Source organism: Heterodontus francisci, unplaced genomic scaffold (assembly GCF_036365525.1).
Source record: "Heterodontus francisci isolate sHetFra1 unplaced genomic scaffold, sHetFra1.hap1 HAP1_SCAFFOLD_51_1, whole genome shotgun sequence".
NCBI lineage: Eukaryota > Metazoa > Chordata > Chondrichthyes > Heterodontiformes > Heterodontidae > Heterodontus > Heterodontus francisci.
The window spans coordinates 1,766,602-1,838,690 of NW_027141937.1; the positions used below are offsets into that span (position 1 = coordinate 1,766,602).

Consider the following 72,089-nt stretch of genomic DNA (forward strand, 5'->3'; position numbering starts at 1 on the left):
CCAGCAAGTGGAGAGTTTTCCCCCTGATTCCCATTGACTTCAATTTTGCGAGGGATCCTTGATGCCACACTCACTCAAGGGCAATCACTCTCACCTCTCCTCTGGAATTCCACTCTTTCTTCTCTGTTTGGACCAAGCTGCAATGAGGTCATAAGAACAGAAGATCAGAAGAACTAGTAGCAGGAGTAGGCCATTTGGCCCCTCGAGCCTGCTCCGCCATTCAATAGGATCATGGCAGACCTGATCATGACCTCAACCCCACTTTCTTGCCTGCCCACATAACCCTTGGCTCTCTTGTAGATTAAAATCTTGAAGACATTCAATGACCCAGCCTCCACTGCTCTCTGCCGTAGAGAATTCCAAAGATTAATGACCCTCTGAGAGAAGAAATTCCTTCTGAAATGAAAAACCCCTCAATCTGAAACTGTGTCCCCTAGTTCTAGATTCCACCACGAGTGGAAAGATCCTCTCAGCATCTACCCTGTCAAATCCCCTCAGAATCTTATATGTCTCAATACGTTCTCCTTTCATTTTTCTCAGCTCCAATGAGTATCGATCCAACCTGCTCAACTTTCCTCATACGACAACACCTTCATCACTGGAATAAATCTAGTGAACCTTCTCTGAACTGCCTCCAATGCAAGTATATCCCTCCTTAAATAAGGAGACCAAAACTGTACACAGTACTCCAGGTGTGGTTTCACCAACACCCTGTACATTTGTAGCAACACTTCTCTACTTTTATACTCCATCCCCCTTGCAATAAAGGGTAACATTCCATTTGCCTTCCTAATTATTTGCTGTACCTGCATGGTAACTTTTTGTGATTCATGTACGAGGACACCCAGATCCTTCTACACCGCAGCATTCTGTAATCTCTCACAATTTAAATAATATTTTCCTGTTCTATTCTTCCTACCAAAGTGGATAACCTCACATTTTCCCACATTATACTCTATCTGCCAAATTATTTCCTGGAGCTGAGAGACCCTGGCAGAACCTAAACTGAGCATCGATGAGCAGATTATTGTTAAGTGTGTGGTGCTTGATAGCACTGTTGGTGACATCTTCCATCACCTTGCTGATGATTAATAGTAAACTGATGGGGCGGCAATTGGTCAGATTGCATTTGTCCTGCATTTTTACGGACAGGGCACACCTGGGCAATTTTCCACATTGTCAAGTAGATGCCTGTGTTGTAGCTCGACTGGAACAGCTTGGCTGAGAGCGCAGCTAGTTCTGGAGCACAAGTCTTCAGTACGAGAGCCGGGATGTTGTTCGGGCCCATAGTCTTTGCTGTATCGAGTGACTTCAGCTGTTACTTGCTATCATGTGGAGTGAAGCGAATTGGCTGAAAACTGGAAGCTGTGATGCTGGGGACCTCAAGAGGCCGAGATGAATCATCTACTGAGCAATTTCTGAATGAAGATGGTTTCAAATGCTTCAGCTTCATCTTTTGCACTGACGTGCTCGGCTCCACTAACATTGAGGATAGGGATGTTTTTGGAGCCTCCTCATCTGGTTCGTTATTTAATTGTCCACCACCATTCTAGACTGGATTCTTAGTTTCTCAGGGCAGTGTCCGAGGCCCAACCATCCTCAGCTGTTTCATTGATGGCTTTCTCTTCAACATAAGTGAGAAGTGGGAATGTTCGTTGATGATTCACAACTCCTCAGATACTGAAGCAGTCTGTGCCTGCAAGCAGCAAGACCTGAACAACATTCAGGCTTGAGCTGATAAGTGACAAGCAACATTCTTTGATCGGATCCTGAGGGAGATATCCGTGAGTGGAGCGGCGGGATGTATGGAGAGTGATCCTGAAGTGGGTGCCCGAACCTGGAATGGCGGGATCTGTGGAGAGTGATCCTGAAGTGGGTGTCCGAGCCTGGAGTGGCAGGATCTGTGGAGAGTGATCATGATGAGTGTGTGTAAACCTGGAATGGAAGCTTTCTGTGGAGGTACAGGAAGAGGCCATTCATTCCCAGCATTTTATAAAGGTTTAGCATAACTTATATGTTTTTACTCTATGCCTATATTAATACATCCAAGTGTCCTGTTTGCTCTTAGTTACCTTTTCAATCCTTCTAACATTGGTGTACATTGTCTCTCTGCTCCTGCACCCACTTTAGAATTGTCATGTTTCATTTATATGGCCTCTCCTCATTCTTCCTTCCAAATTGTATCACTTCACACTTCTCTGTGTAAAATTTCATCTGTTATGTGAAAGCCCATTTTACCAGTTTTTTTTAAGTTCCCCTGAAGTGTGTTACTATCACTGGCATAGGACAAAATTCCTGAGCATTCTTTGATGCTATCTGCATAGACAGAGCAATCTTATACGCGAGCTCAATTGTTGGATTCTGTGTGTTTAGTATCTTATTTCACCCACCAATATAAGCACAAATATGTCACGTAAATCTTGTTCACTGCAGTCCCTGCTGCTGTTTGCTGCCTATATTTACAGACTATTATCTCAACCTCGTCACCATGTTCTCTAATATATTCAAGGGGCATCAGCAGAGAAAATGTTCACCAAGCGTGGCAAGTGCAAGGAAGTGTTTATTTACGCCATTATGTCATGAATATAATATACAAATACATTACATGTGTGAATCATCAAGATGTGTCTGAATAAATGGAATCCCGTTACAATAAACACTGTCACCTTTCAATGTTTAGCGGACAGGTTTGACGGCTTGATGTGTGTGATTCCCTCATTAATGTGTTTGCACAAAGTTCGGGGAAAGACGGAGATATGAATAAGTTATAGGGAAATTTTTTAAGCATACCTCCACATCTCTCATTCACAAAGATCTGCAAACACATGGATTCAGAAAGAACCTGAGTACAAAATCACCTAAAATAAACACAGCCAGAGAGACTTGCAATAACCTGTAGCTCAGGGAAAGTACATGATGTTTTGGAAGGGATTCTGTTTCTTTGGTTAAAATATTTGTGAAGAAGTGATAATCAAACTGAATAAATGTAGGACCAGTTCTTTTTCAAGAGGGCACCAAAAGAACCAATTTGGCAACTATGTTTACTGGTTGTCACATGATTCAAGTTAAATATAGAACAGAAACCCTGGTAACAGGGAGATGTGGTTAGTGAAGTCATTCGCGCCCCTTGATTGGACAAGCTCGGCAGCAGCAGCGCACACCGAAGACAGCAGAAAACTCACAAGCTTTTGGTTGTAGAGTCAGTGTGTTTTACCTGCTGGAGTGAGCAGCTGATAAAGTTAGCCTGAAGAAGTGTCAAGGAAGGAGAGAAGACCACAACCCAGCTTGTTTTCCAGAAAATCTTTAAAAGATCCTGCGAAGTCCAGTGTGTTAATTAATCTTGTTACATGTCTTTGAAGAAGGCCTGCTAAAATTAATTCTCAATGCCTTCTGAAAAGAACTGTTCTAAAATACCATAGTGACCAGTCTACGTATACTCAGAAGTTAGACTGCATTCCAATTTTGGAGCAACATATCTCATCTGATGTTTTCTTCAAAAATGAGCAAGTAAACAGCCCAAGAGTTTTTTTTTTGTGTTTGTAACAAAATTTAAAAAAAATAAAAAAAAATAATCCCTTTTATCTTTTCTGTTAACAGGTGTATGTGTGTGTGCGCATGTGGCTCGAAGATTTTTAAAATAGACTTTAAAAGTAAAGGTGAAAAGGGAACTTTTAAAATTTCCACCTGTGTGTTTATGCTTTATTTCATGACTAGTTAAAACTTGTTCTACAATAAATGGATAATTTTGTTCTTCATTAAAGAAACCTGGTCAGTGTCTTCTATTCTGGGAAAAATAGAGTATATGACTGACTGTTTCAGTAAGTGGGAAAAGTTAAAATAGATGTTGTGACCTGTGGAGAAGTGGGATGAGAATAAAGAGAGCCCTCCTCTGCCCTTAGTTGTCACAGCATTTGTGATCTGGCTCTGTAGCTTCGTTGGCTCGAGTGTTTGTCTAATAATCAGAAAATCTTGGATTCATATCCTTGCTTCAAAAGTTTAGCTGTCAATCGTTTACTTATGTTTTCTTGTGAACTTTAACTTTTCTTATGAATTTTATTCACACAAGAAAACAGCTCAGTGGTTGCCTTTGTGAAGGATGTGAGTTTGAAATGGCTGTTCCTGCTCGTACAGACGTCCAGTGCTAATATTTCAATGGCAACTCAATCCCCTACAATTTATTTGAGAGCAATGTGTTTGCAGTTGCATTTAACCTGGAAAACATCTCAACATTAATCTCACTGAAGGAAAGTGTGACCGTGATGTATGTTTCAGAGTGTTTGTGCCGTTTTGTGTCTTTTTTAACCAAGACTGTAACACGACGCAAAGGGGAGGGTTGATCCGAGGTTTAGAACATATTTGTCAGTCAGGAGCAAGAAAAATCAAAAGGAACAAAATAAGAAAACCCAGTCCCCAGATTTGAGAATCTGGAGATCCGCTTTGGGAAAGTGAATCAGAGCAGAATGAAGGTGAACTGTCCGACTGCCCAGAAAAGATGAAGACACAGCTCAGTCAGCATGTCCCCCTGGTTTATGATGCTGGAACATTCCTCACACAGAAATTATTCAATCAATACTCATCTGCCAAGTCGGTCTGAGGCTGTGCCTCTCTGATCATGTGGAATTAAAGCAAATCTTCCAGTCAGTTCGTTCAGTTGTCATTTCATGAGAAATTCGTCATCATGACTTCGTCAGTGACCTCATGGTTCAGGTGTCTGAGTGATGTTAATCATGATGTGATGAAATGATTGTTTGTTCCAGTCTTTCCGTGGTGGGTTTTCACACTGATTAGAAACGTGTTGGACATGGTCTGGAAATGTTTCACACCGCTCCATCCCCAACAGGCCATGACCTGACGTGATGGAAATTTCATTTACTGACAGAAGCTGCATTTCCATCATTGCACATCTGGCTAAACAGCCAGGATCTGTACTGTTCAAACAGCTGACAAGGTGGTCGAGAGATTAAGACGGGGGCGTGCTAATGCATTTTGCTTTGCATGTGTGGGTTCGGATCCCAATTTTGTCGTTAGTTTATGAAGTGTCCAGTCCATTGTTGTGGGGGAGCTTTTGTGGAAAGTTGGCCTGGAAACATGATCTTGTCAATATCTCGCTGGTGATTCCAGAATTGTTTATCCTTTATTAAAATTGAGACAGACAATCGGAATTCTTCACCCAAATTGGACTGGAATGAAGATCAAATAGGGATCACGAAAAGGAGCAAGATTTTTCCCTCCCTCCTGCCTTCCATCTTTACTTTCTCTGGATTTACACCAAATGAAAGACGAACAGGAAAAGCAAACGGCGAGGGAGCAGAAGCAGAACATTATCCTTTGGCAAGAAATTTATTTTCAAATCTTCTTGATAGATTAAGTGAGTGAGCAATGCTTTGGCAGATGGAGTTTAAAATGTGCAGTCATCTAGGACCTACGAAAGATAGATCAGAGTGTTTTTTATAAGTGGTGAGATGTTAGAAACTGGAGAAGCAGAGACCCGAGTGCTGAATCACTAAAAGCTAGTGGACTGGTAGAAAATAATGTGAAAGGCTAATGGAATCTGAAGATTGGAACTCATGTTGTAGTTACATAAAGCTCTGTGCTCCTGAAGTAAATGTCCAAGCCTGAATTGTGGGGAATCTGTGGAGAATGATTTGTTTTTTATTCATTCTTGGGTGTGAGTATCGCTGGCAAGGCTGGCATTTATTGCCCATCCCTAATTGCCTTTGAGAATGTGGTGGGGAGCTGCCTTCTTGAACTGCTGCAGTCAATGTGGTGTAGGAACACCCACAGTGCTATTGCGGAGGGAGTTCCAGGATTTTGACCCAGCAACAGTGAAGAAATGGTGATATAGTTCCAAGTCATGATGGTGAGTGACTTGGAGGTGAACCTGCAGGTGGTGGTGTTCCCATGCATCTGCTGCCCTTGTCCTTCGAGGTGGTAGTGATCACGGGTTTGGATGGTGCTGTCGAACGTTACTTAGCGAGTTACTGCAGTGCATCTTGTAGGTGGTACACACTGCTGCCACTGTGCTCTGGTGGTGGAGGGAGTGAATGTTTAAAGTGGTGGGTGAGGTGTCGATGAAGAGGACTGCTTTGTCCTGGGTGGTATTGAGCTCTTTATGTGTTGTTGGAGCTGCAGCTATCCAGAAAAGTGGAGAGTATTCCATCACACTCCTGACTTGTGCTTTGTAGATAATGGACAGGCTTTGGCATGTCAGGAGGTGAGATACTTGCTGCAGAATTCCCAATTTCTGACCTACGCTAAAAACCGCAGCATAGATGTGACTGGTCCAGTTTAGTTTCTGGTCAATGGTAACCCCCAAGATGTTGATGGTGAGAGATTCAGTGATGATAATGCTGCAGAGTATTAAAAGGTAGATGGTTTGATTCTCTCTCATTGGAGATGTTCACTGCGTGGCACTTTTGTGGCAATCAAGTCGCTTGTCACTTATCAGCTCAAGCCTGAATGTTGTTCAGGTCTCGCGGCTTGCGGACAAGGACTGCTTCAGTATCTGAGGAGTTGTGAATCATCACCTAACATTCCCACTTCTGACTTAAGTTGAGGCGAATCTCATTAATAAAACAGCTGAGGATGGTTGAGCCTCGGACACTACCCTGAGAAACTCCTGAGGCAATGTCCTGGATTGAGATGATCGGCCTCCACCAACCATAATCATCTTGCTTTGTGCTAGGTATGACTCCAACAAGTGGACAATTTTCCCCTGATTCCCATTGATTTCAATTGTGCTCGGGATCCTTGATGCCACTCTCACTCAAGGGTAATTCCTCTTACCTCTCCTCTGGAATTCCACTCTTTTGTCTCTATTTGGAACAAGCTGCAATGAGATCATAAGAACAGAAATAGTAGCAGGAGGAGGCCATTTGGCCCCTCGAGCCTTCTCCGCCATTCAATAGGATCATGGCTGATCTGATCATGACATCAACCCCACTTTCTTGCCTGCCCCCCATAACCCTTGACTTCCTTGTAGATAAAACTCCAAAGATGAACAACTGTCTGAGAGAAGAAATTCCTCCTCATTTCCTTCTTAAATTGAAAATCCCTAATTTTGAAACTCTGTCCTCGAGTTCCAGATTCCACCACGAGGGGAAACATCCTGTCAAGACCCTTCCGAATCTTATCTGTCTCAATACGATCACCTCTCATGTTTCTAAACTCCAATCAGTATAGGTCCAACCTGCTCAATCCTCCTCACAAGACAACCCCTTCATTTCAGGAATACATCTAGTGAACCTTCTCTGAACTTTTTTTTAATTTCCAACATATACTTTGTTTGTTAAAAAAACAATAAAAAGATACATTACAAAACAGTTCAAAAACAAGCACCAAGTCAACAATACAAAGATTGCAAAGGAGATCAGTTTCCTTCAGTGCAGGAATGAATTGCCTCACAACCCTTCCATTTCATTTTACCTGCCATGTACTTTTTGCAGCAACCAAATATTTTCTGGAATAAAAACAAGAAATACTGGAACCACTCAGCAGGTCTGGCAGCATCTGTGGAAAGAGAAGCAGAGTTAACGTTTCGGGTCACTGACCCTTCTTCGGAACTGACAAATATTAAAAATGTCAGGTTATAAGCAAGTGAGGTGGGGGTGGGGCAAGAGATAACAAAGGAGAAGGTGCAGGTTGGACAAGGCCACATAGCTGACCAAAAGGTCATGGAGCAAAGGCAAACAATATGTTAATGGTGTGTTGAAAGACAAAGCATTAGTACAGAATAGGTGTTAACGGACTGAATATTGAACAGCAGCAAGTGCAAACCTGAAAAAAATTTTGGGTAAGCAAACTGAATAAACCAAGATGAAATGAAATAAATGCAATATAAAAGGTTGTAAAAAATGTAAAAAAGAAAAAAAGAAGAAAAAAGAAAAAACAACTATAAATGTAAATAAATGGGGGGCTGTCATGCTCTGAAATTATTGAACTCAATGTTCAGTGCGGCAGGCTGTAGTGTGCCTAATTGGTAGATGAGATGCTGTTCCTCGAGCTTGCGTTGATGTTCACTGGAACACTGCAGCAATCCCAGGACAGAGATGTGAGCATGAGAGCAGGGGGGAGTGTTGAAATGGCAAGAAACCGGAAGCTCAGGGTTCTGCTTGCGGACCGTGCGGAGGTGTTCCGCAAAGCGGTCACCCAGTCTGCGCTTGGTCTCCCCAATATAGAGGAGACCACATTGTGAGCAGCGAATACAGTATACTACATTGAAAGAAGTACAAGTAAATCGCTGCTTCACCTGAAAGGAGTATTTGGGACCTGGGATAGTGAGGAGAGAGGAGGTAAATGGGCAGGTATTACACCTCCTGCGATTGCAGGGGAAGGTGCCATGGGATGGGGACGAGATGGTGGGGGTAATGGAGGAGTGGACCAGGGTGTCGCGGAGGGAACGATCACTTCGGAATGCTGACAGGGGAAGGGAGGGGAAGTAGCGTTTGGTAGTGGCATCATGCTGGAGGTGGCGGAAATGGCAGAGGATGATCCTTTGGATATGGAGGCTGATGGGGTGGAAAGTGAGGACAAGGGGAACCCTGTCACGGTTCTGGGAGGGAGGGGAAGGGTTGAGGGCAGAGGTACGGGAAATGGGTCGGACACGGTTGAGGGCCCTGTCAACAACAGTGGGGGGGGATTCCTCGGTTGAGGAAAAAGGTCATACCAGAAGCACCGTCATGGAAGGTAGCATCATCAGAGCAGATGCATCGAAGATGGAGAAACTGGGAGAATGGAATGGAATCCTTACAGGAGGTAGTGTGTGAAGAAGTGTAGTCGAGGTAGCTGTGGGAGTCGGTGGGCTTATAATGGATATTAGTAGACAACCTATCCCCAGAGATGGAGACAGAGAAGTCGAGGAAGGGAAGGGCAGTGTCAGAGATGGACCATGTAAGGGTGAGAGAAGAGTGGAAATTGGAAGCAAAGTTGATAAAGTTTTCCAGTTCGGGGCGGGAGCAGGAAACGGCACCGATACAGTCATCAATGTACCGGAAAAAGAGTTGGGGAAGGGGGCCTGAGTATGACTGGAACAAAGAATGCACGACATATCCCACAAAAAGACAGGCATAACTTGGACCCATGCGGGTACCCATAGCGACACCTTTTACTTGAAGGAAGTGCGTGGAGTTGAAGGAGAAGTTGTTCAATGTGAGAACAAGATCAGCCAGGCGGAGGAGGGTGGTGGTGGATGGGGACTGGTTGGGCCTCTGTTCCAGGAAGAAGCGGAGAGCCCTCAAACCATCCTGGTGGGGGATGGAGGTGCAGAGCGATTGGACGTCCATAGTAAAGAGGAGGAGGTTGGGACCAGGAAACTGGAAATTGTCAAAATGACGTAAGGCGTCAGAAGAGTCACGGATGTAGGTGGGAAGAGACTGGACCAGCGGAGAAAAGATAGAGTCAAGATAGGAAGAAATAAGTTCAGTGGGGCAGGAGCAGGCTGACACAATGGGTCTGCCGGGACATTCCCGTTTGTGGATTTTAGGAAGGAGGTAGAAGCGGGCTGTCCGGGGTTGCAGGACTATGAGGTTGGAAGCTGTGGAGGGAAGATCTCCGGGGGAGATGAGGTCAGTGACAGTCCTTTGGATGGTGGCTTGATTTTCGGCGATGGGGCCATGGTCCAGAGGGAGGTAGGAAGAAGTGTCTGTGAGTTGGCGCTGAGCCTCTGCAAGGTAGAGGTCAGTACGCCATACAACAACAGCACCACCCTTGTCTGCAGGTTTGATGACCATGTCGGGTTTAGACCTGAGAGAACGGAGTGCCTCAAGTTCAGAGGGGGACAGGTTAGAGTGAGTGAGGGGGGCAGAGAAATTGAGATGACAAAGGCCTCGCCGACAGTTTTCAATGAAGAGATCAAGAGTGGGTAAGTGGCCAGGGGGAGGGGTCCAGGTAGAGGGAGAATGCTGGAGGTGGGTGAATGGGTCTGCTGGTCGGGAGGAGGACTCCTGGTCAAAGAAGTGAGCCTGGAGGCGGAGAAATATTTTCTGGATACAGCCCGAGGGGATTTCCATGGATCCAGTCCCTCACTTCACCTTGGTGGGGGTGCCTTACACAGTGGTCTTCCCGAGTGAGCCTTTGCAGCGGCTGCCCCAAGCTGTAGTGCGTCCGTCAGCACGTAGTCTTGGACCTTGGAATGTGCCAGTCTGCAACATTAGGTCGTGGACAACTCTTTGCGCTGGAAGACCAGCAAATTTCGGGCAGACCAAAGGGCGTCTTTCACCCAATTGATAGTCCTCCAGCAGCAGTTGATGTTTATCTCGGTGTGCATCCCTGAGAGCAGCCTGTGGAGCACAGACTCCTGTGTTACACAGCTGCTTGGGATGAACCGCGATAAAAACCACTGCATCTTTTTCTACACCTGCTTTGCAAAGACAGACAGGGCAGTCCTCTCTCCTCTGTCTTGTTTGTTTGCTGTATTGAACCCTTTGCTGAGTCGATTAGGAAGGATGCAAGCATAAGGGGGGGGGTTACAATCCGAGGCAGTGGAGTCACTCAGGTTAAAACTTCCCTGTACCTGGATGACGTCGCCGTCTTTTGCTCGGATCCGCTGTCCGTTCGCAGACTGATCAGCATCTGCGACCAGTTCGAACTCACTTCAGGAGCCAAAGTTAACCACGGCAAGTGCGAGTCCATGTTCTTTGGGAACTGGGCTGACCGATCCTTTGTCCCCTTCACCGTCAGGTCAGATTACCTGAAGGTGCTGGGGATATGGTTCCGAAGGGCCGGGGCATGCACCAAAACCTGGAAGTAGCGAGTAGCCAGGATACACCAGAAGCTGAGCATGTGGGAGCAGCGATCTCTCTCCATTGTGGGTAAGAACCTGGTCATCAGGTGCGAGGCACTCACGTTGCTGCACGTGGTGCAGGTCTGGCCCATACGCCACTCCTGCGCTGTGGCGATCACCCGAGCCATTTTCCGCTTCATATGGGGTTCCAAAATGGACCAGGTCTGGAGGGACACGATGTTCAAACCCCTGGATAAGGGCGGGAAAAATGTACCCAACGTCGCCCTCATCCTGATGACTACCTTCGTGTGCGGCTGCATCAAGCTGTGCGCAGATCCCCAGTACACAATCTCCAAGTGTCACTACGTGCTGAGGTTCTATCTGTCCCCAGCGTTGTGAAGGATGGGCCTGGTCACATTGCCGTGGAATGCTCCATCCAGTTGGACCGTGCCGTACCACCTATCCTTCGTGGGAAAGTTTCTGTGGAAAAACATCTTTGACCACCAATCCTTCAGGTAGTGGTCTGCATGGAATGTCCTCAAGGCCCTACAGGAAAAGGAGATGGTGGATCCAGTCGGATGGTTCCCCAAGCAAACTGCCAAAGTCATTTTGCGGAATGCCTCATCACCAGAACTTTCACACAAGCACCAAGATGAAACTTGGCTGGTGGTGAGAAGAACCCTCCCCATCAGATCCTTCCTGCAAGCCCGAAGTCTCACCCCCTCCGCACAATGCCCTCGAGGTGGCTGTGGTGGGGAAGAGACTGTTGCCCACCTCTTTCTCTGAATTGCCTCCAGTGCAAGTAGATTCCTCCTTGAATAAGGAGACCAAAACTGGACACAGTACTCCAGGTGTGGTTTCACCAACACCCTGTACATTTGTAGCAAGACTTCTCTCCTTTTATACTCCATTCCCCTTGTAATAAAGGGTAACATTCCATTTGCCTTCCTAATTATTTGCTCTACCTGCATGCTAACTTTTTGTGATTCATGTACGAAGACACCCAGATCCTTCTATACCGCAGCATTCTGTAGTCTCTCGCAATTTAAATAATATTTAATTTGTCTGTTCTTACTACCAAAGTGAATAACCTCACATTTTCCCACTTTATACTCCAGCTTCCAAATGTTTGCCTGGATCCGAGAGGCCCTGGCGGAATCGAAACTGAGCATCGATGAGCAGATTATTGCAAAATGCGTGGTGATTGATATCACTGCTGATGACATCTTCCATCACTTTGCTGATGATTGATAGTGGACTGATGGGGCGGTAATTGGTCAGATTGGATTTGTCCTGCTTTTTTTTTATGGACAGGGCACACCTGGGCAATTTTCCACATTGTCGAGTAGCTGTTTGTGTTGTAGCTCAAAAAAAAATTATCTTAATAAATTATCGGCTGTAAGCACGTTTGTCATCGGGTTGAATAATTTCTGTGTGAGGAATGTTCCAGCATCATAAACCAGGGGAACGTGCTGACTGAGCTGTGTCTTCATCTCTTCTGGGCAGTCGGACAGTTCACCCTTCATTCTGCTCTGATTCACTTTCCCAAAGCGGATCTACAGATTCTCACATCTGGAGACTGGGTTTTCTTGTTCGGTTCCTTTTGATTTTTCTTGCTCCTGAATGATAATATATGCCAACCTTGGATCAACCTTGCGTTGTGTCCCAGTCTTGGTTAAGAGCGACACATAACGGCACCAACACTCTGAAACAAACAACACAGTCACACTTTCCTTCAGTGAGATTAATGTTGAGGCGGTTTCCATGTCGAATGCAATTGTGAACAAATTTCTCACAAAGAAATTGTGGGTGATTTGAGTATTTGCACTGAATTTCTGTGCAAGGAGGGACAGTTTCAAACAGCCGTTCTGAAATCACTTCCTTCACAAAGACAAAGACTGTGCTGTCTTAACGTGTCACTCAACTTCACAAACAAATTTGAACTCGAAATTCAGGAGAAGACAGAGTGGTGAATGATTGATAGTGTAATCTTTGGATGAGAAAAGATACTTAACATACAAAATCCAACATTTGAGCTGGCGTGTAAGATTGTTCTTTCCATGGAGATGTTCACTGGAACACTGGAACAGGCCCAAGACAGAAATGTTGACATGAGAGCAGGGGGGAGTGTTGAAACAGCAAGGAAACAAAAGCTCGGGGTCATGCTTTCGGACTGAGCAGAGGTGTTCGACATAATCTGCGTTTGGTCTCCCCAATTTGGAGGAGACTGCAATGTGAGCAGCGAATACAGTACACTAAATTGAAAGAAGTACAAGTAAATCGCTGCTTCACCTGAAAGGAGTGTTTGGGCTTTAAATAATGAGCAGAGAGGAGGGAAAAGGGCAGGTATTATATCTCCTGCGATTGCATGAGAAGGTGCCTTGGGAAGGGGACGAGGTGTCAGGGATAATGGAGGAGTGAACCAAGGTGTCGTGGAGGGAACGATCCCTTCGGAATGCTGACAGGGGAGGGGAAGATGAGGTAGGTGGTGGCATCATGCTGGAGGTGGTGGAAATGGTGGAAGATGATCCTTTGGATGTGGAGGCAGGTGGGGTGGAAAGTGAGGACAAGGGGAACCCTGTCGCAGTTCTGGGAGGGAGGGGAAGGGGGAAGGCAGAGGTTGATGTTCCTGTCAACTACACTGGGATGGGGGCATGGTGGGGGGGGGGGGGTTGAAATCTGGTGATGTTGTTGAATTTAATTTCAAACACTCCTTGAACTCTCTGCCAATGAAGACTGTAAAAGGGAAGAACAACCACACAACAAGGGTCTCAAATCCAAGACCCTGAGATTAAATGTCTCATGCTCTACCAACTGAGCTAACAAGGCCTGATACAGTACTTCTACTCTGATACAGTAAATCCACTTACAGAAGCCCCAAAGTGTGAGAAATTCCTCTCACTCATCAATAATAAAACTGAAATCTTTTTACCGTCCAAATGCTGCCATCTGTTTTGTCAGTATTTATTTCTCTCTCCTTTATATTTAGTTCATGCATTTCTTCAGAATTTTTTTTTCAATTATATCTGAGGGAAGAAATGAACAGATCTGGCAGCTCAAAACTGGGCATCCATGAGGCACTGTGGGTCATCAGCAGCAGCAGAATTGTATTTAAACACAATATGTTACCTCATAGCCTGACATATCCCTCACTCTACCATTACCATCAAGCCAAGGGAGCAATAGTGGTTCAATGAAGTGTGCAGGAGGGCATGTCAGGAGCAGCACCAAGCAGACCTAAAAATGAGGTGTCAACCTGGTGAAGCTACAACACAGGATTACTTGCATGTCATATAGCGGAAGCAGCATGCAACAGACAGAGCTAAGCAATCTCACAATCAACAGATCAGATCAAAGCTCTGCAGTCCTGCCACATCCAGTCCTGAATGGTGGTGGATAATTAAAGAATTAACAGGAGTCACAGAGAGTCATCGAGTCGCACAGCATAGAACCAGGCCCTTCGGCCCACCGCGTCCATGCCGACTATAATGCCTATCTATACTAATCCGACCTGCCTGCATTAATTCCATATCCCTCCATGCTTTGCTCATTCAAGTACCTGTCCAGATGCCTCTTAAATGTGACTACTGTTCCTGCCTCCACCAGGCAGCTCATTCCAGATACCCACTATTCTTTCTGTGAAAAATTTACCCCTTTGACCCCCTTTAAACCTCCTCCCTCTTAGCTTAAATCTATGCCCTCTCGTTTTAGTCACCCCGACCATGGGAAACAGATTCTGGCTATCTACACTATCTATGCCTCTCATAAAGTGTGACGTAGGAGTGAAGAACGAGTGGCCAAGAGGAGGGAAGTGGCACGGCCTAGAGCTAATGGCTGGAGTGGGGGTTGGGGGGCTGGGAGCGAGTGGCAGGAGAGCTGGGTGACGCGAGCGGGGAACAATCATCCAGGGGAGCAGCGAGGTGGAGAGCGAGCAGTTGAGGAGAAGAAGCGTCAAGGCCGAGGGGGGAGAGCTCCAACCTCAAAGTCTCCCATTCAGCCGTTTCTTCAGCTGAGTGAGAGGCTGGATACCCGATGACGCTGTAGCGTGAATGTGCGAAGATGGACCATGGGCGGATATGCGATGATGTTGGTGCTGAGCCATGACATCATCCTGTGCATGTGCCACTTAACCCTGGCAAGATGTAGCTGTGCCTATGTGCAGCTTGGCGCTCTCCGATGATGTCAGCGGGCCGCTCCGTTGACAGGAATCACATTGTGTCAGCAGTGCCCACATCCCAGGAAAGAATAAAAAAGAGATTCACCACAATGGTAGCAGGGTGAGGGATTTCAGTTATGTGGAGAGATTGGAGAAGCTGGGGTTGTTCTCCTTGCAGCAGAGAAAATTCAGAAAAGATTTGACACATTTGTTCAAAATCATGGAGGTTTTCAATAGTTTAAATAAGGAGAAACTGTTTCCAGTGGTGAAAGGGTCAGTAAGCAGAGGACACAGATATCAGGTGATTGGCAAAAGAACCAGAGGTGATATGAAGAACCATTTTTTACACAGTAATGTGTTGTGATAAAGAAAGAAAAGACTTGCATTTATATAGCACCTTTCCTGACCACTGGACATATCAAAGCACTTTGGAGACAATGATATACTTTTCAAGTGTCATCACTGTTGTAATGTCAGAAATGCAGCAGCTAATACCCACAAACAGCAATGTGATAATGACCAACTGATCTGATTGAGGGGCAAATATTGATCACAAAACCAGGGAGAATTGCTCTTCACATGTTTGAAATTGCAGCATGGGATCTTTTACATTCACCCAAACATGCAGAAAAGGTCTTGGTTTAACATCACACCTGAAAGGCAGCACCTTCAACACACTCAGTGCTGTACTGGAGTGTCAGCTGTGAAATCTGAACCCAGAAGCTTGTGATTTCGAGGTGAGTGTGACCAACTGAGCCACAGCTTTTACCTGAGTCTCAATCCTTAGACCAACAGTTTCTCTCTATCGGGTCTGTCACGACCCCTCATGATTGTGAACACCTCTATCAAATCTCCTCTCGAAGGAGAACAACCCCAGCTTCTCCAATCTATCCACATAACTGAAATGCTAACCACACGTTGCAGAAAGGAATTTTTCCTCATATTCCTTCTGGTTTTGTGAGTCACTTTAAATCTGTAACCTTCGGTTATTGACCGTTCAGCAGTTAGAAACAGTTCCTCAGTATTTACTCCACCTCAAACCTTCAAGGAAACTCTGTAAAGTAACTGAAAATCAAGTTGTCAGAAGTGGGATTTAAACACATGCCTCCAGTGAAAGCTGCAACCTGAACAGAGAAGCTGAAACCGCTCAGTCACCTCAACTGTTCAGACCTTTTTGACCTCGTCATCACTTCTGTACTTTGAAAGGTTCACTCAGTTCAGGAACTTGTTCAATGTTACTGGAATGCTCAGTGATTGGGATATTAACTCCCCCTGGTTTTCCTGAGCTTGTTCTCGGTGTATGGGGATGTTTGTCCTGGGCCGTGGAATCTTGCATCCCTGTAATGGACATTAACCCACTGATTGAATCTGTATTCACTGCTTTCCGCTGGTGCTGGGTAATTGCAGAGTGTGGGGCTGGAATGTTGCTGCTTGTCCCGGCCTCACTCACTCTGGGAAAGAGTGAATAATTGATGCATCTGTTTCTGTATCTGAAATGTGACTTCGATCTGCTGTTATTAACCGAGGCAACACTGCAGAAGGGTACGTTAATAATCTCTCACTAATCAACTGCAAACAGTCAGAATGTGTAACTTTGAGCAGCGCTTTCTGCATCGTCAGGGCTGGAAAGTTGAGGCAGGGAGAGACACTGTCAGTATCTGAGTGTATACAGCACTGTGCAGAGAAAGAGCCAATATACCGGGGCTGAGACACAGTGCATCTTTTCACATTTAATCACAATAATATCCACAGTCAGGAGCTGAAAATGATGAAAAACCGAATAGCAAGAGCAAAAATAAGAAAACTAAGTAATTCTAGATTAGCTGATGAGCTTTTCTCTGTGTTACCTGGTAGTCTACTGTTTTATATTCAATGCTCTCTCCACTGTGGCCAGGGAATGATTTCTTCTCAAGGGCTGAATATTAACAAAACTTCTTGGAATTTAAAATCTTTCAAAATTAATTCCATGGAGCTAATGGGGAAAAGTCAAATAACTGCATCAATTAATGAAGGGCTGGTTGGTGATGACGTGGATGTGTCTGCAGTGTGCAGGACCAGACTGTTTCTATAGATTCACAATGAATGTTCCACCCTTTATTTATAACAGTAAAATTGATCGTGGACAATGGCTATTCTGGTTGCAGCAACCTGAAGATTTAACTCATTGACACCCTGCTTTAGGGGAATCGAGAAAGCACAACATGCAGCTCTGTCAGTTAGTGTGCTTGTTTGTTAACCCACAATTTGTTGGTTCAAGCACTTAAAAGGATGAGGCTTTATTAACTTAAACTCTTCTACATCTGCTATATTACTCTTGCTGTTGATTCGTCAAAGATAAGGTTAATCAAGACTTTCTTTGTGAAATCCATGCTGACTGTGCTTTATTATATTTTCATTTTCATATGTATTTTCTACTTTTGGGGATTATTGTCTTCTTTATTGATTTTATTTTTATTTATTGCATTTATTGCCCATCCCTAATTCCCTCGAGAAGGTAGTGGTGAGCTGCCTTCTTGAACCACTGCAGTCGATGTGGTGCTGTTAGGAAGGGAGTTCCAGGATTTTGACCCAGCCACAGTGAAGGAACGGTGAAATAGTTCCAATTCCAGGATGGTGTGTGGCTCAGAGGGGAAATTGCAGGTGGTGGTGTTCCCATGCATCTGCTGCCCTTGTCCTTCTAGGTGATAGAAGTCACGGGTTTGGAAGGTGCTGTCTAAGGAGGCTTGCTGCGTTGCTGCAGTGCATCTTGTGGATGGTGCACGCTGTGTGTTGGTGATAGAGAGAGTGAATATAGTGAATGAGGCGCCAATCAAGTGGGCTGCTTTGTCCTCGATGACGTTGAGCTTCTTAAGTGTTGTTGGAGCTGCACCTATCCAGGCAATGGAGAGTATTGCATCACACTCCTGACTTGTGCCTTGTAGATAGGGGACAGGCTTTGGGGAGTCAGGAGGTGAGTTACTTGCCGCAGGATTCCTACTGTCTGACCTGCTCTTGTAGCCATGATATTTATATGGCTACTGCAATTCAGTTTCTGGTCAATGGTAACCCCCAGGATGTTGATCGTGGGGGATTCAGCAATCGTAATGCTGTTGAATGTCAAGGGGAGAGGGTTAGATTCTCTCTTGTTTCAGAAGGTCATTGCCTGGGGCTTGCGTGACTCGAATGTGAAATATCCTTCTTGTCGGGTATTGTATTGTACTGCACAGTGACGACACTTGGAAAGTACTTCATTGGCTGTAAAAGACTTTACAAAGTCCTGTGGTCGTGAAATGCATGTGTTGCTTTTTCCATTGTTATCAATGTCATTTTGATCAAAAGATAGGTTTCGTGAGCACAAAGTTTAAATCAATGTTGATTCAAATAATGTAAAAGCATCTATATTCTTGCACGATACTTAATAATCACCATCTTCCTTTCCTTACAGAGTACAATGTTTTTGACCCTGAAATTGATTCCACAATCTCAGTCCCTCTGACAATTTCAGCCCAGTTCTGATGAAAGATCACAGATCTGAAACGTTAACTCTGTTTCTCTCTCCACAGATGCTGTCAGACCTGCTGAGTATTTCCAGCATTTTCAAGAGTCTCGATTTAATGAATAGGAAACTTGTTTCAGATCAGATTGGGAGACAGTGTGAAACCACTCCATCGTACTCATGTCTGCGATTCTGAGGACAGTTGGCTGTTAGTGGAAGACATCATTAATTAAATGTACCTAGCAACAGCTCAGACCAATTATTATTTTACAAGGTGGTGTGATGGCCATCCAGGGGTTAAAAGTAGGGATTTTGTAAGGTTTCAGATTGCAGGAACACGAGAAGACCTCAGGGGTAAAGGCTCAGATCATCGACCAAGTTCTCCACCTGATGAGGGATCTAGACTGGACAAAGAGGACCGTGGCACTCTGAGACCAAGCTCGACCAGTCCACACACCTACTAGAGCTGTAAAGCTATATTCCCCAAGATTGTTCAAGATAATTTTACTTCCAATTATTAAGTACTATTTTACTCTCAATAAAAGTTCTGGACTTATTAATCAACTATCCTGTTGCTTTAATTGGTTAAAGTCATGCCCAAAGAGATTGTCCACAATAGACTTTCCAGAACTGAAAGAAAAGCCTGCAAGGATTGCTAATTTTACAGCCCTGTTTAAAAAGAGAGATAAACCCAGGAACTACAGACCAGATCGTCTGATGTCAGTGGTGGGGAAACTTTTAGAGACAATTATCCAGGAGAAAATTAACTGGCACTTGATCGAACATGGGCTAATAAATGACAGCCAGTGCAGATTGGTTAACAGAAGATTGTGTATGAATTAATTAATGATTTAATTTCTTTGATGAAGTTTCACAGAGAGTTGACCAGGGTGGTGAGGTTGATGGTGTGTGTCTGCACTTCAAAATTGTGTTTGAAAAAGTACCATAAAATAGACTTGTTAACAAAATTGGAGCAGATGGGATTAAAGAGGCAGTGGCAGCGGGGATACAATATTGGCTGAGAGACGGAAAGCATTAAGTAGGGTGAATGCTTGTTTTTCAGAATGGAGGGACTAATACAGTAATGTCACTGTTGTTGCAGTGTGTGCAGTGTCTGACCCTGAGCTGTCCAAGGGAGGGGGCTGTTTGTGATTTTCCTGTGGGGTGTATTATCATCAGGGTATCTCTCTGAGATGTCCCAGGGATGGGGCAGTGTGTGATATCCTTGTGCATGTCATGCAGGCCCACTGGCGTGTGGTTCCATCCTGATGCCAAAGAACAGAGCCCCATCTATGGGCAAAAAGTCTCACTTCCCTGTGGGTGTCTTGAGAGAGAAGAAGGCTTCGGGAGTAAACCTGGACAGTAAATCCAGAGTGGTGTCCCGTAGGCGGTTACCTGTTACTTATCAGGTAGTTTTCCAGCAACTCCTACAGCAGAGCTGGTACCAAACAGTACTGTTTTTTTTCCTTTCCTTTGGACAATACTAGCAATGCTGAGAGGGGGTCCTGATGCTCAGTGTCTCCATACTATTTGCCCAGGCCTGTGCCCTGGAGAGGACACTCCAGCTTCGTGGTTAAACATTAGCAAAACATGGGAAGAAACAGTTACCGATTATAAGCTCTCACTCAATTGGTGTAGAGTATGAGCACCAGGGGTTACTTTTGACAGTGGGAGAGATCATCGCGTCTCATTGGAGAACTACCACCTCCTCCAAGCTGTGCAGCCCCCAGTCAGTTAGGTGCTGTCCTGCCACGACCTACTTGCTTCAATGGGTGCTTGCAGCTTGGAGAGATATCTCTCAACTGGCGGATTGATAATCTATGCACCAGGCAAGACAAACTCAACAAAGAAGACACCAGTGCTTCGCATCACAAGCTGGAATATAAGGACCTTGTGTCCTGGCCTGAATGACAACCTTCTGCAGGTTGATGACACACACAAGACAGCTGTGATTGACAAGGAACTCACAAGGCTCAATGTGGACATTGCTGTGCTGCAAGAAACATGACTCATTCAAAGTGGAACCCTCAAAGAGAAACACTACACCTTCTTCAGGCAGGGGAAAGCCCAAGAGGCAACTCGTGAGCATGGAGTGGGTTTCACAGTTAAAAACACTCTGCTTGCAATGAGTGAACCACCCACAGTGGGCTCAGAGAGACTTCTTACCCTTCACTTGTCAACAAGCGCGGGCCCAGTTAATCTCAAGTGCATCGATGTCCCGACACTCACCTCCACCCCAGATGTCAAGGATCAATTCTGTGAGACACTTGACGCTGCCATCAGTAGAATTCCCAGCACCGAGGGACTGTATCTTCTCGGGGATTTCAACGCAAGCTTGGGTACTGACTACAGCTTGGCCAATGAGCATAGGGCACCAGGGGATTAGCAAGATGAACAAAAATGGACAGAGGTTTCTGGAGCTATGCTGTCACCATGGACTCTGTGTGACGAACAGCTACTTCCAGGTCAAGCTGTGCCACAAGGTGTCCTGGAGACGTCCGAGATCACGCCACTGGCACCAGCTAGACCTTATCATCACCAGACGTACCACCCTCAGCAGTATCCTCATCACACGCAGCTATCACAGCGCTGACTGTGACACTGACTACTCCCTGGTGTGTAACAAGGTCAGGCTTCAGCCAAGGAAGCTTCATCCATCCAAGAAGAAAGGTCGTTCTCGGATCAACACTAGCCGAACCACTGACCCAGAAAGGACCCAGGAGTTCCTCAACATCCTCGATCAGGCACTTTCAGTCAACACTCAAGGCCTCAGTGCAGTGTCAAAGTGCAATCATCTGCACGCCACCATCTATAACTCTGCACTCACTGTGTATGCGAAAAGAGATGGGAGGAATGCTGACTGGTTTGAGGCTTATTGGACTGAAATGGAGTCAGTTACTGCAACTAAGAAGAGAGCCCTCATGAACTACAAACAAGTCCCCAGCAAACAAACTCTAGATGCTCTCAGAGCTGCCAGAAACAAGTCTCTGCAGACTGCTCGGCACTGCACCAATCAATACTGGTTAAAACTCTGCAACAGCAAACAATCTGCCGCTGAATCTGGGGGATGCTAGAGGGACATATGAAGGAATTCAACACACCAAGGTTCCTTAGACAGCACCTTCCATACCCGCAACCTCTACCAACTATAAGGACAAGGCAGAAAATTCATGGGAACACCACCACCTGCAAGTTCCCCTGCAAGCCACACACTATCGTGACTTGGAACTATATCGCCTTTCCTTCACTGTTGCTGGGTCAAAATCCTGGAACTCCGTTCCTAACAGCACTGTGGGTGTACCTACCTCACACAGACTGCAGCGGTTCAAGAAGGCAGCTCACCATCACATTCTCAAGGGAAATGAGGGATGGGCAATAAATGCTGGCTTAGCCAGTGATGACCACATCACATGAATGAATAAAAAAAAAATTATGAAAGCAACGGGCCCAGCAGTAACTAAATCAGCACCTTTGAAGTCAAAGACAGGGACGATCATCACTGAACCTAACAAGCAGATGGAAAGGTGAGTGGAGCATTACCTTGAACTCTACATAACGGAGAACATTGTCATTGAAGTAGCTCTCAGCACCATTCCAGACTTCCCTGTCATGGAGGAGTTGGACAGTGACCCCACCATAGTAGAGCTCAACAAGGCCATTGACCGTCTTGCCAGTGGTAAAGCCCTGGGAAATGATGGTACTCCACCTGGAATCATCAAAAGTGGAAAAGCAGCTCTGCTGCAGCATCTCCATGAACTTCTGTGTCTCTGTTGGAAGGGGAGATCTGCGCCTCTAAACATGCGTGATGCAAAAATTGTCACCTTGTACAACAATAAGGGGGAATCGCAGTGACTGCAGCAATTACCGAGGCATCTGCTTGCTAAGTATTGTGGGGAAGGTCTTTGCTCGCATTGCTCTGACCAGATTGCAGACCCTGACATCACACATCTATCCTGAGTCTCAGTGCAGCTTCAGAGCTGGTAGATCGACAGTCGACATGATTTTCTCACTTCGGCAGTTACAGGAGAAGTACTGTGAACAGTACAGACCACTCTACATTGTCTTTATAGACATCACCAAGGCCTTCGATCTTGTTAGCAGAGACAGACTCTTCAAACTGCTGTGGAATCTAGGCTGCCCTCCTGAACTCTTGGGCGTCATCTCTTCTTTCCACGAGAACATGCACAGTTCCGTCAGTTACAATGGAGCAACATCAGACACTTTCACGATCAGCAGTGGGGTAAAACAGGGCTGTGTCTTGGTGTAAACTCTCTTCAGAACGTAGGAGGAGGCAGTTTCACCTGTTGAGCCTGATCTGTCATTCAATTTCATCCTTGCTGATCATCTACCTCAACACCACTTTCCCGCGCTCTCCCCATATCCCTTGATGTCATGAGTATCAAGATTTCTATCAATTTCTGTCCTGAACATGCTCAATGATTGAACTTTCACAAACCCCTGAGGTAGAGAATTCCAAAGATTCACCACCCTCTGAGTGAAGAAATTCCACCCTATCTCAGTTTTAAATGGCCTTTTAAATGAAACTTTAAGGAATACAAGCCCAGTTTCCTCATAAGACAATCCCACCATCCCAGGGATTAGTCTGGTGACCCTCCGTTGCACTCCCTCTGTGGCAAGTCTATCCTTCCTTAGATAAGGAAACCAAAACTGTGCACAATACTCCAGCACAATCTCACCAAGGCTCTATACAATTGCAGCAAGACATCTTTATTCCTGTACTCATGACCCCTCGTGTTAAGGCCAACATACCATTTGCCTTCCTAATTGATTGCTGCACCTGCACAAGAGCTTTTAGTGTCTCATGAACAAGGACACCCAGGTCCCTTTGGACATCAACACTTCCCAACCTCTCACCATTTAAGAAATATTCTGTCTTTCTGTTTATTCTACCAAAGTGGATAACTTCACACTTCTTCATATTATATTCCATCTGTCATTTCATTCACTTATCCTGTCCAAGTCCCCTGGAAGCCTCCTTGTAACCTCCTCACAGCTCACATCCTTTACAATTGGCATATTCTTCTCCATGCTGCTATTTTAAACTTTCAGTGACTCAGATGGGGGTGTCCACCTGCATACCAGAGCTGATGACAAGCTGTTCATCTTGGCAAGACTGCGCACCAAGACCAAAATGAGTCAGTTCTTGGTCTGTGAGTTGCTCTTTGCTGATGACGCTGTGCTGACATCCCATAATGAAGTTCATTAACAGCAGCTTGTATATCGGTTCTCCCTGGCCTGCAAGGAGTTTGGACTGACGATCAGCAGCAGGAAGATCAAAGTTATGGGCCAGGACTGGAGACTCCACCTTCCATCAACATCGACAGGCTCACTTTGGAGGTTGTCAACAGCTTCACATACCTTGGATCAACAATCACCAGCAATCTGTCCCTTGATACTGAAATCAGCACCAGGATTGTCAATGCTGCAGCTGTCATGTCAAAGTTGAGAAGACGAGTGTGAACCGACAGCAAACTGATCGAAAATACAAAACTCCGCGTGTAACAGGCTTGTGTTCTCAGCACCCTCCTTTATAGTAGAGAAGCATCAACAACTTATGCAAGCCAAGAAAAGCAGCTGAACAGCTTCCACCTCCACTGTCTCAGATGGATATTGGGCATCTCCTGGCAGGACAGAGTGCCGAATGCAGAAGTACACCAGCGTGCAGGGACCCGCAGCATGTTTGCCCTCTTGAGTCAGCGGTGACTCTGTTGACTGAGTCATGTGTGCTGAATGGATGACGGTCGCTTTGCCAAAGACACGCTCTATGGTGAGCTTGCTATCAGCACGAGACCAACAGGTCACCCACATCTGTGAGACAAGGACATCTGCAAAGCGAGATCTCAAGCTGACTGGGATTGGAGTCAATGCATGGGAAGTCCTTCCTGCTGACTGGAATTCCTGGAGAAAGGCATTCAGGAAGACCATGGGAAAAGCAGAGGACAAAAGAAATGACCAGATGGTGGGAAAGAGAGCTCAGAGGAAGGAAAAATTATCAGTCGACCTCGGGCCAATGATATTCATCTTTACCAGCTGCGGAAGGGATCGTCACTCACGAGTCATCCTCTACAGCCACAACAAACGATGTTTCACACAGAAGTGACGTACACCCCGGGTGTAGCCCATCGTCTTCCGAGACAGACGGTTGCCTATTACAATTACAACTACAGCAACAACTACAAGAGCGAGTCAGAGGCTGGGAACACTGCCGTGACGAACTCAGCTCTTGACTCGCCAAAGCCTGCCCACTATCTACAAGGCCTTCCTCTGATTTCAATTGCACGCACATTCGTGATCTGGCTCTGCAGCTTAGTTGGTTAAAGCACCTGTCTAGTAAACAGGAGATCCTGAGTTCAACTCCCAGCAGAGCCTTATTTCACATTTGCAACATGCTTGAAAAGTTTCATTATCAACACTGACATCTGTGTGTTGTGAACTTTAATTCAAAATACTTGATGAATTTCAATCACATAAAAAAACAGCCTTTGTGAAGGATATGAGTTTGGAATGGCTGTTTCTCCTTGCACAGAATTTCAGTGCTAATACATCAAAGGTAACTTCTTTGACAGAAATTTGTTCACAGTTCAATTCAACCTGGAAAACAGCTTGATATTAATCTCACTGAAGGAGAGTGTTTGTGTCATTATGTGTTGCTTTTTACCGAGACTGGGACATGAGGCAAGTGGGAGGGTTTATCTGAGGTTTGGAATATTTGTCAGTCAGGAACAAGAAAAATCAAAGGAACCAAATAAGAAAACCTAAGTCTCATGTGGTTACCGAGAAACGGTGAGAAAATATTAAACTTTGTTGTATTTAATACAACTGTGTGAACTTTGATCTTTGCGGCCTTTTATAAACAGTATTTGAAGGGTCTCAGTAAAAATGTTCAGTGTTGATGAGAGTGGGGTCTGGGTGAGCAGCTGCTTCATGTGACAGGGTCAGGACTGGATGCAGGAAGTTCTCTGACAGTCTCTCTCTGATGGGTTGAGTTGATTTTCAACTGGCAGCTGTTGCTGTTTTGATAATTCAAGTTCCCTCCACCGATTTTTTTGGACAGACAGTGCAGTATGAGGATGTTAAGGGTTAATGCTGAAAACAGTGGGATTAACCCCTCCCACAATTAGAGTGATGATGTAACAGTCACATGAGATGAGGTTTGGGAGGAGAGAGCAGCACCAAGGATGCTAGTTTCGGAGGCTTGATGAGTGTGTATATAGTATTGTGTAAATTAGAAAAGAGCTCTTAGTTCTTTCAGCAGGAAATGTGTCCAGAAAATATCACGAAACTCACAATTTCATTATTCAGGAGTTGGAACACAGGGATATTAACTCCAAGTGACAGTAGTGGTTTCATTTAACAAAAGAAAAGGAGAGAATAATATTGCTCATTGATTGAAATCCCCCAGTGAGGAGACAGTTAAGCAGGTGATCTGTTGGGGCATCCTTCGATCCAAGGTTTCGGCAGCATTTAATCTCCCTTTTTGGTGAAATTCTCTGTTTTTTGCATCTTTTTTAATCCAGCTTTTATGGACCAGTGAAAAAACTGAAAAAAGTGAACAGATCCATCCTTTCTTTTCTTCCTTCTTCCCATCAGTTTCTCTTTTCTGTCCCAATTTAATCTGCTGTTTTATCCATTCCAATCACAATTCAACATTCCAATCTAATCTATTTGTTATTCCACAGTGTCTCTCCATGTGTTTTATTCTGTTGTATTCTCTCACAGTCTGTTTGATGATCAATTTTACATCTCACTCTCTGTTCTGGTGAAGATCAGAAGCAGTGTTATCTGTTTGCAACACCCGACAAGTCGGCCTGAGGCTGTGTCTCATCGATAATGTGGAGTTAGGAACATAGGAATATAGGAGCAGGAGTCGGCCATTCAGCACATCGAGCCTGCCCCTCCATTCAATATGATCATGGCTGATCATCCACTTCAATGCCCTTTGCCCCACACTTTCCTCATATTCCCTTATGTCACTTGTATTTAGAAATCTGTCAATCTCTGCTTTAAACATACTCAATGACTGAGCTTCCACAGCCCTCTGGGGTACAGAATTCCAAAGATTCACAACCCTCTGAGTAACAACATTTCTCCTCAAAACTGTCCGAAATGGCATGCCACTTATTTTGAAATTGCGTCCCCTGGTTCTCGACTCCCCAACCAGGGGAAACATCTTAGCTGCATCTCCCCTGACTGTCCTTTAAATATTTTGTAGGTTTCAATGAGATCACCTCTCATTCTTCAAAACTCCAGAGAATACAGCCCCAGTTTCCCCAATCACTCTTCATAGGACAGTCCCACCATCCCAGGAACAAGTCTGATGAACCTTCTTTGCACTCTATCTATGGCAATAATATCCTTCCGAAGGCAAAGGGAACCAAAACTGCACACAGTACTCCAAGTGCAGTCTCACCAAGGTTCTATGCAATTGAAGCAAGAATTCACTACTCCTGTACTCAAATCCTCTTGTGATAAAGGCTAACATACTATTAGCCTTCCTAATTGCTTGCTGCACCTGAATGTTAGCTGTCAGTGACTTATTGCCATGGATACCAGGTCACCCTAATACTCTGTACCTCAGTTAATAAAGGAAATGATTCCATTTACCTGCTGAACCAGCTTATTGACCTGCACTGCTACTTCAGGGATCTGTGGACATTCACTCCAACGTCCCTCACTTCCTCTACACCGTTCAGTGTTCTCCCATTAATTGTGTATTCCTTTGCCTTTTTTGACGCCTGCTCTCGCTGTTCCCTGCTCTCCGAGTGAACTCTTGCTCCCTCTCTCTCCTGGGCTCTTTATGCTCCACTCTGCTCTCACTGTTTCCCGCTCTCTTAATGTATCAATATTTGTTTGTCTTGTGTTTAATTTAAAATATGGATGAACTGTATTTTACAGTTGTAGGTTTTATTTGGTAATCCTGTGAAAGTTGTGGATTGGTATTCAATATTAAGCTCTGTGAAAACGATTGTGAATGAAAATATAACTTTCAATCTTATACATGGGCTGGTCTGCTAGCTCCAAGTCCTTCATTTTGTAGTAATGGAATTGATACTGTATCTTTCAGTCTTAATCTCTGTGGGATTTTTGAACTGGTATGTAATGCATAACTTGGTCTAACGTTCTGATGTACATTATTGGGATTCATAGGATCATAGGATATAGGGGCATTAGGCCATTCAGCCCATCGAGCCTGCTCCAACATTCAAACAGATCGTGACTGATCATCTACCTCTACGCCATTTTTCCCTGCCATCTCCATATCCCTTGATCTTGTTAGTATTTAGAAATCTATCGATTTCTGTCTTGAATATGTTCAATGATTGAGCCTCCACAGCCCTTTGGGATAAAGAATTCCACAGATTTCTCACCCTCTGAGTAAAGAAATTCCTGCTCATCTCAGTCTGCCCTTATTCTGAGACTGTGTCCCCTTGTTCTACACTCACTAGACAGAGGAAACATCCTATCCATATCTACCCTGTGACACCCTGTAAGAACTTCGTCTGTTTCAATGAGATCACCTCTCATTCTTCAAAACTCTAGAGAATTTAGGCCCAGTTTCTGCAGTCTCTCATCATAAGACAATCCCATCATCCCAGGGGATGAGACCAGTGAATCTCTGTTGCACTCCCTCTGTGACAAGTCTATCCTTCCTTCGATAAGGAAACCGAAATTGTACAGAATACTCCAGGTGCGGTCTCATCTAGACTTCATACATCTTTACTCATGTACTCAAATACGCCTTCAATGAAGCCAACATACCATTTGCCTTCCTAATTGCTTGCTGCACCTGCAGACTAGCTTTTTGTGTCTCATGAACAAGGACACCCAGGTGCCTTTGGACATCGACACTTCCCAGCCTCTCACCATTTAAGAAATACTCTGTCTTTCTGTTTATTCGACCAAAGTGGAGAACTTCACACTTATTCACATTATATTCCATCTGCCATGTACTTGCCCATTCATTTAACCTGTCCAAATCCCCTTGAAGCCTCCTTGCATTCATTCTGTACCTTTCAATTCTGTAAATTTTGTCTGTTCTATTTCAGATTTTATATTTAAAATGTGACCATGGTGACAGAGTTTATTTAGATCTGATAGTGAGTTTGTTTTTGGACTGTGATTGATGTATCAACCTGTCAGCTGTACTGAATTGGAGTGAAATAGAAACAACTTCTGTCTCTCCTGCTGTTGTTTGACTGTTGGATTGAAAATGTGTCTCTCGACTTTGGGATCAGTGTCTGTCTGACTACTTCTTTTGTTTGTTCCAGTGGAACTGATGAGCTGGCAGTATCTCTGTGCTTTGGGAGTGATCCTGTACCGACTGTGTGTTGGAACGAGATCACTGCACTTTTCCTTGTGTCCAAGAATCACCACATCTATTCAGGTTCCGTCATGTATTTTCCTGCAGGAATGAAAGAACTGGTGAGGTAGAAGATACAAAAGCGATCAATGTAATCGTCCCAATAATAATCATTATGAACAATCACAGAATGAAAACCAAGAACACAAACGGTGTCAGTGTCTGCCTCCACTGCAGTACTGCAGTATTCAGCTTCTGTTTACCAGGTGTTTGCAGTGGTTTTACAACAAGTTTGTGACATTCAGAAACAACACAAGCCCTGCACTGCTCAATGACTGGGACTGTCCGATAGAGCAGTGACCTTTACACAGTCACATTTCCATTTCAACGGAAAACAAGCAGCCACTATTTAAAATGTGCCTTTCACACTTCTCAACTGGTGTCTGCAATAAATGCTCTTTGTCTAACTGTCCACATCGTTATTTTGCGGCTATTTGTCCCCCACTGTTCACAATCCAACAAACAGTGAGAGACTGGAACTAAAGCAGGAAAATTCCCTCTCCTTTGGGTGGTGAAATTGTCAGTGATTTTCAATAGTGATTTCTTCCCATTGTGTCTCCCTGAGCCTGAACAGACACTGTCCGAGAATGAACTCTCCCTTCCCGTGTTCCCGGCTCACTCCATGTTCCGGGAGCAGCTCCTGCTCCACAGTGTCGGTTACAAACACTCCCCGACTCCCCCTCAACTTCCCAACACTCAATGCTAATCTCTGAGCACATCTGCGGACACGCTCCCAAAGCAGTGGCTGCTGGAAGCAGATGCTGTTTGTTCCCTTTCCCCGGGCCCGGGAAGTCTCCATTAGCAGCTGATTTAAAGCATCTTCCCCTGATTGAGTGAATGGCCTCACAGACTGGGTTGGGGAAAGGCTGCGCATGCGCTCCACTCCACATTGTGAAGTCTCACTGGGGGCGGGGCTGCATCGCGCGTGCGCAGATCCCTGCAGCAATTCAGCATTCAAACATCAATGGGAACTTTCCCCATTTCACCCTCATCAAAGTCCCAAAGAAAGTGAAGAGGGGCTTGGACTGGAGGGAGGGAGGGGCGGGGTAGGGGGAACCTAGAACCCAGAAAGCTGCCCACTTGCCCCATTTAGATGCTCAATTTGTGGTCATTCCCTGCAGGGGGTTTGTTATTATTGAGCCCCTCCTGGTAAAACAATCCGATAGAAAGAGGGGAGAAAGGAGGGAGCCGGTGTGTTTGCTGGGGCCTTGCAGAATTCATTTCAGCAGCAAAAGTCCCGGGTTATATTAACCCGAGTGAAACACGCTGTCAGTGAGAGGAAAACCGAACGGCCCTTTTCATCTTTTCATTGGAAACAAAGTAGAGCCGGAAGTGCGGCGAGCAGAGCAGACACACAAGCTCAATGACAGGAGAGCTCGGCCGTCCCAGAGTTTCAGCTCCCGGCTCTTCCATTTCCTCATCCACACTGTCTTTACTGTGGATGTTCAGGGGTTCCTTGTCGGATCTGAGGACTGTATCCATTAAACATTCTGAGTCAGGAGATCCACACACTCTCTGTTATCAAGATTTATGGGCAGGAATGTTTCAAAACTTTGTCTATTAAATTATTGTATTATTCACAGAACTAATGAGGCAATTGGTTCATTATTCAGGCCTTGAAGTTGGTTTGGGGAGACCGAAAACTGAGAGGTTCAGCACCTTTCCACTTCTTCACTAATATAACTGATTTTTTGATGAAGTAACAGAAAAGGTTGATGAAGGGAAAGCAATGGATGTTGTCTATATGGATTTTAAGAAAGCGTTTGACAGACTACCGCAGAAAAGGCTGGGTCACAAAACTGAGGTTCCAGGAATAGGAGGGTCAGTATCTGCTTGGGTTAAAAAATGGATGAAATATCAAGAAAAGCGAGTTGTGGTATTTGGTTGTTTTTCAGAATGGAAGATGGTGAACAGTGATGTCCACAAGGGTCAGTGTCAGGACCACCATATATAGAAATGACATGAATATTGGAATCACAGAATCACAGAATTGTTACTGCCCAGAAAGAGGCCATTTGGCCCATCGTGTCTGCACTGACTCTCCAAATGAGCAATTCACCTCATGTCACTTCCCCGTCTTCTCCCCATAATCCTGCACATTCTTCCTTTTCAGATAACAGTCTAATTCCCCTTTGAATGCTTCAATTGAACCTGCCTCCATCACATTTTCAGGCAGTTCATACTTTAACCACTCGCTGTGTGAAAAAGTTTTTCCTCATGTCGCATTTGCTTCTTTTACCAATGACTTTAAATCTGTGCCCTCTCATTCTCGATCCTATCACAAGTGGGAACAGTTTCTCCCTATCCACTCTGTCCACACCCCTCATCATTTTGAATACCACTATGAAATCTCCTCTTAGCCTTCTTTTCTCCAAGGAAAACAGTCCTAACTTCTCCAATCTATCTTCATAACTGAAGTTCCTCATCCCTGGAACCATTCCCATGAATCTTTTCCATAATCTCTGCAATGCCTTCACATCTTTCCTGAAGTGTGGCACCCAGAACTGGACGCAGTACTTCAGCTAAGGCTAGTGTCTTATACAAGTTCAACATGACCTCCTTGTTCTTGTACTCTATGCCTCTATCACTAAAGCCGAGGATACTGTATGCTTTATTAACCACTCTCTCAACCAATGACATATAACCCCAGTCCCACTGCTCCTGCACCCCCTTTAGAATTGTACCCTTTATTCTATATTGTCACTCCATGTTCTTCCTACCAAAATGAATCAATTCACATTTCTCTGCATTGAACTTCACCTGTCATCTGTCCTCCCATTCCACCAACTTGTCTATGCCCTTTTGAAGTTCTACACTATCATCCTTACAGTTCACAATGCTTCCAATTTTCGTGTCATCCATAAGCTTTGAAATTCTGCCCTGTACACCAAGGTCTAGGTCATTAATATATATCAGGAAAGGCAAAGGTCCCAACACTGACTCCTGGGGAACTCCACTACAAACATTCCTCTAGCCCGAAGAACATCCATTGATCACTACTCTTTGTTTCCTGTCAATCAGCCAATTCCATATCCATGTTACTACTGTCCCTTTTATTCCATGAGTTATAACTTTGCTCACAAGTCTGTTGTGTTGCATTGTATCAAACTCCTTTTGAAAGTCAATAAAAGCAAAATACTGCAGATGCTAGAAATCTGAAATATAAACAAAAAGTGCTGGAAGTACTCAGCAGGTCTGGCAGCATCTGTGGAGAGAGAAACAGAGTTAATGTTTCAGTTCAGTGACCATTCAGATGCTGCCAGACCTTTTGAAAGTCCATGTACACCACAACAACAGCATTGCCCTCATCATCCCTCTCTGTTACCTCATCAAAAAACTCCAGCAGGGCAGTTAAACATGATTTTCCCTGAAGAAATCCATGCTGTCTTTCCAGAATTAACCACATTTGTCCATGGGACTGTTAATTTTGTCCCGAATTATTCTTTCGCGAAGTTTTCCCAAAACCGAAATTGAAATGACTGGGGAGTGAGACGAGGTGAGTTGATTTAGCAGAGAGCCAACATGGGATCGTCAGGCCGAATGGCCTCCTTCTGTGCTTTAGCCATTCTATGATTGTATGATTCTAGTGACAACTGTTGGTGGAGAGGCAGTGATGCAGGAATGGGTTGACAGAAAGGGGAAAGTCTGGGCTGGTGTGTGTTTGCAGCATTTGCAGCTTGTGTTCGGGTTTGTGAATGAAGGTGATTTGGAAGCTGTGTTCCAAATTGAAGTGCTTATTGGAAGCAAGAAGTTGATGTCAATGAAGAATAAAACATGTAAGATGAAGCGTGGTGTGATTGTGGATAGCAGTAAATATTGTGTTGGTGAATTATTTGTGTTAATAAACTTCCACTGCACCCTCTGCTGCAGGCTGCTGTTTATATCCAGCTGTGTATTAGTGCTGTGTGTTAACTAGATAAATGTTTGTTTCAACACTGTTTATAAAGCAATAGCATTGCACTCAAACAGTCCCAGACATAGCAACACACGTACAAAAGCAAAATACTGCAGATGCTGGAAATCTGAAACATAAACAGAAAATGCTTGAAATAGTCAGCAGGTCTGGCAGCATCTGTGGAGAGAGAAACAAAGTTAATGTGAGCTAAGGAAACAGACCTGAACTGTTAACTGTTTCTCTCTGCACAGATGCTGCCAGACGTACTGAACATTTCCAGCATTTTCTGTTTTTATTACAGCAACACCTTTGATCAGCAGTAGCGGTGATAGTGCGAGCCAGGGGGCAGCCGGGAAGGTACGTTTCACTATAAAGTACTTGCCTGGCAATTCGGCGGACGCGGACACGGGGACTGCTGGGTAAGTGAACTTATATATTCGGGCAGTGGCTAAACCCGAAACACTACATGTGTCGTGTCTCCCACCCATCCTCCTCCTCCAACCAAAAAAAAGGACTCTTGTATGGAGGGTTTGGTAAGGTAAGGTTTTCCTTTATATTTTTTTATTCTCTGTTGTCAATTTCGAGCAGAGGGGATGGAAGCTAGGGCAGTTGCATGCTCCTCTTGCAGGATGTGGGAGGTAAGGGTCACCACTTGTGTCCCTGCTGACTTCACCTGTGAGAAGTGCACCCAACTCCAGCTCCTCACAGACCGCGTTAGGGAACTGGAGCTGGAGCTGGATGAACTTCGGATCATGCGGGAGGCAGAGGGGATGATAGAGAGCTGTTATAGGGAAGTACTGACACCTAAGTCACAGGATCAAGGTAGCTGGGTGACCGTCAGGGGAGGGAAAGGGAATTGGCGCACAGTGCAGGGATCCCCTGTTGTTGGCGGGGGGGGGGGGGGGGACCTACCAGGGGAAAGCCACAGAGGCCAGGTCTCTGGCACTGAGCCTGGCTCTGCGGCTCAGAAGGGAAGGGTTGAGAATAGGAGAGCGATAGTGATAGGAGATTCAATGGTTAGAGGAACAGACAGGAGATTCTGTGGTCGCGAACGAGAATCCCGGATGGTGATTGCCTCCCGGGTGCCAGGGTTAGGGATATCTCGGATCGAGTCTACAGGATTCTTAAGGGGGAGGGGGAGCAGCCAGACGTCGTGGTACATATCGGTACCAATGACATAGCTCAGAAAAGGGATGAGGACCTGAAAAGCAAATATAGGAGTTCGGTTGGAAGCTAAAAGGCAGGACGAGCAGAGTAGTAATCTCAGGATTGATACCGGTGCCACGTGCTAGTGAGGCTAGAAACAGAGAGCGAGTGCAGCTGAACACGTGGCTACAGAGCTGGTGTAGGAGGGAGGGCTTCAGTTATGTGGATCATTGGGATACCTTCTGGGGAAGGTGGAACCTGTACAAGAAGGACGGGTTGCATCTGAACTGGAGGGGCAGCAATATCCTGGGCGGGAGGTTTGCTAGAGCTCTTCGGGAGGGTTTAAACTAGTTTGGCAGGGGGATGGGAACCGGAGCTATGGATAAGTGGATGGGGTAGCTGTTGATCAGGCAGATACTGAGTGCAGCGAGTCTGTGAGGAAGGTTAGACAGTTGACAGGGCAAAGTTTCAGCCAGTATGATGGGTTGAAGTGTGTCTATTTTAGTGCAAGAAGTGTCAGGAATAAGGGTGATGAACGTAGAGCATGGATCAGTACTTCGAGCTACGATGTTGTGGCCATTACGGACACTTGGAGATCACAAGGGCAGGAATGGATGTTGGATGTTCCGGGGTTCAGATGTTTCAAAAGGAATAGGGAGGGAGGTAAAAGAGGTGGGGGAGTGACATTGTTAATCAGGGAAAGTATCACAGCTGCAGAAAGGGAGGTCATCGAGGAGGGTTTGTCCACTGAGTCATTATGGGTGGAAATCAGAAACAGGAAAGGAGCAGTCACTTTATTGGGAGTTTTCTATAGACCCCCCAATAGCAACAGAGACACGGAGGAACAGATTGGGAGGCAGATTTTGGAAAGGTGCAGAAGTAACAGGGTTGTTGTCATGGGTGACTTCAACTTCCCTAATATTGATTGGAACCTCCTTAGTGCAAATAGTTTGGATGGAGCAGTTTTTGTCAGGTATGTCCAGGAAGGTTTCCTGACTCAATATGTAGATAAGCCGACTAGAGGGGAGGCTATGTTGGATTTGGTGCTTGGCAACGAACCAGGCCAGGTGGCAGATCTCTCGGCGGGAGAACATTTCGGTGATAGTGATCACAACTCCCTGACCTTTACTATCGTCATGGAGAGGGACAGGAGCAGACGGGATGGGAAAATATTTAATTGGGGGAGGGGGAATTACAATGCTATTAGGCAGGAACTGGGGTGCATAAATTGGGAACAGATGTTCTCAGGGAAATGCATGACAGAAATGTGGAGTTTGTTCAGGGAGCACTTGCTGCGACTGCTGGATAGGTTTGTCCTGATGAGTCAAGGAAGGGATGGCAGGGTGAAGGAACCTTGGATGACAAGAAATGTGGAACAGCTAGTCAAGAGGAAGAAGGAAGCTTACTTAAGGTTGAGGAAGCAAGGATCAGACAGGGCTCTAGAGGGTTACAAGGTAGCCAGGAAGGAACTGAAGAATGGACTTAGGAGAGCTAGAAGGGGACATGAAAAAGTCTTGGCGGGTAGGATTAAGGAAAATCCCAATGCGTTCGACAATTATGTGAGGAACAAGAGGATGGCCAGAGTGAGGGTAGGGCCGATCAGGGATAGTGGAGGGAACTTGTGCCTGGAGTCGGAGGAGGTAGGGGAGGTCCTAAATGAATACTTTGCTTCAGTATTCACTAGTGAGAGGGACCTGGTCGTTTGTGAGGACAGCGTGAAACAGGCTGATATGCTCGAACAGTTTGATGTTAAGAGGGAGGATGTGCTGGAAATTTTGAAAGACATGAGGGCAGATAAGTCCCTGGGGCCAGACGGGATATACCCAAGGATATTAAGGGAAGCAAGGGAAGAGATTGCCGCGCCTTTGGCGATGATCTTTGCGTCCTCACTGTCCACTGGAGTAGTACCAGATGATTGGAGCGTGGCAAATGTTATTCCCTTGTTCAAGAAAGGGAATAGGGATAACCCTGGGAATTACAGACCAGTCAGTCTTATGTCGGTAGTGGGCAAATTATTGGAGAGGATTCTGAGAGACAGGATTTATGATTAGTTGGAAAAGCATAGTTTGATTAGAGACAGTCAGCATGGCTTTGTGAGGGGCAGGTCATGCCTCACAAGCCTCACTGAATTCTTTGAAGATGTGACAAAACACATTGATGAAGGAAGAGCAGTGGATGTGGTGTATATGGATTTCAGCAAGGCGTTTAATAAGGTTCCCCATGGTAGGCTCGTTCAGAAAGTAAGGAGGCATGGGATACAGGGAAAGTTGGCTGTCTGGATACAGAATTGGCTGGCCCATAGAAGACAGAGGGTGGTAGTAGATGGAAAGTATTCAGCCTGGAGCTCGGTGACCAGTGGTGTTCCGCAGGGATCTGTTCTGGGACCTCTGCTCTTTGTGATTTTTATAAATGACTTGGATGAGGAAGTGGAAGTCTAGGTTAGCAAGTTTGCCGATGACACGAAGGTTGCTGGAGTTGTGGATAGTGTGGAAGGCTGTTGTAGGTTGCAACGGGACATTGACACGATGCAGAGCTGGGCTGAGAAGTGGCAGATGGAGTTCAACCGAGAAAAGTGTGAAGTGATTCATTTTGGAAGGTCGAATTTGAATGCAGAATACAGGCTAAAAGACAGGATTCTTGGTAGTGTGGAGGAACAGAGGGATCTTGGGGCCCATGTCCATAGATCGCTCAAAGCTGCCACCCAAATTGATAGGGTTGTTAAGAAGCCGTATGGTGTGTTGGCTTTCATTAAAAGGGGGGTTGAGTTTAAGAGCTGCGAGGTTTTGCTGCAGCTCTATAAAGCCTTGGTTAGACCTGACTTGGAATATTGTGTTCAGTTCTGGTCGTCTCATTATAGGAAGGATGTGGAAGCTTTAGAGAGGGTGCAGAGGAGATTTATCAGGATGCTGCCTGGACTGGAGGGCATGTCCTACGAAGAAAGATTGAGGGAGCTGGGGCTTTTCCCATTGGAACGAAGAAGGATGAGAGGTGACTTGATAGAGGGTTACAAGATGATGAGAGGCACAGATAGAGTGGATAGCCAGAGACTTTTTCCCAGGGTGGAAAGGGCTATCACCAGGGGGCATAATTTTAAGGTGATAGAGGAAGGTTTCGGGGAGATGTCAGAGGTAGGTTCTTTACACAGAGAGTGGTGGGTGCGTGGAATGCACTGCCAGTGGTGGTAGTAGAAGCAGATACATTAGGGACATTTAAGCGTCTCTTGGATAGGTATATGGATGATAGTAGAATGAAGGGTATGCAGGTATTTTTGATCTGAGAGTAGGTTTAAGGTCCGGCACAACATTGTGGGCCGAAGGGCCTGTACTGTGCAGTACTGTTCTATGTTCTATTTTCTATAACAGAGGTGATGGGAGGCTCAGCCTGGCTACTCAATGTTACAAGGACGCTGAGTAACACCATCGACAACGGGACAGAGAGAAAAACACACAGAAAACTAATAGACTGTGAGGAAGCAAAAGTGAGGAACGGAGAGAGAGAGACAGACAACGAAACTGAGATGGAGAAACAAGGCATTTGTATGATTGTGTTCTCCCTGTTGTGTAACGGTATTTCCTGTTGTGTAAATATGTTTTCTGTTGTGTAAAGATGTACCCTGTTGTTGTGTAAAGGTTTTCCCTGTTATTGTTTTATTTTCTGTTACTGAGCGTCTCCTCACTGTGACCATTTGTCCAGCTTTTATTGTGGCCAACATCACCATCTGGTGAAGGCTCTGCAGGAAGGGGTTGACAAAGTGGGAGAGACTCGGCTGGTCCGTGTTTGCAGCTTGTGTTCGTGAGAGCACAAGTGATTTGTTACTGATTGATGTGTTCACGAGAAGCAAAAAGCTGATCGCAATCGAGCGCATCTTGTAATTATCGGGAAACACTTGATGTTTTGAAAGTGAACTGTTTGTGTTACTCCCAAACATAAATAGCAAAGGATGGTTTCGATCCATCGACCTCTGGGTTGTGGGCCCAGCACGCTTCCGCTGCGCCACTCTGCTAACTGTTGGTTTAAATTTTAGCTGCCCGTTAGTGAAATATGTTCATTTCCCCAATGTTTTTATCAAAATAGGATTGTGTCCGGATTTCTCAAGAATCCCGGACTCAGCAACACACGTGCTGACGGACTCACCCTCACTGCACAATGACACAAGGACACAGAGTAACAGCACCGACACTGAGGCAGGCAGAGAAAGACACACAGAAAACCAGGAAGATATTATCAGGACCCAGAAGGGAACAGACAGAGAAAGACACACAGAAAACCGGGTAGAGATTATCAGGACTCAGAAAGGAACAGACAGAGAAAGGTACTGAGCAAACCAGCAAGAGACAGCGAAAGACTGATGATTTATGTAATTGTGTTCTATGTTGTGTAAAGATGTTCCCTGTGTTATTTTAAAGATATTTCCTGCTGTGTAATATGTTCTCTGTTGTGTAACTATATTCGCTGTTGTGCAAAGATGTTCTCTGTTATTGTGTACAATGGTTCCCTGTTGGGTAAAGATCTTCTTAGTTGTGTAAATATGATCCATCTTGTGTAAAAGTGTTCCGGGTTGTTTAAATATGTTCCCTGCTCTGTAATGTAGAGCTGAGTCTGCACTAATAGAATTGCTACAGTATCTTCCAGTCTGATACTGTTTGAGGGCTGGAATGTGATCCAACGCACAGTCTATACAAATTAAATTGCTATTGTATCTTTTAGTTTCACAATACGGGGGAGTTTTAAACTGAAATCTCAGTTTGTATCTCAGGTTATACTATCTTTCAGATTCTCTCAATCTGATATCACACTTGAGATTTAGACTTAAGACAGGATGTACTGGCATTGGAGGAGTTCAAAAGAGATTCACTCAGTTGATTCCTGAGATGAAGGGGTTGACTTATCAAGAATGGCTAAACAGGTTATTCATTCGTGTTTAGAAGCATGAGGGGTGATCTTTTTGAAACGTACAAGATTCTGAGGGTGCTTAACAGGGTGAAGAAGGGTCTCTGACCTGAAACATTAACTCTGCTTCTCTCTTCACAGATGCTGCCAGACCTGCTGAGTATTTCCAACATTTCTTGTTTTTATTAACAGGGAAGATGCTGAGAAAATGTTTCCACTCGTGGGGGAATCTCAAACTAGGCGACATAGTTACAGAATAAGGGGACACTCATTTAAAACTGAGATGCAAAGGAATTTCTTCTCTCAGAGGGTAGTGAATGTCTGGAATTCTCTACCCCAGACAGTATTGGAGGCTAAATCACTGAAAGTATTTAAAGAGGATGTCAATAGATTTTTGAAATATTGGAGAGTTGAGGGCGATGAAGAGCTGGCATGAAAGATGAGTTGAGGTCTGGGGCAGATCAGCCATGATCTTACTGAATGGCGAGGCAGGCTTGAGGGGCCGAATGGCCTACTCCTGCTCCGATTTCTTCTGTTCTTATGTTATGTTATATCTAATGTATATGTCAGGAAGCACTATGGGAATTAATACTGAAACTTATAAACTCATAATGTGTGTAAATTTTGGGCTGATATTTAACTTGAATCTCAGAGTACATTATTGTGATTAATTCTGTAAGTTTGAAAAGGGAACTCTGTGCCATAATGAAAACAAGAAATGCTGGAAATACTCAGCAGGTCAGGCAACATCTGTACAGAGAGAAGCAAAGTTAACGTTTCAGGTCAGTGACCTTTCAGATTCTGTCAGACCTTTTGAAAGTCCATGTACACCACATCAACAGCATTGCCCTCATCAACCCTCTCTGTTACCTCATCAAAAAATTCCCGCAGGACAGTTAAACATGATTTTCCCTTAAGAAATCCATGCTGGCTTTCTTGAATTAACCCACATTTGTCCACGGGACTATTAATTTTGTCCCAAATTATTAGTTCGAGAAGTTTTCCCACCTCCAAAATTGAACTGACTGGGGAGTGAAATGAGGTGAGTTGCTCTAACAGAGAGCCAGCACGGGTTCGACAGGCTGAATGGCCTCCTTCTGTGCTGTAGCCATTCTATGATTGTATGATTCTAACAACAACTGTTGGTGGAGAGGCAGTGATGCAGGAATGGGTTGACAGAAAGGGGAAAGTCTGGGCTGGTGTGTGTTCGGGTTTGTGAATAAAGGTGATTTGGAAGCTGTGTTCCAAATTGAAGTGTTTACTGGAAGGAAGAAGTTGATGTAAATAAAGAGTAAAATGTGTTAAGATGAAGCGTGGTGTGATTGGGGATAGCAGTAAATATAGTGTTGGTGAATTATTTGTGTTAATAAACTTCCACTGCGCCCTCTGCTGCAGGCTGCTGTTTCTATCCAGCTGTGTATTAGTGCTGTGTGTTAGCGATATAAATGTTTGTTTCAACGCTGTTTATAAAGCAAAAGCACTGCACTCAAACAGTCCCAGACATAGCAACACACATACAAAAGCAAAATACTGCAGATGCTGGAAATCTGAAACATAAACAGAAAATGCTTGAAATAGTCAGCAGGTCTGGCAGCATCTGTGGAGAGAGAACAAAGTTAATGTGAGCTAACGAAACAGACATGAACTGTTCACTGTTTCTCTCTGCACAGATGCTGCCAGACCTACTGAGCATTTCCAGCATTTTCTGTTTTTATTACAGCAAAACAGGTGTTGGGAGGCTCAGCCTGGCTACACAATGTTACAAGGACGCTGAGTAACACCATCGACAACGGGACAGAGAGAAAAACACACAGAAAACCTATAGACTGTGAGGAAGCAAAAGTGAGGGACAGAGAGACAACGAGACTGAGATGGAGAAACAAGGCATTTGTATGATTGTATTCTCCCTGTTGTCTAAAGGTATTTCGTGGTGTGTAAATATGTTTTCTGTTGTGTAAAGATGTACCCTGTTGTTGTGTAAAGGTTTCCCCTGTTATTGTTTTATTTTCTGTTACTGACCGTCTCCTCACTGTGACCATTTGTCCTGGTTTTATTGTGGCCAACATCACCATCTGGTGGTGGAGAGGAGGCTCTGCAGGAAGGGGTTGACAAAGTGGGAGAGACTCGGCTGGTCCGTGTTTGCAGCTTGTGTTCGTGTGAGCAAAAGTGATTTGTTACTGATTGATGTCTTCACTGGAAAGAAGAAGCTGATTGCAATAGAGTGCCTTTGGAAGCATCTTGTTATTATGGGTAAATACTTGATGTTTTGAAAGTGAACTGTTTGTGTTATTTCCCCAATGTTTTTATAAAAATAGGATTGCAGTCGTATTTCTCAAGAATACCGGACTCAGCAACACACGCGCTGACGGACTCACCCTCACTGCGCAATAACACAAGGACACGGAGTAACAGCACCAACAATGGGGCAGGCAGAGAAAGACACACACAAAACCAGGAAGAGATTATCAGGACTCAGAAAGGAACAGACAGAGAAAGGTACTGAGCAAACCAGCTGATCGCAATCGAGCGCATCTTGTAATTATAGGGAAACACTTGATGTTTTGAAAGTGAACTGCTTGTATTATTACCGAACATAAATAGCAGAGAATGGTTTCGATCCATCGACCTCTGGGTTATGGGCCCAGCACGCTTCCGCTGCGCCACTCTGCTAACTGTTTGTTTAAATTTTTGCTGCCCGTTAGTGAAATATGTTCATTTCCCCAATGTTTTTTATAAAAATAGGATTGTCGTCTGAATGCTCAAGAATCCTGGACTCAGCAACACACGTGCTGACGGACTCACCCTCACTGCACAATGACACAAGGACACTGAGTAACAGCACCGACAATGAGGCAGGCAGAGAAAGACACACAGAAAACCAGGAAGAGATTATCAGGACTCAGAAATGAACAGACAGAGAAAGGTACTGAGCAAACCAGCAAGAGACAGCGAGAGACTGATGAACACCACTTGGAGGGAGCACTGAGGGTGGCAAGGGCACAGAATGTAGTCTGGCTGGGGGATTTCAATGTCTATCACCATGGGTGGCTCGGTAGCACCACTACTGACCATGCTGGCCGAGTCCTAACGGAGATAGCTGCTCGATTGGGTCTGCAGTAGGTGGTGAGGGAACTAACAAGAGGGAAAAACATACTTGACCTCATCCTCACCAATCTGCCTGCCGCAGATGCATCTGTCCATGACAGTATTGGTAGGAGTGACCACTGCACAGTCCTTGTGGAGATGAAGTCCTGTCTTCACATTGAGGATACCCTCTATCGTGTTGTGTGCCACTACCACTGTGCTAAATGGGATAGATTTTGAACAGATCTAGCAATGTATAACTGGGCATCCATGAGGTGCTGTGGACCATTAGCAGCAGCAGAATTGCAGTCAACCACATTCTATAACCTCATGGCCCGGCATATTCCCCCACTCTAACATTACCAACAAGCTGGTGGATCAACCCTAATTCAATGAAGAGTGCAGGAGGGCATGCCAGGAGCAGCACCAGGCATACCTTGAAATGAGGCGTCAGCCTGATGAAGCTACAGCCCAGGACTACTTTCATGCCAAACAGCAGAAGCAGCATGTAATAGACAGGGCTAGGTGATCCCACAACCAACGGATCAGATCTACACCCTGCCACATCCAATGATGAATGGTGGTGGACAATTAAACAACCAACAGGAGGAGGTGGCTCCACAAATATCCCCAACCTCAATGATGGGGGAGCCCAGCACATCAGTGCAAAAGATAAGGATGAAGAATGTGAAACAATCTGCAGCCAGAAGTGCTGGGTTGATGATCCATCTCGGCCTCCTTCTGAAGTCCCCAGCATCACAGATGCCAGTCTTCAGCCAATTCGATTCACTCAACGTGATATCAAGAAACGACTGAAGGCACTGGATACAGCAAAGGCTACAGGCCCTGACAATATTCCGGCAATAGTACTGAAGACCTGTGCTCCAGAACTTGCCGCGCCCCTAGCCAAGCTGTTCCAGTACAGCTACAATACTGGCATCTACCCGGCAATGTGGAAAATTGCCCAGGTATGTCCTGTACACAAATAGCAGGACAAATCCAACCCAGCCAATTACTGCCTCATCAGTCTACTCTCAATCATCAGTATAGTGATGGAAGATGTCATCGACGGGGCACTTGCTTTGCAATAACCTGTTCAGTGACGCTCAGTTGGGTTCCGCCAGGGCCATTCAGCTCCTGACGTCATTACAGCCTTGGTTCAAACAAGGATAAAAGAGCTGAACTCAAGAGGTGCGGTGAGAGTGTCTGCCCTTGACATCAAGGTAGCATTTGACTGAGTATGGCATCAAGGAGCCAGAGCAAAACTGGAGTCAATGGGAATCAAGAGGAAAACTCTCCACTGGTTGGAATCGTACCTCGCACAAAGGAAAATGGTTGTGATTGTTGGAGGTCAATCATCTCAGCTCCAGGACATTACTGCTGGAGTTCCTCAGGGTAGTATCCTCGGCCCAACCTTCTTCACTACTTCATCAGTGACCTTCCTTCAATCATAAGGTCAGAAGTGGGGATGTTCACTGATGATTGCAAAATTTAGCACCATTCGCGACTCCTCAGATACTGAAGAGGTCCATGTAGAAATGCAGCAAGACCTGGACAATATCCAGGCTTGGGCTGATAAGTGGCAAGTAACATTCGCGCCACACAAGTGCCATGCAATGACCATCTCGAACAAAAGAGAATCTAACGATCTCCCATTGACATTCAACGGCATTACGATCGCTGAATCCCCCACTATCAACTTCCTGGGGGTTCCCATTGACCAGAAACTGAACTGGAGTAGCCTTATAAATAGTGTGACGACATGAGCTGGTCAGAGGATTGGAAGCATGCGGTGAGTAACTCACCTCCTGACTCCCCAAGCCTGTCCACCATTTACAAGGCACAAGTCTGGAGTGTGATGGAATACTATCCACTTGCCTGGATGGGTGCAGCTCCAACAACATTCAAGAAGCTCTACACCATCCAGGACAAAGCAACACGCTTGATTGGCACCACGTCCACAACATTCACTCCCTTCACCACTGACGTACAGTGGCAGCAGTGGGTACCATCTACAAGATGCACTGCAACAATGCACCAAGGCTACTCAGGAAGCACCTTCCAAACCTACATCCTATACTGCCTAGAAGGAGAAGGACAGCAGATGCATGGGAACACCACCACCTGAAAGTTCTCCTCCAAGCTACACATCATCCTGACTTGGAACGATATCGCCATTCCTTCACTGTCGCTGGGTTAAAATCCTGGAACTCCCTTCCTAATAGCACTGTGGGTGTACCTACCCCACATGGACTGCAGTGGTTCAAGAAGGAAGCTCACCACCACCTTCTCATGGGCAATTAGGGATGGACTATAAATGCTGGCCTGGCTGGCGACGTCCACATCCCATGAAACAAATAATTAAATACAATAACAGCTCATCTCAATTCCTAGTATTTCTAAATCCCACCAGTCCAACATCAGCTGAACAATTATTGCATGTTGTGATTGATGGTCTGGTCTGTAAACTGCACTGTATCACAGATTGCTGACATTTGCTAACTGGAAGTGAGAACTGCAAAATCGGGACAGTAGTTCACATAGTCTGTCAGTGTGAAAGAATCAGGCAATGTGAAGTAATAGAATTTGTCTGTAAATGTTACACTCATATTGCTTTATATTTTTATATTGAAAATAAAAGTAATCATTTCGTGAAAATAGTGACATGTTGTCCAAACTTTGGTAGCCAGTTGTTTTCGTCTTGCACTCAGCAGGGCAATCCACAAGAATACCAATTTAAGGGAAAACAACAACTTTCTTCTGTATGAGAAGAGAGTGCTGATTGGTTGGCAAGTGAACTCTGATTGGTCGAGGCATTGCCATTCAGAATGCACCAGTTTATGGTAACTGACAGATAACTGCCCAGCTTTGTTTGAAATTTAAACCAGGCAGCTTGACTCTGATTGGTCAAGGCATTGCCCTGTGGAATGAGCCAGTGAATGGCTGTCACTTATTTTGTTTAGCTGAAACTGGCACAATATGTGTGCATGTTCTTTCTGTCTGCAAAGAACAGGGCCCTGTGTATTAATATATGTAGCTTACAGTACACACCAATGCACCACACTGCGAGCCCTACTGATAGTCTTAAATCAGTTGTCAGTGTAATTCTTCGCACACTGAGAATTATTTAGCAAATGTTGTCCTATTGTGGAATCACATCTCATGTTGGATACTGTGTTATGAGTTTTGCAAGCACGGGTTGGTTGGGTACGGCCCATTGCGAACAGCGGAAGGGACATGTTATTTGATACAATCCGCCAGTTTTGGGATGTACGGTCTGGAAACCTAGCATCACACTGGTATTGAAATTCATATATCACGTTACTTATTTGTGTGATAGGCAGGACGTCTCTTTTGCTTGACAGCAGCATCCTGTTAGTGGCGAACACCACACTTGTTGCTCCTGCATAGTAACAGCAGGAAACAGCGAGCTTCACCTGTTACTCAAATACTGGGGATATATTACCCTTCCAGGGTAATTTGAGGGAGACTGGGCACTTTTCAGGGCTCAAAATGACGTCCTTCAGCCCATTTATAAGTTTGTGTGATATACAGATAGAAATGATCTGATCAGTGTAGCCATTGTAATGCAGGATGTCTTTGATTCGCCCTATTTCAGCATCAAACTTGCATGGTGAGCAAATGGCTCAGCCCCATTTATGAGGTTTTCGATAAGATTCCGTGGTTACGGAGGGAGGGAGGGAGGTGGTTACGGAGGGAGGGAGGTGGTTACGGAGGGTGGGAGGGAGGTGTTTACGGAGGGAGGAAGGAGGTTGGGACAGGTGAGAACACATCAGGATTTAGAAACAAGGATGAGTATTTTGAAATAAAAACAAGAAATGCTGGAACCACTCAGCAGGTCTGAGGATTTTGAGGTTGAGTTGTTGCTGGACCAGGAGCCAATGTCGGTCAGTGATTGGTTGCCGAAAAGGCCAATCTTATAGCTCATGGAACTGTAAGAATCTCAACGCGTGCATTGACCTGGGAAGGTAGGTTTGCGATAGACCGTGGTAGAAAACCCCTTAGCAGATTTCTCAAGTAGTACATCAAGGAAAGGGAACTCATTTGACTGCTCCATTCCAAAGGTGAATTTGAGTGTAGGATGGAGCCCATGAAGACGTGCAAGGAAATTATTTCATGCAGCTGTGGGTTCAAATATAGCAAACGTATCATCTCCATATTGGAAATACGCAAGAGGTCGGAGGTTAGGTGTCATTCCCTTAAAAACAGGTTTGTCATGGAATCCAACAAAGATGTTTGTGAGAGCTGGGCCTCGAGGGGATCCCATGGCAACACCAGCGATACATGGTGTCAATAAAACTGAACTCAACTGTGCAAGTTGCCGAGTTCATAAGTTCAATGAATACGGATTCACACAATGGTGACGGGTCGAGATTGCCATGATATAGCACTGCAGTGCAAATATCTATGGCTTCCTTAAGTGGTACATTGGTGAATCGGCTAGCAATGTCAAATGAACACATGGACACGGCATTGCTATCGATATGCAAGTCCTGTATGGTCTTCACAAATGTGAAGGAATCCTTCACTGTGTATGTGGAGAACTTGATCAAAAACTGGTTGTAACAATTTGCCCAACCATTTGGCAAATTCATTTCAGGATACTATTTACATTGCTTCAAATAAAGAAAACACAACGACACAAAGAATTGAGCACAACGCTGAAAGTTTCACAGCAAATAGTCAAATGGGAAAAGGATGAAATACAGAAAGAAAAAGCCTAAAATACTGAAAACACTCAGCCAGTCCAGAAACAACTGTGGAGAAGAGAAGCTCGGGTTAATGGTCCAGTTCTGTGACCCTTCTATAGACCTGAAACATTGCTCCTCCCTTCCTCTCTCCACAGGTACTGCTGGAACTGCTGAGTGTTTCCAGAATCTTCTGTTATTATTCAGATTTCCAGTGTGCAGTATTTCTCTTTTTGAAAATAAAATATTCCCTGAGAGGAATGGAACTTTGCATAAAAAATAGGAGTAAGCCATTCGGCCCATCGAAATAGCTCTGCCATTCAATAAGATCACAGCTGATCTCCTACATCAACTCCATCTTACCACACTAGCACAAATCCCTTGATTCCCTTAGTATCCAAAAACCTATCGATCTCTCTCTTGGATATACCCAATGATTGAGCATCCACAGCTCTAGAGTCATAGAGAGATACAGCACTGAAACAGGCCCTTCAGCCCACCGAGTCTGTTCCGACCGACAATCACCCATTTATACTAATACTACATTCATCCCATATTCCCTACCACATTCCCACCATTCTCCTACCACCTATCTACACTGGGGGCAATTTACAATGGCCAATTTACCTATCAACCTGCAAGTCTTTGGCTGTGGGAGGAAACCGGAGCACCCGGCGGAAACCCACGGGGTCACAGAGAGAACTTGCAAACTCCGCACAGGCAATACCCTGAACAGAACCGAGGTCACAGGAGCTGTGAGGCCGCGGTGCTAACCACCGTGCGTAGAGAATTCCAAAGATTCACAATGCTTTGAGTGTAAAAAAATTCTCCTCTTCTCAGTCCTGAATGATTGAGCCATTTATACTGAGACTGTGATCCCTAGTACAAGATTCCCCAGCCAGAGGAAACATCCTCCCAGCATTTACCCTGTTAAATCCCTTAAGATTTTTAGGTGCCAGTAAGATTACCTCTCACTCTTCGAAATTCTGAGGAATATTTTTTTTTTATTTCCAAAATATACTTTATTCATAAAAATCTGTAAAAATTACATTGCAAACAGTTTCCAAACAGCACCAAAAAATACAAACATTGCAAGGGAGATCAGTTTCCTTCAATACTGTCATGTGTTTCTTCACAACCCTTCCGTTTCACAATTGTCATGCCAATTACAGTTTTACATTTACAGCAAATTAAAATATTAACGATACAGTTCGAGGGGTTTCCCATGGATCCAGCCCCTCAGTTCAGCTTGGTGGGGGTCCTTACACTGTGGTCTTTCCCCATTGAGCCTTTGCTGCGGCTGCCCCAATCTTTAGTGCGTCCCTCAGCACGTAGTCCTGGACCTTGGAATGTGCCAGTCCGCAACATTCGGTGGTGGACAACTCTTTGCGCTGGAAGACCAGCAAGTTTCGGGCAGACCAAAGGGCGTCTTTCACCGAATTGATAGTCCTTCAGCAGCAGTTGATGTTTGTCTCGGTGTGCGTCCCTGGGAACAGCCCGTTGAGCACAGACTCCTGTGTTACAGAGCTGCTTGGGATGAACCTCGACAAAAACCACTGCATCTCTTTCCACCCCTGCTTTGCGAAAACACATTCCAGGAGGAGGTGGGCGACCGTCCCTTCCCCAACACAGCCACCGCGGCGGCACTGTGCGGAGTGGGCGAGACGTCGGGTGTGCATGCAGGATCTGATGGGGAGGGCGGAGGGCCCTTCTCACCACCAGCCAAGCTACGTCTTGGTGCTTGTTTGAAAGTTCTGGTGATGAGGCATTCCGCCAAATGACTTTGACAGTCTGCTCAGTGAACCATGCGACAGGATCCACCGTCTCCTTTTCCCGTAGGGCCTTGAGGACATTCCGTGCAGACCACTGCCTGATGGACCGGTGGTCAAAGGTGTTTTCCCGCAGAAACTGCTCCACGAAGGATAGGTGGTATGGCACGGTCCAACTGCATGGAGCGTTCCGCGGCAATGTGGCCAAGCCCATCCTTCACAACACCAGGGACAGATAGAACCTCAGCACGTAGTGACACTTGGGGTTTGCGTCCTGGGGATCTACACACAGCTTGATGCAGCCGCACACAAAGGTGGTCATCAGGATGAGGGCCACGTTGGGTACATTTTTCCCGCCCTTGTCCAGAGATTTGAACATCGTGTCCCTCCGGACCCGGTCCATTTTAGATCCCCAGATGAAGCAGAAAATGGCTCGGGTGACTGCCACAGCGCAGGAGTGGGGTATGGGCCAGACCTGTGCCATGTAGAGCAACAACGTGAGCGCCTCGCACCTGATGACCACGTTCTTACCCACGATGGAGAGAGATCGCTGCCCCCACATACCCAACTTTTGTCGTACCTTGGCTACTCGCTCCTCCCATGTTTTGGTGCACGACCCGGCCCTTCCGAACCATATCCCCAGCACCTTCAGGTAAGCTGACCTGACGGTGAAGGGGACAAAGGATTGGTCAGCCCAGTTCCCAAAGAACATGGCCTCGCTCTTGCCGTGGTTAACTTTGGCTCCCGAGGCCAGTTCGAACTGGTCGCAGATGCTCATCAGTCTGCGCACGGACAGCGGATCCGAGCAGAAGACGGCAACATCATCCATGTACAGGGAGGTTTTCACCTGAGTGCCTCCGCTGCCTGGGATTGTCAACCCTCTTATGCTCGCATCCTTCCTAATAGACTCAGCAAAGGGTTCAATAAAGCAAACAAACAAGACCGGGGACAGAGGACAGCCCTGTCTGACTCCAGATTTGATCGGGAAACTTTCCGATTCCCACCCGTTGATTGAGACTGCGCTACTGATGTTTGTGTAGAGCAGTTGGATCCAATTGCAGATTCCCTCCCCAAACCCCATTTTGGAAAGCACGTCCATCATGTCGGTGTGCGATATCCTGTCAAAAGCCTTCTCCTGGTCCGGGCTGATGAGGCAGGTGTCCACCCTTCTGTCCCGTACGTAGGCGATCATATCCCTGAGTAGTGCGAGACTATCAGAGATCTTCCTGCCGGGTACAGTACAGGTCTGATCGGGGTGAATCACCAACTCCAGAGCAGACTTGACTCGACTGGCTATGACTTTGGACAGAATCTTGTAGTCAACATTAAGCAGTGAGATGGGCCGCCAATTTCTGATTTCTGCTCTCTCCCCCTTCCGCTTGTAAATGAGGGTGATGATGCCTTTCCTCATGGATTCTGACATGCTGCCGGCCAGGAGCATACTCTCGTATACTTCCAGCAGGTCCGGGCCGACCCAGTCCCACAGGGCCGAGTACGAGGAATATCGGCCTTGTCGACTCAATCTCTTCTCAAAGGACAATTCCCTCATCCCAGGAAGCAATCGAGTGACACTTTGTTAAACTTCCTTTAAGGCAAGTATGTCCTTCGTTAGGTAAGGGGAACCAAAACTGTGCACAGTGCTCCAGGTGTGATCTCACCAAGGCTCTGTCTAATTGTAGTCAAACTTCTTTATTCTTATAAAAACTCTTCACAATGTTGAACACAACTATTAACTACCTCATTAACATCTCTGCTCGAAGAAGAAGGACCCCAGCTTCACACACCCCAGACCCCTATTCTTTCCACATTAGCTGAATTCGTGCATCTCTGATACCATTCTAGTAAATCTCCTCTGTGCCCTCTCTGAGGCCTTGACATTCCTGCTAAAGTGTGGAACATGGAATTAGACACAATGCTCGAGCTGAGGCCTATAATCAGTGAGATTTATAAAGGTTCAGCCTCAATTCCTTGTCTGTGTCCCGTACTCCCATTTCTGGTTTCTGACTCAAAGTCGGCTCAAAGCTGTTGAAACTGCCTGAAGAAACATTTCCACCCAACAAAGCGCTCGGAATGTGAGAAGGGACAAATTGAGTGACCAAGTACATCAACTCCAAGTAAAACTCCACCATGTAGTGAAAACACTCGAAACACAACGGCTCTTTTAAGAGCCACCCACAATCTCTCTGAAAAAGCTGCACCAACATCTCTCTCGAATTGGTTTATTTCATTGGTTTTAATGCTAAATAACTCTCTTGAACTTTGTCTATGTTTTCTGTTTCAATCTGGTATGGAGATTCTGGGAAGATGAGTTTCACTGCCTGGGAGGATCTTTGTGGTTTTCCTGCAGAATGCAGCATCAGTGAAGCGGTCACTTGCACTGAGCAGGTCAAGCGCAAGATGTAACCATGTGGTGTCCGCTCTGAAACTGGAGGGCTGCATTCCCTGTGGATTCGGCAGTCGAAAAACTCGACCGTTTCTCTCAAACACAAAACAAAGTCTCTTTTCAGAGTCACCCACCGCCTCATAGGGACAGCAGTGACCTGGGAACGGGAGCTGGGGTGTGTTTTATGCCGGAAATAACTGTTAATGATTTATGTTGTGCTCTCGTTATATTCCAATCTCTGAATTGAGCCTTTCCACCGCACCAGGGTTATGGGGAGAGTTTTCATCGTTTCTTTTCCAAACGTACAGACGATGTTATAAAGTTGCTGATTTACCCAGATGGCGGATTCTCCCCTCACAGTGAAAAGTAACATCACACCTTCACATCTGCCCATTGTTTTATAATTGAATAATTAGTCAAATGGAATTATTTGTGATGTTATTTCCCCCGAGACGGTGTTTCCTGCAGTGAAACTGATCAGTTTCAGCTCAGTCATTCAGGGACCTGGAATTCCTGCAGTTTGAACCTGCTGCAACCCGAGCCCACTTCTGATTGGTCACCCTCTTCTCATAAAGTCAGTGACAGCACTTTTTCTTTATTTCCAAAATATACTTTATTAATAAAAATCTGCAAAAATTACATTGCCAAACAGTTTCAAACAGCACCAAAAAATACAAACATTGCAAGGGAGATCAGTTTCCTTCTATACTATCATGAGTTTCTTCACAACCCTTCCATTTCACTATTGTCATGCCAATTACAGTTTCACATTTACAGCAAATGAAAATATCAACGATACAGTTCGAGGGGTTTCCCATGGATCCAGCCCCTCAGTTCAGCTTGGTGGGGGTCCTTACACTGTGGTCTTTCCCCATTGAGCCTTTGCTGCGGCTGCCCCAAGCTTTAGTGTGTCCCTCAGCACGTAGTCCTGGACCTTGGAATGTGCCAGTCTGCAACATTCGGTGGTGGACAACTCTTTGCGCTGGAAGACCAGCAAGTTTCGGGCAGACCAAAGGGCATCTTTCACCGAATTGATAGTCCTCCAGCAGCAGTTGATGTTTGTCTCGGTGTGCGTCCCTGGGAACAGCCCGGAGAGCACAGACTCCTGTGTTACAGAGCTGCTTGGGATGAACCTCGACAAAAACCATTGCATCTCTTTCCACATGAGGCGGCCATTCGCCCCATCAAGTCCATGTCGGGTTTCCAATCTGTTCAGTCCCTGACTCGATCCCCAAAGCCCTGCATAACCCCTTTGGGTCAAAATGACCGTGGCAGAACTCGAACCTACAATCTTCCGATAACCTCATAAAATACACTGAAGTCAAACGCCTTATTTATTAGGCCACACGGCCATTAGATAAAATGAATGATCCAATCGGAGAACCTCGAAGCACAAAATACAAAAATTCATTGGCTGAACCTGTCAACCTGGCAGAATATTTGAATTCGTGAAAGCTGCCAATTTCACTGTGGAAAAGAAGTGATCGACTGGAAAAGTACATAAAAATCTATTTTCCCGTCACGCTTTAAAAAAACGCTTTTAAAACACAATTTTGCTTTTACTGACTCAAATTGCTGGTGCTATTTTATGAACAGCTTTATTTTGCCAATTTTTGTCAACTTCTTATCCGTAACTGACAGGAAAACACTCCGTTCAGCAATCTTTCACGTGAAAAATAACTCAAACTCGGTGTGGAAGTAATAAATTACAGACTATTGGTAATTCCCCTTCACACGGGCTTCAGGGGGACAGTGAGAAGCCACTGAAATAGTTGCTTCATCCTTTTAAAAGGTTCCCATTCTGTCCTGTTACTGACATGTTGGAATCAGATTTGTATTTAACAAGATATTTCTGTGAAAACAAAATCCTCAACGGACCAGCTGGGAATCTGGGAATCACTGTAGTAAAATAAAAGGCTTTTGATTGAGAAGACGGGACCTTCTCACCAGCAGCCGGGTTACATTCCCCTCACATCCTTATTCAGTGAGCAGCTCTTTCCCTCGAGAAATAGACAGCAGCAGTTGGAAGTTCAGTGAAAGGATCAGTTCATTGAGACAAGTTTCTGACTGACAGGTGGTGCTGAATATTAATACAAGAAGGTCCTGGAATGGGAAACAAGTGTCCAGAGTGGGGTCTGAAATCAGGACAGGGAAATGGCCAGCACTGACACAGATCATTTCATTATTACATTGATATCTGACTGTCAAAAAGGAGAAGCGAGTTAAACACATGATGGTGAAAGGAATGGAAGATGACGCTGGTTGTTCTAGATGAAGAGGGATAGACAGAGGTGTGGGTACAGCAGACTTCAGACAGTAATCAGCCCTTTCAGATACTGTGGGTGGATCTGAAAAGAGCCTTTGGGTATTTGATAAAATCCTGGCAGATTGACTTGGTTTTGGTGCCCGGAGCGCTGGTTTTCTTGGGCAGCAACACGGACTGGATATTCGGCAGCACCCTGTCCTCAGTGTCCTGGAATCAAAAGCAAGTGTCCAGAGTGGGACCTGAAATCAGGATGGGGGAAAAAGCTCTTTGTTTAAAAACCCTCAAATAGCTACCTTGTAATTGGTCAGGTTACTAATGTTTTAGTTAGTGTAATTTATAATAATTACTAATTAGAAAGTGCTGTTTGGACAGAGTGTAAAGCTGTGAGTTGATGTGTGAGGGACTTCACTGACTAGGGGAAGGAGGTGCTGTTTGGTCTCTTTTCTTTTCTGCTTTTTCTGCCTCCATGGTACAGGGGAAGAAGTTGATTGGTGAGTAACTGGTAAATTAATCTACTTATTACACTTATTACACGAGCAATAATGAGTTTGCAAAGCTAAGTTATGGCAGGGCAGCTCGGCCAAGTGGAATGTGCCTCCTGTGGTATGTGGGAAGTCATGGATGCACCATGTGTCCTTGACAAACACATCTGCAGGAAGTGTCACCAGCTGCAGAAGCTTGAGCTCCAGGTTTCAGAACTCGAGCAGCAACTGGAGTCAGTGTTGTGCATCCGCAAGGCAGAGAACTACGTGGATAGGACTTTTCAGCAGGTTGTCACCTCGGAGTTGAAGAGAGCACACGCTGAGAGGGATTGGGAGTTTGCCAGACAGACAAGAAGGTCAAGGCAGGTAGTGCAGGAGTCCCTGGAGGGCATCCCACTTTCTAACTGGTATTCAGTTCTGAGTACTGATGGGAGAGAGGGTTCCTCTGGAGAGTGCAGTGAGAGTCATGACCAGAACTCCATGGGTGGCTCAGCTGTGCAGGGAGGGAGGAGAAAATACAAGCGAGCAATACTGGTAGGGGATTGTATAGTTCGGGGAACAGATAGGTATTTCAGTGCTCGCAAACCAGGTTTCCTCCTTGGTGCAAGGATCATGGATATCACTGAGTGGCTACAGAGCATTCTGGAGGGCAAGGATGCACAGCCAGAGGTCGTGGTCCACATTGGTACCAACGATATAGGTTGAGGGATGAGATCCTTCAGGCTGAGTTTAGGGAGTTAGGAAAGAGATTAACAAACAGGACCTCAAAGGTAGTAATCTCCAAATTACTCCCAAGGCCACATGCTAGTGAGTATAGAAATAGGAGAATACACCAGATGAATGCATGGCTGGAGAGATGGTGCAGGAAGGAGGGCTTCCGATTTCTGGGGCATTGGGACCAGTTCTGGGGAAGGTAGGACCTATATAAGTTGAACGGTCTACACCTGAACAGGACCGGGATGAATATCCTTGCAGGTGCTGTTGGGGATTGTTTAAACTAATTTGGCAGCTTGATGGGAACCTGAGGGCAGTTTCAGACAGGGCATTTTCAGGGCAGGGAACGGGAGGCAGAAAATTAGCGAATGACTCTGAAAGACAGAAGAAGCAAAGTTTAAAAAGTGTGCAGCAGAGGAATTTGGCAGTGTTAAAGGATATTTATTTATTTAAAGAGGCAACTTAATTGAAACATATCAGATCCTGAGGAGTCTTGAGAGGGTGGATGTGGAAAGGATGTTTCCCCTAGTGGGAGAATCTGGAATTAGGAGTCACTGTTAAAAAATAAGGGGTCACCCATTTAAGACAGAGATGAGGAGAATTTTTTTCCCTCAGAGGGTGGTGAGTTTTTGGAACTCTCTTCCTCAATAGGCGGTGGAAGCAGAGACTTTGAATATTTTTAAGGCAGAGGGACATCGATTCTTGATAAGCAAAGGGGTGAAAGGTTATCGGGGGTAGGCGGGAATGTGGAGTAATCAGTTCAGCCGTGAACATATTGAATGGGGAAGCAGGGTCCAGGGGTCGAATGGCCGACTCCTGCTCCTAATTTTTATACCTGTATGTATATTCATATAGTAAATAAAGCTGATGAGATGAGGGCACAGATAGACACATAGAACAATACAGCACAGGAACAGGCCATTCGGCCCTCCAAGCCTGCGCTGATAAAGTAACATCACACTTTTTATTTTTATTTAGAGATACAGCACTGAAACAGGCCCTTTGGCCCACTGAGTCTGTGCTGACCAACAACCACCCATTTATACTAACCCTACAGTAATCCCATATTCCCTACCACCTACTTACACTAGGTGCAATTTACAATGGCCAATTTACCTATCAACCTGCAAGTCTTTGGCTGTGGGAGGAAACCGGAGCACACGACGAAAACCCACAGGGAGAACTTGCAAACTCCACACAGGCAGTACCCAGAATGGAACCCGGGTTCCTGGAGCTGTGGTGCTAACCACTGCGCCATTGTGCCCACACATGGTAACACAATATCATTGCAATAAGGGAAACTTGGCTTAAAGAGGGCAAGAATGGCAGCTCAACATCTCTGGGTATAGAGTTTTCATGTGGCATAGGGATAAAAAAGGTGGGAGTGTAGCATTATTAGTTAAGGAAGGCATACAGCTTTGAGGAGGGATTATATGCTAAATGAATCATCAAATGAGGCCATATGGGTGGAGCTCAGAAATAAAAAAGGGGCAGTCACACTACTAGGAATGTACTGTAGACCCCCAAATAGTGAGAGAGAGATAGAAGAACAAATATGTAGGCAAATTGCTGAGTGCAAAACTATAGGGAAATAATAGTTGGGGATTTCAACTATCCTAATATCAACTGGGGTACAAACAGTGTGAAGGGCACAGAGGGCACAAAATTCCTGAACTGCATTCAAGAGAACTTTAATAGCCAGCACATCACAAGCCCAATGAGAGGGGGCACAATTCTAGATGTAGTCTTCAGTAATGATACTGGGCAAGTAGCAGTGGGTGACCATTTTGGAGATAGCTTTTTTTTATTAATTCATGGGATTTTAGGCATCGCTGGCCAGGTCAGCATTTATTACCCATCCCTAATTGCCCTTGGTAAGGTGGTGGTGAGCTGCCTTCTTGAACCGCTGTAGTCCATTTGGGATAGGTGCACCCACACTGTTATTCAGAATGGAGTTCCAGAATTTTGACCCAGTGACAGTGAAGGATCAGCGATATAGTTCCAAGTCAGGATGGTGTGTGTCATGGTGGGGAACTTGCAGGTGGTGGTTTTCCCATGCATTTTCTGCCCTTGTACTTCTAGTTGGTCGAGGTCACAGGTTTGGAAGGTGCTGTTCAAGGAGCCTTGGTGCATTGCTGCAGTGCATCTTGTCGATGGTACACACTGCTGCCACTGTGCGTCAGTGGTGGAGGGAGTGACTGTTTGTAGATGGGGTGCCAATCAAGTGGGCTGCTTTCTCCTGGATGGTGTTGAGCTTCTTGAGTGTTGTTTTAGCTGCACCTATCCAGGCAAGTGGAGACTATTCCAACACACTCCTGACTTGTGCCTTGTTGATGGTGGACAGGCTTTGGGGAGTCAGGAGGTGAGTTACTCGCCTCAGGATTCCTAGCCTCTGACCTGCTCTTGTAGCCACGGTATTTATATGGCTACTCCAGTTCAGCTTCTGGTCAATGGTGCCCCTAGGATGTTGATAGTGGGGGATTCAGCAATGGTAATGCCATTGAATGTCAAGGGGAGTTAGTTCGATTCTCTCTTGTTGGTGATGGTCAATGCCTGGCACTTGTGCGGCCCGAATGTTACTTGCCGCTTATCAGCCCAATCCTGGATATTGTCCATGTCTTGCTGCATTTCTACACAGACTGCTTCAGTATCTGAGGAGTCATGAATGGTGCTGAACATTGTGCAATCATCAGCGAACATCCCCACTTCTGACCTTCTGATTGAAGGAAGGTCATTGATGAAGCAGCTGAAGATGGTTGGGCTGAGGACATTACCCTGAGGAGCGCCTGCAGTGATGTCCTGGAGCTCAGATGATTGACCTCCAACAACCACAACCATCTTCCTTTGCGCTAGGTATGACTCCAGCCAGTGGAGGGTTTTCCCATTGACCTCAGTTTTGCTCGGGCTCCTTGATGCCATACTCGGTCAAATACTGCCTTGATGTCAAAGGCAATCACTCACACCTCACCTCTTTTGTCCATGTTTGAACCAAGGCTGTCATGAGGTCAGGAGCTGAGTGGCCCTGGCAGAACCCAAACTGAGTGTCACTGAGGCAGGTTATTGCTAAGTGAGTGCCGCTTGATGGCACCTTCCATCATTTTACTGATGATTGAGAGTAGACTGATGGGGCCTAAAGTGATGGAAGGTGTCATCAACATTGCCATCAAGCAGCACTAGCAGATATGTCCTTTAGGATTCGGCCAGTAGAGATGCTCCCGAGCCACTCTTGGTGATGGACATTGAAGTCCCCCACCCAGAGTACATTCTGTGCTCTTGCCACCCTCAGTGCTTCCTCCAAGTGCTGTTCCACATGGAGGAGTACTGACTCATCAGCTGAGGGAGGGCAGTAGGTGATAATCAGCAGGAGGTTTCCTTGTCCATTGTTTGATCTGATGCCATGAGACCTCATGGGGTCCAGAGTCGATGTTGAGGACTTCCAGGGCAATTCCCTTTCTACTGACACCTCTGGTGAGTCTGTCCTGCCCGTGGGACAGGACATACCCAGGGATGGTGATGGCAGTGTCTGCGACATTGCCTGTAAGGTATGATTCTGTGAGTATGACTATGTCAGGCTGTTGCTCTCCCAACTGAACACAAGCCACCAGATGTTACTAAGGAGGACTTTGCAGGGTCGACAGCGCTGGGTTTGCCATTGTCATTTCTGGTGCCCAGGTCGACGCCGGGTGGTCCGTCTGCTTTCATTCCTTTTTAATGACTTCGTAGTGTTTAGTTTCAACTGAGTGGCTCGCTCGGCCATTTCAGAGGGCATGTAAGAGTCAACCACATTGCTGTGGGTCTGCAGTCGCATGCAGGCCAGACAAGAACAGCAGATTTCCTTCCCTAAAGGGCATTAGTAAACCAGATGGGTTTTTACAACCATCAACAATGGTTTCATGGCCATCATTAGACTTGCTTTTTAATTGCAGATTTATTATTTGGATTTAAATTTCAATGGTGGGATTTGAACCCACGTCCCCTGAGCAATACCCTAGGTGTCTGGGTTACTAATCCACTGACAAGTCTACTGACAAGACCACTACGCCACCACCACCCCTAGTGACCATGCTGCAATTAGTTTTGGCATAATCATGTAAAAGGACAAAGATACAACAGAAGTAAAAGTTTTAAATTGGGGGAAGGCAAATTTTACAAAACTGAGAGGTGACTTGGTGGATGTGGACTGGATACAACTACTTGAAGGAAAGCCCAACGATGTTCTATCAGTACATTAAGAGCAAGAGGATAACTAAGGAAAGGGTACGGCCGATCAGAGATGTACAAGGGAACGTATGAGTGGATGCAGAAGATGTGTGTGGGGTTCTTAATGAGTTTTTGTCTCTGCCTTCACAAAGGAGAGGGATGATGCAGACAAAGAAGAGGAGTGTGAAATATTAGATACGATAAGCATAATGAGAGTGGAAGTACTAGAGAGTCTGACATCCTTCAAAATGAATAAATCACCAGGGCCGGATGATTTGCATCTGAGGTTGTGACAGGAAGCCAGGGAGGAAATAGTGGATGCGCTGAGGATCATCTTCAAATCCTCACTGGATATGGGGGAGGTGCCGGAGGATTGGAGGTCTGCGAACGTTGTACTATTATTTAAAAAGGATGTGAGGGATAGGCCAAATAATTATAGGCCGGTCAGTCTGGCTTCGGTGGTGGGTAAATTATTAGAATCAATTCTGAGGGACAGGATAAACTGCCACTTAGAAAAGCACGGATTAATCAGGGATAGTCAGCATGGATTTGTTAAGGGAAGGTCATGTCTCACTAACTTGATTGAGTTTTTTGAGGAAGTAACAAGAAACATTGATGAGGAGAGTGTGGTGGATGTGGTCTACATGGATTTTAGTAAGGTCCCACATGGCAGACTGGTCAGTAAAATGAAAGCCCATGGGATACAGGGGAATGTGGCAGGTTGGATCCAAAATTGACTCAGTGACAGGAAACAAAGGATAGTAGTCAACGGATGTTTTTGCGAATGGAAAGCGGTTTTCAGTGGCGTTCCACAGGGTTCAGTGTTGGGTCCCTTGCTGTTTGTGGTATATATTAATGATTTGGAATTAAATGTGGGAGATATGATTGGGAAATTTGCTGATGACACAAAAATTGGCCGTGTAATTGATAGTGAGGAGGATAGCTGTAGACATCAGAATGATATGAATGGATTGGTTGAGTGGGCGGAAAAATGGCAAATGGAATTCAATCTGGAGAAGTGTGAGGGAATGCATTTGGGGAGGGCAAACAAAGCAAGGGAATACACAATAAATGGGAAGATATTGAGAGGGGTAGAAGAAGTGAGAGACTTTGGAGTGCATGTCCACAGGTCCTTGAAAGTGGCAGGACAGGTAGATAGAGTGATGAAAAAGGCATACAGAATGCTTTCCTTTATTGGCCAAGGTATAGAATAGAAAAGCAGGGATGTAGTGCTAGAACTGTATAAATGGCGGTTAGGCCACAGCTGGAGTATTGCGTACAGTTCTGGTCATCACATTACAGAAAGGACATAATTGCTCTGGAGAGAGTACAGAGGAGATTTACAAGAACGTTGCCAGGGCTTGAAAGTTGCAGCGATGAGCAAATATTGGAGCGGCTCGGGTTGTTTTCCTTAGAACAGAGGAGTCTGAGGGGTGACTTGAATGAGGTGTACAAAATTATGAGGCGCCCAGACAGAGTGGACAGTAAGGACCTGTTTCCCCTGGTGGGGAGGTCAGTTACCAGGGGGCACAGATTTAAGGTGATTGGTAGAAGGATTAGAGGGGACATGAGGGGAAACGTTTTTACCCAGAGGGTGGTGGGTGCCTGGAATTCGCTGACAGGAATGGTGGTGGAGGCAGAAGCCCTCAACTCATTTAAAAATACCTGGACATGCACCTGAAGTGCTGTAACCTGCAAGTCTACGGATCAGGTGCTGGAAGGTGGGAATAGATTGGGTGGCTAGTTTTTTCGGCCAGAGCAAACGCGATGGGCTGAATGGACTCCTTCTGTGCCCTAATTTTTCTATGATTCTATGGAAATTACCAGCACTGACACAGATCATTTCATTAGTACATTGATATTGGACTGACTATAAGGAGAAGCTAGTTAAACACATAATGGTGAAAGGAATGGAAGATAGCATTGGTTGTTCCAGATGAAGAGGGATAGACAGCGGTGTGGGTACAGCAGACTTCAGACAGTAATCAGCCCTTTCAGATACTGTGGGTGGCTCTGAAAAGAGCCTTTGCGTATTTGAAAAAATTCTGGCAGATTGACTTGGTTTTGGTGCCCGGAGCGCTGGTTTTCTTGGGCAGCAACACGGCCTGGATATTAGGCAGCACCCTACCCTGAATGATGGTCACCCCTCCCAGCAGCTTGTTGAGCTCCTCATCATTGAGGACGGCCAGCTGTAGGTGGCTGGGGATGATGCAGGTCTTCTTGTTGTCCCGGGCCGCGTTACCGCCCAGCTCGAGCATTTCAGCAGTCAGATACTCGAGCACAGCAGCCAGATAGACCTGGGCTCTGGCACCCACACGCTCAGCATAGTTACCCTTTCTCAGGAGCCTGTGAACACGGCCCACCGGGAACTGCAGTCCAGCCCGGGAGGAGCGAGACTTGGCCTTGGACCGAGCTTTCCCGTTGGTCTTTCCTCTTCCAGACATTTCCACAATCTCACAAATACTTTCACAATGAATGGATAATTTCGTCAGCATTAAACATACACATGGGGTAGTCAGGATGGTCGAGCAGTCTGAGACGGTTCATTCAGATCACAATTCTCTCTGCAGGGGTGGGTTCAAATTCCCCTTCTGATAAGTTGTGTTTTGACATGACTAGAGGTATTTGGGAGTAGCGATGAAGAACAAACAGAGATCATGAAAGAATATTGACAAGCAAAATCAAAACAAATCCAAAGATGTTTCATCAATACATTGCAGTCAGAGGCAACTGAGGAAAGAGTAGGGCCCATCAAAGACCTAAAAATGTAACCTATGTGTCAGTGTGGAAGATGTTGGTATGTTTATTAATGAATATTTTACTGTCTTCACAAATGAGGGGGTGATGCAGATATTGTAATTAAGGAGAAGGAGTGTGAAGTATTGGACATGATAAACTGAGGGAGAGAAGAAGTATAAATGGGATTAACATCCTTGAAAGTGGATAAATCATCAGGGCCGGATGAAATGTACCACAGGCTGTTAAAAGAAGCCAGGAAGGAAATAGTGGAAGGTCTGACCATCAGTTTCCAATCCCTCACTGGATACGGGTGTGATGTCAGAGGATTGGAGGTCTCGTAACACTGCAATAAAAGCAAAATTCTGCAGATGCTGCAAATCTGAAATAAAAACTAGTTGCATTGGAAATACACAGCAGGTCTGGCAGCAACTGTGGAGAGAGAAGCAAAGTTAACGTTTCTGTTCTGATGAAAGGTCACTGACCTGAAATGTTAACTTTGTTTCTCTCTCCACAGATGCTGCCAGACCTGCTGTGTATGTCCAGCACTTTTTGTTTTTATTGCTAACATTGCACCATTGTTGAAAAAGGAAGCGAGGGAACAATTAAAGGCCAGTCAGCCAAACCGCAATAGTGGGCGAATTATTGGAATTAATTCTGAGAGACAGGATAAACTGTCACTTAGAAAGGCACAGATTAATCAAGTACCGTCAGCATGGATTTGTTCAGGGAAGCTCCTGTCTGACGAACTTGATTGAATGTTTTTGAAGAAGTAACAAGGAGGATTGATGAGGATAGTGCAGTTGATCTGATCCACATGGATTTTAGCAAGACTTTTGACAAGGTCCCACATGGCAAACTGGTTAAAAAAAATAAAAGCACATGGGATCCAGGGGAGTGTCGCAAGCTGGATACAAAATTGGTTCAGTGGCAGGAAACAAAAAGGAATTGGTTACAGGTGTTTTTGCAACTGGAGGACTGTTTCCAGTGGTGTTCTACAGGGCTCACAACTAGGTCCCCTGCTTTTTGTGGTATATATTAATGATATGGACATAAATGTAGAGGGCACAATCAAGATGTTTGCAGATGAAACAAAAATTTTCCGTGTTGTTGATAGGGAGGAGGATAGCTGTACATTGCAGGAAGATATCAATAGACTGGTCAGGTGGGCAGAGAAGTGGTAAATGGAATTCAAATTGGACAAGTGTGAGGTGATGCATTTGGGAGGTCAAAAAAGGCAAAGGAATACACAATTAATGGGAGAACACTGAACGGTGCAGAGGAAGTGAGAGACGTTGGAGTGAATGTCCACAGATCCCTGAAGTAGCAGTACAAGTCAATAAGGTGGTTCAGCAGGTATATGGAATCCTTTCCTTTATTAGCTGAGGTACAGAATATAAGGGTGATCTGGGTATCCATGTCAATAAGGCACTGAAAGCTAACATGCAGGTGCAGCAAGCAATTAGGAAGGCTAATAGTATGTTAGCCTTTATCACAAGAGGATTTGAGTACAGGAGTAGTGAATTCTTGCTTCAATTGTACAGAAACTTGGTTAGACCGCACTTGGAGTACTGTGTGCAGATTTGGTCTCCTTACCTTAGGAAGGATATTATTGCCATGGAGGGAGTTCAACGAAGGTTCATCAGACTTGTTCCTGGGATGGTGGGACTGTTCTATGCAGAGAGATTGGGAAACTGGGGCTGTATTCTCTAGAGTTTCAAAGAATGAGAGGTGATCTCATTGAAACCTACAAAATATTTAAAGGACAGTCAGGGTAGATGCAGCTAAGATGTTTCATCTGGATGGGGAGTCGAGAACCAGAGGCTCAATTTCAAAATAAGGGGGAAGCTCCTTAGGACAGAGATGAGGAGAAATTTCTTTGCACGGAGGGTTGTGAATCTTTGGAATTCTGTACCCCAGAGGGCTGTGGAAGCTCAGTCGTTGAGTATGTTTAAAGCAGAGATTGACAGATTTCTAAATACAATTGACATCAGGGAATATGAGGAAAGTGTGGGGAAAAGGGCATTGAAGTGGATGATCAGCCATGATCATATTGAATGGTGGGGCAGGCTCGATGGGCTGAATGGCCGACTCCTGCTCCTATGTTCCTATGTTCCTAACTCCACATGATCGGCGAGGCACAGCCTCAGGCCGACTTGTCAGGTGGTGTAAACAGATATCACTGCTTCTGATCTTCACCAGAACAGAGAGTGAGATGTAACATTGATCATCAAACAGACTGTGAGAGAATACAACAGAATAAAACACATGGAGAGACACTGTGGAATAACAAATAGATTTGATTGGAACATTGACTTTGATTGGAATGGATAAAACACCAGAAACAGCAGATTAAATTGGGATTCTCATCATTATATTGATCTGGGACAGAAAAGAGAAACTGATGGAAAGAAGGGAAGAAGGAAGAAAAGAAAGGATGGAACTGTTCAGTTTTTTCAGTTTTTTCACTTGCCCATCAAAGCTGGATAAAAAAAAGTTGCAAATAACAGAGAATTTCACCAAAAAGGGAGATTAAATGCTGCCAAAACCTTGGATCGAAGGATGCCCCAACAGATCACCTGTTTAACTGTCTCCTCACTGGGGGATTTCAATCAGTGAAAAATATTATTCTCTACCTTTCTTTGTTAAATGAACCCAGAACTGTCACTTGGAATTAATATCTGTGTTCCGACTCCTGAGTAATAAAATTGTGAGTTTCTCGATATTTTCGGGACACATTTCCTGCTGAAAGAACTAAGAACTCTTTTCTAATTTACACAATACTATATACACATTCATCAAGCCTCCTAAGCTAGCATCCTTGGTGCTGCTCTCTCCTCCCAAACCTCATCTCCTGTGACTGTTACATCATCACTCTGACAGTGGGAGTGATTGATCCCAATGTCTTCAGCATTAACCCTTTACATCCTTATACTACACTGTCTGTCCAAAAAAATGGGTGGAGGGAACTTGATTTATCGAAACACTCACAGCTGCCAGTTGAAAATCAACTCAAATCCATCAGCGAGAGAGAGAGAGACTGTCAGAGAACTTCCTGCATCCAGTCCTGACCCTGTCACACTCAGCAGATGCTCACCCAGACCCCACTCTCATCAACACTGAACATTGTTACCGAGACACTTCAAATACTGTATATAAAAGGCTGGAAAGGTCAAAGTTCACACAGCTTTATTGAACAGAACAAAGTTTAATATCTTCTGACCGTTTCTCGGTAACCACATGAGACATAGGTTTTCTTATTTGGTTCCTTTGATTTTTCTTGTTGCTGACTGACAAATATTCCAAACCTCAGATCAACCCTCCCACTTGCCTCATGTCCCAATCTCAGTCACAAGCAACACATAACGACACAAACACTCTGAAACATACAACGCAGTCACACTTTCCTTTAGTGACATTAATGTCGAGCTGTTTTCCAGGTTGAATGCAACTGTGAACAAATTTGTATCAAAGAAGTTGCCTTTGAAATATCAGGACTGAATTTCTGTATAAGGAGTAACAGCCATTCCAAACTCACATCCTTCACAAGGCTGTGACGAAAATTCATCATGCAATTTGAATTCTCACTTAAAGTTCAGTAGACACAGATGGAAGCGATTGATCAGGTAACTTCGACATCACAAGTGTGAAATAAGGCTCTACTGGGAATTGAACCCAGGATCTCCTGTTTACAAGACAGGTGCTTTAACCAACTAAGCTACAGAGCCAGCTGTTGTTAAAGCTAAAATCAGAGGAGTGCACTATTTATTCTCATATAATAACAAAATCAAAGCAAAATACAGCAGATGCAGGAAATCTCAAATAAAAACAAGAAATGCTGGAAATACTCATCAGGACTGGCAGCATCTGTGCAGAGAGAAGCAGAGTTAACGTTTCAGGTCAATGACCCTTCTTCAGACCCTTCTATATATTCTCATCCCACTTCTCCACAGGTCACAACATATATTTTAACTTTTCCCACTTCCTGAAACAGTCAATCATTTACTCTATTCTTCCCAGAATAGAAGACACTGACCATGTTTCTTTAATGAACAGCAAAATTATCAGTTTATTACAGAACAAGTTTTAACTAGTCATGAAATAAAGCATAAATACACAGGTAGAAATTTTAAAAGTTCCCTTTTTACCTTAACCAACATTGAAAGCCCGTTCTTCCCACAGCCCCACACATGCACACATACATACACCGGTTAACTGAAAAAAAAAGAATTATTTTTCACAATTCTGAGTTCTGTCAAAGACAAAAACAACACTTGGGCTGATTACTTGTTCATTCCTGAAGAAAACAGCAGATGAGATATGTTGTTCCAAAACTGGCATACAGTCTAACTTCTGAGTGTGCGTAGACAGGTCACTAGGGTCTTTTAGAACAGTTTTTTAGAGGCAGTGTTGAAAATTAATTTTAGCAGGCTTTCTTCAAAGACAGGAGAAGAGATGAATTGACACAGTGAAGTTCTCAGTGTCTTTTAAAGATTTGCTGCAAAACAACGTGGGTTGTGATCTTCTCTCCTTCCTTGACACTTCTTCAGGCTAACTTTATCAGCTGCTCACTCCAGAAGTTAAAACACAATGACTGCTGCAAATAAAATCTTGTGATTGTTCTGCCCTCTTCGGTGAGTGCTGCTGCTGCCGGGTTTGTCCAATCAAGAGGCGCAACTGACTTCTCTGTCCACATTTCCCCCTGTTACCAGGGTTTCTGTTCTACATTCAACTTGAGTCATGTGACAACCAGTAAACATAGTCGCCAAATTAATACTTTCAGTACCCTCTTGAAAAAGAACTGGTCTGACATTTATTAAGTTTGACGATGAATTCCTCAAAAAAAATTTCACAAAAAAAAAATCAAAATCACTTCCATAACATCATGTACTTTCCCTGAGCTACAGGTTATTGCAAGTCTCTCTGGCTGTGTTTATTTTTGTTGATTTTGCACTCAGGTTCTTTCTGAATCCATGTGTTTGCAGAACTTTGTCAGTGAGAAACATGGAAATATGCTTAAAGATTTCCCTGCAAATTATTCATATCTCCGTCTTTCTCCGAACTTTGTAGAAACACATTAATGTGGGAATCACACACATCAGGCCATCAAACCTCTCCGTTAAACATTGAAAGGTGACAGTGTTTATTGTGACGGGGTTCCATTTATTCAGACACATCTGGTATAAAAGTGCTCAAGAAATGATTCACACAGGTAATGGATTTGTATATTATGTGCATGACATAATGACGTAAATAAACAATTCCTTGCACTTGCCACGCTTGGTGTATATTTTCTCTGCTGATGCCCCCTGAATATATTGGAGAAAATGGTGATGAGGATGAGATAAAAGTCCGTAAATATAGGCAGCAAACAGCAGCAGGGACTGCAGTGAACAGGATCAGCTAGCTCCTGGTGACCTACCTGCTCGGATGGTTGAGATTTTAGGTGGATTGTGTGAAGCCTGGGCCACAGAATGTCTCTTCAGTTGAATGAGATACCGCAGGGTCTTCCTGTGCATCTGATTCAAATTGCTTATTTGGGACAATATGGCTGCACACATATGGGATACAGCACAATGGTTTAGTAGTCCATCGCCTTAACCTCTCAGCCACCACGGCATCTGGCAAGTAATAGAAGCACAACCGTCACCTTCACACAGATCCTGACTGTGCAGCCAGCTGTGTAATGATGGAAATGTTGCTTCTGTAAGTAAATGAAATTTCCATCACATCAGGTCATGGCCTGTTGGGAATGGAGCGGTGTGAAACATTTCCAGACCATGTCCAACACGTTTCGACTCAGTGTGAAAACCCACCACGGAAAGACTGGAACATACAATCATTTGATCACAGCATGATTAACATCACTCAGACACCTGAACCATTAGGTCACTGACGAAGTCATGACGACTTCGAATTTCTCATGAAATGACAACTGAACTAACTGACTGGAAGAATTGCTTCAACTCCACGTGATCAGCGAGGCACAGCCTCAGCCGACTTGTCGGGTGGTGTAAACAGATATCACTACTTCTGATCTTCACCAGAACAGAGAGTGAGATGTAACATTGATCATCAAACAGACTGTGAGAGAATACAACAGAATAAAACACATGGAGAGACACTGTGGAATAACAAATAGATTTGATTGGAATGTTGAATTTTGATTGGAATGGATAAAACAGCAGAAACAGCAGATTAAATTGGGATTCTCATCATTATATTGATCTGGGACAGAAAAGAGAAACTGATGGAAAGAAGGGAAGAAGGAAGAATGGAATTGTTCAGTTTTTTCACTCGTCCATCAAAGCTGGATAAACAAAAGTTGCAAAAGTTGCAAATGCTGCCAAAACCTTGGATCGAAGGATGTCCCAACTGTTTAACTGTCTCCTCACTGGGGGATTTCAATCAGTGAGTAATATTATTCTCTAATTTTTTTGTTAAATGAACCCAGAACTGTAACTTGGAATTAATATCTGTGTTCCGACTCCTGAATAATAAAATTGTGAGTTTCTTGATATTATCTGGACACATTTCCTGCTGAAAGAACTAAGAACTCTTTTCTAATTTACACAATACTATATACACACTCATCAAGCCTCCTCAGCGAGCATCCTTGGTGCTGCTCTCTCTTCTCCCAAACCTCATCCCATGTGACTGTTACATCATCACTCTGACGTGGGAGAGGTTGATCCCACTGTCTTCAGCATTAACCCTTTACATCCTTATACTACACTGTGAATAAAAAAAATGGTTAGAGGGAACTTCCTTCATTTATCGAAACACCAACAGCTGCCAGTTGTCAACCAACTCAAACCCATCAGAGAGAGAGAGAGAGAGAGACTGTCAGAGAACTTCCTGCATCCAGTCCTGACCCTGTCACGCTCAGCAGTTGCTCACCCAGACCCCACTCTCATCAACACTGAACATTGTCACTGAGACCCTTCAAATAATGTTTATAAAAGGCAGAAAAATTCAAAGTTCATCGCAGCTGGATTGATTGAAACTAAGTTTAATATCTTCTTACCACTAGGTAACCACATGAGAAAGTCCTTCAATCATTAGCATAAATTATCAGCTGTAAGAATGTTTGTCATTGGGTTGAATCATTTCTGTGAGAGGAATGTTCCAGCATCATAAACCAGGGGAACGTGTTGACTGAGCTGTGTCTTCATCTCTTCTGGACAGTTCACCCTTCATTCTGCTCTGATTCACTTTCCCAAAGCGGATCTACAGATTCTCAAATCTGGAGACTGGGTTTTCTTATTCGGTTCCTTTTGATTTTTCTTGCTCCTGAATGATAATATATTCCAACCTTGGATCAACCTTGCGTTGTGTCCCAGTCTCGGTTAAAAGCGACACATAATGGCACCAACACTCTGAAACATACAACATGGTCACACTCTGCTTCAGTGAGATTAATGTTGAGGCGGTTTCACTTCAAATGCAATTGTGAACAAATTTCTCTCGTGGAAATTGTGGGTGATTTGAGTATTTGCACTGAATTTCTGTGCAAGGAGGGACAGTTTCAAACAGCCATTCCCAAATCACTTCTTTCACAAAGACAAAGACTGTGCTGTCTTAACGTGTCACTCAACTTCACAAACAAATTTGAACTCAAAGTTCAGGGGAAGACAGAGTGGTGAATGATTGACAGAGTAATCTTTAAATCATAACTTTCCGTTTCTTCACTGCAGTGAGGCTTTGTTGGGGTCTGAAGTTCGGTTCTGCTGTTTATTAGACAGAGGCTTTAACCAACTAAGCTTTAGGGCAAAATCTCAAACACATCCTTTCCTGGAGTTACAGGTTATTGCAGGACTATCTGTCTCTGGGTTCTTTCTGAATCCACAAGTTTGCAGATCTTTGTGAGTGAGAGACATGGAGATATGCTTCAAAGATTTCCCTGTAAATTATTCATATCTCCATCTTTTCCTGAACTTTGAACAAACACATTACTGTGGGAATCACACACATCTGGCCCTCACATTCATCCGCTAAACATTGAAAGGTGACAGTGTTTATTGTGAGGGGATCCATTTATTCAGACACATCTTGATCGGGACGTGTTTCACACATGTAATGTTTTGTATATTATGTTTATGATGTAATATTGCAAATAAACATTTCCTTGCACTTGTCGCATTTGGTCTCCATTTTCTCTGCTGATGCCCCCTGAATATATTGGAGAAAATGGTGATGAGAATGAGATAAAAGTCTGTAAATATAGGCAGCAAACAGCAGCAGGGACTGCAGTGAACAAGAACAGCTAGCTCCTGGTGACCTACCTGCTCAGATGGTGGAGATTTTAAGTGGATTGTGTGAAGCCTGTGCGACAGACTGTCTCCTCAGTTGAATGAGATGCCCTAGGGTAAAGCATGGCTACCCGACCCGACTCCGACCAGACCGGATGACATGTGTCAGGTTCGGGTCGGGTCTCTCTTCCGTGTCCGGCATTCGGGTTCGTGACGGGTTGGGCTGGAGGCGGACACAGTGCTGCCTTGCTCAGGGAGGGAACTTCTGCATGATTCCGCAGGAATAGCCAGCTTTCGGAATGGAGGATCACAACATTTGGACAAGGTATGTTTGATATAATTAACTTTATTATGGTAGTCGGGTCGGTTCAGGTCGGGTGCGGGAAAAAAAATCAAAGGACTCTGGCCCGGGTCAGGTTCAGGTTGGATGTGGTCAGGTCGGACCGGGTCGGGTTTCAATTTCATAAACGAGCAGGCCTTTACCGCAGGGTCTTAGTGTGCATCAGATTCAAAGTGATTATTTGGGACAATATGGCTGCACCCAAGGGATACATCAGAAGGCTAGGAACTTATGAGAGGGCTCGAGAACCATTCAGTTCATATATTGAAAGAATGGACATGTTTTTCAGAGCTAATAACGTTTTGGAACTTGAAGGTGAAAGTGAAGAGGTCGAGACTCAGAAAAAGGCAATTCTTGAGGGCAAGAAAGTAATTTTGCGAATGGAAATTATCCTGGAAGTGTATGACATGCTAACAAATCTTCCTGCTCCCATCAAGGCAAAAGATGTGAATTCAAAACAATCATCACCAAGTTGGAGGAACATTTTAACCCTAAGCCACTAGAGATCACGGCAAGCTAGAAATTTGGAACCAGAAAGCAGAAAAGTAGTGAAATAGTTGGTGAGTACATTGTGGAACTGAAGAATTTATCACTACATTGCAACTTTGGCACATTCTTAGACCGTACATTACGAGACAGATTTGTACTTAGATTGGTGGATGAGAAAAGATACTAAACACGCAAAATCCTACATTTCAGCTGGCGTGTAAGATTGCTCTCTCCATGGAGATTGCATCAAAGAATGCTGGGGAATTTCGTCTTCTGCCAGTGACAGTAACACACTTCAGGAGAAGATAAAGAAACTGCCAAAATGTGCTTTCACATGGCAGATAAAATTTTACACAGAGAAGTGTAAAGTGATAAAGTTTGGGAGGAAGAATGAGACAATGTGCACCAATCTTAGAAGGTTTGAAAATGTTGCTAAAAGCAAACAGGACACTTGGCTTTATTCATAGAGGCATAGAGTAAAAGCAAATAAGTTATACTAAACCTTTATAAAACACTGGGGCCGAATGGCCTACTCCTGCACCTCCACAGAAAGCTTCCACTCCAGGCTCGGACACCCTCTTCAGGATTACTCTCCATACATCCTGCCACTCCACGCACGGATATCTCCCTCAGGATCAGATCACAGCTCCACAGGCCTGCCACATCCAGTCGTGAATGGTGGTGGATAATTTAATAACTAACAAGATGAGGAGGCTCCAAAAGCACCCACATCCTCAATGATGGTGGAGCCGAGCACGTCAGTGCAAAAGGCAAAACTGAAGCATTTGCAACCATCTTCAGTCAGAAATATTACGTGGATTTGATCTGTGATAATTTCAGCTCCTCATGCTCGCTGGTGCCTTGATTCTCTGTTGCTAATTTCAGAGTAAATCATGCAGCTTGACAATTGGAGCCAAAGAAAAAGACACAGGAGAGGTTGAAAGTGCCAAAACCTGGGATTGAACCAAGAACTGTGATTTTTAGTGCAATGCAAATCCAGCTGATCTATTTCAGCCACACACTAAAACCAGCCTTCGCTCATTGCTTTGGAAGACGATATTTACATTCAAGTGTTTGTCAAAATTTACAGAACACAACATGAGTAATATTTCCCATTGTTTTCTCAGCACTGATGGAATGTGAAGCGGGAGACAGCCAGAAGTCCCACTGATGCACACTGACCCAGAGCTGAGAGTGAAATGAGATAAAGTTCAATCTTTAGCAACGAGACGCTGGAGAGACGTAAGAGTCCTGAATCAAGGAGAGACTTTCTGATATAGTAAAAGCAAAATACTGCATATGCTGGAAATCTGAAATAAAAACAAAGGTGCTGGAAATACTCAGCAGGTCTGGCAGCATCTGTGGAGAGAGAAACAGAGTTAAAGTTTCAAGTCTGTGACCTTTCATCAGAACTGCCAAAGGTTAGAAAAGAATTAGGTTTTAAACAAGTGAAGGAGAGGGGCCTGGGGGAGAGAACAAAGGGGAAGGTGTTTGATAGGGCATAGGGCAGGAAAGATTAAATAACAAAGTTGTCCTGGGACAAAGGCAAAGAGTCCGTTAATGCTTGTGGTCAAAGACAAAGCATTTGTCCAGAGAGAGTGTTAATAGCAGAATAATGAGCAGCTCTGACTGCATGAAAACAGGCACATGGTTTTAAACACACTGTGTTTTGTGCTCCCCCTTTTGTGAATCCTTGTTCACAGCTTTCCAATTATAATGCAAAGAAATGAACACAAACAGGCTTTCTTTGGTTTAAAGAAGAAAAGTGAAACTTATTAAACTTGCTTAAACTTTAATACGGTTCATGCCTACAGATATACGATGCACCCATGCTAGCATGCACACGTGATATACAGATGCAGCTAGGGACAGAAAAAATAAAAGATAAAGTGGAACAGTTTGAGGTAATGTCTTGTTACTGTGCTTCGAGCTCATGGTATAGCACTTTTGTAGGTAATTCTTGCATTTCGTAGGGCCCAGTATTCTACTTAAACCTTGCACA

At 44.8% G+C, this 72,089-nt stretch overlaps 4 non-coding genes across 4 annotated transcripts; 1 reads left to right on the forward strand and 3 right to left on the reverse strand.

The window, feature by feature from the left end:
* Nucleotides 1-24,667: 24,667 nt before the first annotated feature.
* Nucleotides 24,668-24,741, forward strand: trnat-agu (transfer RNA threonine (anticodon AGU)). Its single transcript has one exon. It is a non-coding gene; the product is annotated as a tRNA-Thr (tRNA).
* A 12,963-nt stretch (nucleotides 24,742-37,704) lies between these two features.
* Nucleotides 37,705-37,776, reverse strand: trnav-cac (transfer RNA valine (anticodon CAC)). Its single transcript has one exon. It is a non-coding gene; the product is annotated as a tRNA-Val (tRNA).
* Nucleotides 37,777-41,261: 3,485 nt separating this feature from the next.
* On the reverse strand, nucleotides 41,262-41,333 carry trnam-cau (transfer RNA methionine (anticodon CAU)). Its single transcript has one exon. It is a non-coding gene; the product is annotated as a tRNA-Met (tRNA).
* A 23,327-nt stretch (nucleotides 41,334-64,660) lies between these two features.
* On the reverse strand, nucleotides 64,661-64,734 carry trnat-ugu (transfer RNA threonine (anticodon UGU)). The gene has a single exon. It is a non-coding gene; the product is annotated as a tRNA-Thr (tRNA).
* Nucleotides 64,735-72,089: the final 7,355 nt, after the last annotated feature.